This window comes from Danio aesculapii, chromosome 15 (genome assembly GCF_903798145.1).
Source record: "Danio aesculapii chromosome 15, fDanAes4.1, whole genome shotgun sequence".
In the NCBI taxonomy this organism is placed as follows: domain Eukaryota; kingdom Metazoa; phylum Chordata; class Actinopteri; order Cypriniformes; family Danionidae; genus Danio; species Danio aesculapii.
This window is the reverse complement of record NC_079449.1, coordinates 7114433-7186521: the sequence shown is the minus strand read 5'-3', so window position 1 is coordinate 7186521 and position 72089 is coordinate 7114433. Positions and strand designations below refer to the sequence as shown.

The window sequence follows — 72089 nt, the reverse complement described above, 5'->3', positions numbered from 1 at the left end:
CATGGCAGCAACTCAATGCATTTAGGCATGTAGACATGGTCAAGAGGATCTGCTGCAGATCAAAGCGAGCATCAGAATGGAGAAGAAAGGTGATTTAAGTGACTTTGAACGTGGCATGGTTGTTGTTGACCACACCGGGTGCCACTCCTGTCAGCTAAGAACAGGAAACGGAGGCTACAATTTGCACAGGTTTACCAAAACTGGACAATAGAAGATTGGAAAAATGTTGCCTGGACTGATGAGTCTCGATTTGTGCTGTGACATTCGGATGGTAGGGTCAGAATGGAGTCAACAACATGAAAGCATGGATCTATCCTGCCTTGTATCAACGGTTCAGGCTGGTGATGGTGTAGGGGATATTTTTTTGGCACATTTTGGGCTCATTAGTACCAATTGAGCATTGTGTCAATGCCACAGCCTACCTGAGTACTGTTGCTGACCATGTCCATGCTTTTATGACCACAGTGTACTCATCTTCTGATGGCTACTTCCAACAGGATAACGCACCATGTCACAAAGCGCGAATCCTCTCAGGCTGGCTTCTTGAACATGACAATGAGTTCACTACCTAAATGGCCTCCACAGTCACCAGAGCTCAATCCAATAGAGTAACTGCGTGATGCTGTCATGTCAATATGGAGCAAAATCTCTGAGGAATTTCCAGTACCTCGTTGAATCTATGCCACAAAGGATTAAGGCAGTTCTGAAGGCAAAAGGAGGTCCAACCCGGTTCTACAAAGGTGTACCTAATAAAGTGGCTGGTGAGTGTATGTACTTAACTCTTATTTTTCAGCTATGCCTACTAGGTGTATCCAGATTTTCACTCTATGGCACCTTTAATCTAATTAATGTGTTTTTAAATCTTGATTACCATGCTGGAAAACTAACTAAACAAGTGAACAATTTACCATTTGTCTTGGCTTAAGATGACTATTATATGAAGGATTATATGACATTATTATATAAAAGAAAGCAACTTTATTCTAGTTTAAGACGGCTTTTATTCCAGTCAGTGGTTAGATATTTAATCTCAGGCCAGCTGGAAACAATCTTTCATTTTCCAAAACACAACGACCAAACCTAAACATTCAAAAGGAAAAATGCAATACTGCCAAACCTTATTATGCAACATAATTTGGCTAGCGACTTTCTGAAGCACCTATTGGGTGACTCTAATGGCTAAATAGACTGCTCACAAGAACAAGCTGTTCTTTTAAAAACCCTTGCATGTAACCGCAAATGTTTGCACACGAAATGTCCTAAAGTTGTTAACTGATGCATGCTGACCAGTGACCACTCCATCAGAAAAACACTCTCCGAACACTCAGCGACTTCACCTTCCTGTCTGCACAACACACAGGCTTCCATATTAAGCTTGCCTTTTAGTAGTAGCATCGGTTAGCACTGATTTATCATGCTTGCTTCATTTGACAAATGCTTCATCCTGACTGCATGCGTGTAAAACATGTTTATACAGAGCTTTTATCTTGTCCACTCATGTATTTAATTGCTGTTTAAGCAGTGTTGTTTTTCTCAGAGTCTACTGTGGTTTGCTACACCTTGTCTGAGGGCTGAAATTACCCATTTGGATTTCAGTTTATAAGCTTTTTAATGATGGAGTGGACCGGCTTGATGAGCAGACGCTTAACTATCTCCTTTTTATCATTTGTAAGTCACTTTGGATAAAAGCGTCTATAAAACGAATATTTAATGATCTGAAAAAAGATCTTCTGTGCTTTGTGAATATTATCTTGTTATAATATTAAAAATGAAATTGTATTTTTATTAGAATTAAAATGTTTAGTCTATTTGCTTCTCAAGCCTCTAAGAAAAACAACTTTATATTGCTTTTTGGAGCACAAGTAATAATAATAATAATAATAATAATAATAATAATAATAATAATAATAATAATAATAATAATAATAATAATAATAAATCTGTTTGATCTGCATCCCAATCATCTCAAATACTGCAGACGACCTATTGGAACCTGCATGGACCCAAGATTCTCACAGAAATCTGTCAAGTTTGGTCAAGAAAAAAATCATGGTTCGGAGTTACATTCAGTATGGGGGCGTGCGAGAGATCTGCAGAGTGGATGGCAATATCAACAGCCTGAGGTATCAAGACATTTGTGCTGCCTATTACATTATAAACCACAGGAGAGGGCAAATTCTCCAGCAGGATAGCGCTGCTCCTCATACTTCAGCTTCCACATCAAAGTCCTGAAAGCAAAGAAGGTCAAGGTGCTCCAGGATTGGCCAGCCCAGTCCCCAGAGATGAACATTATTGAGCATGTTTGGGGTAAGATGGAGGAGGCATTGAAGATGAATCCAAAGAATCCTAATGAACTCTGGGAGTCCTGCAAGAACGCTTTCTTTGCCATTCCAGATGACTTTATTAATAAGTGATTTGAGTCATTGTAGAGATGTATGGATGCAGTCCTCCAAGCTCATGGGAGTCATACACAATATTTATTCTTTCTCCACTGGACCATGACTTTATATTCTATACTGGACATTATTTCTGTTAGGTGACAAGACTTTTGTCTAAGCAAAGTCAGAACTTACTGTCTTAATTAAATCCTTAATATCAAGACATGATCATATTTTATTGTGGTAAAATAAGCGTAATCTAGACGCCTTTGCTTATAAAAATAAGCCACTTCTGATACCAAATGATCCACTAGAAGTCAAGTTATTATTTGTTGTTCCTAAAACTTGGATAGGTGAGAAGATTTTTGTCAGGTAGTATATACTTTCAGAATCTTTCATTGAATCTTTTATTAAACGGAGGTTTGGAACAACATGAATATTACTTTTATGTGAAACATCCTTTAAAATTGAGAAGCAGAAACATGCAAATGTGCATTCTGCATGGCTGATATAAACAGAGTATGCCTGTCATCCAAAATAACCCTAATCTGAACACTTAAAAGGACAAATTCTGTAAATATTTACTAATCCTCCATTTGTTCCAGACCTGTTTGAGTTTATTTCCTCTGTTGGATACAAAGTAAGATGTTTTGAAGTATGCTGAAAAAAGAGCTAATGACCTTTATAGTATTTTTTGTTTTTACTACAGATTGTTTCAGCATTCTTCAGAATATCTTGTTTTGTGTTCGACAGAATTCCTAAACAATTACAACTGCTTAGTAAATATTGAGTGAATAATAATTCTTGGGTGAACTATCCCTTTAATACAGTTGATCATTCTGTGTGTTTATTCCAAGCGCAGTAATTTTGCAGCTTTACCGGTTGAGCAGGGATTGCATCAGAATGACTCTGTTTTTTTTTTTTTTTCATGATGCTAAGATCAAGACACTCTCACCATGCATTCAGCGTTTTACTTGCTTGTTTACAAAGTATGAATAGCAAAAACTCACCGTGAAGGAGCCACGCCGATTAGATTTGGCCCCAGACCACGGAATAAAGAACGAGGCCCTTCCTTCTCAAGAATTAATCTGAGAGAGAGAGAAAGAGAGAGAAACACATTAACACAAGAGCAAAATGATTTTTTATGAATGCTGTTTTTAAAGAGGATCTTGAGACGTGTTAGGAGGCTGAGGATAACGTTACGAAGTCCACTTCAAAGTTAAAAGAATATGATATACATGTACTTATGCAGATCACAAATGGATAAAAATGTGAACTATATTTGAAGCACATTTTAGTGTTTTGCAATGCATTTTAATACCAATATGAAAATTGCACACTGATATTTCTTATATGTGTATCTTTTGCAGACATTAAAATCTTAAATTCCTATATATATATATATATATATATATATATATATATATATATATATATATAAATATACATACGTATATATGTATATATATGTATATATATGTATGTATATGTATGTATATATATATATATATATATATATATATATATATATATATATGTATATGTATATGTATATATATATATATATATATATATATATATATATATATATATATATATATATATATATATATATATATATATATATATATTAAGAATGTAAGTTTGCTTTATAGAAAACAACAGTTTTTTTAACGTGGGAGGAGGGAATTTTTTTATAAAAACGTCACAATGAAACAAATCTTAGCAGTCCTTAAAAGCAGGATATGTTGGCAAAATGGATATGCAGGATATGGATATGCAGGATATGTTGGCAAAATGTTCTTGCAAATACATTAAAATGCGTTTAATAGAAACACAACCCACACCTTTCTTTCAGAGTATCATCCAAATATATCCCTCAAAACCTCTGCCAATAAAGTCACGCCCTCGAGGAGCGTGTTCAAACAAAGAATTCCCCAAATAAACTTCTCTTAAAAAGGGTGTGAGAGATTATTTCCATCACACAAACACACTGTAAAGAGAAAAGTCAATGAAAACAAAGTGAAAAACAGAATTGGAGATCACTTAAAGTGATGCTAAATGTATTCTCATGACTTCTTAGAGTGAAAAGATCTTGTATGTGTGTTATTCTTTACTCGATGGTTCACAATTGGTGGCTTTTGACAGAAAAATATGCTGAAAATCTGGTCATGCACATCCTGTACAAAAAACCCTAAAAAACAAAAACAATCGTACTAATCGTGACTATTTCATGACCAAAACAGATACAATTTGTTTCTAAATAACACGTTTCTATAAAACATAGGTTTATAACAATACAAAGACATAAACAAACACAAATAATACATAAACTAAGTTAAGATCTACTTTAGAAAAACAAAAAAAAATCACATTTAAAAATAATTCCTGCAAAGTCTCTCCAGATAAAACCCATTGACTTATAATAACATTCATCTATGATTTATTTCTGTTGTGATTTAGTTACAATGTAGAAGAACAGTAAAAATAGGACATTGCAAAAGTTTGTGTTTTACATTTAGGATGTTATTGCAATACAGAAATTTTGAAGCAACTTCTCCTTTAAGTAAATGTCCATGTGTAAGTCTAGTGTGTCCAATATTGCATCTTGTATAATTAAAGCTCGTCGTGTCTTGAATCAAAAGGCTAAAGTCACGATCACACTTAGGCATGGGACGATAACCTTTTTCAAGGTATACCGCGGTTTGGAAAAGTCAATGGAAAAGTTTTAAAACTGTCAAACTTTTCTGCAATACCGTTCCTATGGTATGTGCAAGATTTATTTATTTTTTTTACATTTTTTTTAGGACAACAGTATCTCCAGTAGAGGTGGGCGATATGACCTAAAATTAATATCACGGTATTTTTCATCTTTTGAACGGTGACGGTAATATCGTGGTATTACTTTAAATAGCAAAATAATATACATCTCAAGGAAGAACGGACAAAAGAAAGTCTCACTTCTATCACTCTTTAAAAGTTTTGGTTTGGGTCATTGTAAATGCTCAGTCTCGTTATGAGCTGATCTAATTTCTCTGTGTTGGTGGAATAAAGCAGGCGAGTCAGCCGCACCAATTTATGAGCAGACAGAGCAGGATTCTCACGATGACCACCAGCGCAATTCCCCTCTTAGTTATGAGCCGTAGTTTCAGTGTAAACTTAGTAAAGGTGAGTTTCTTTGGCGATGATGTGTACAGTGTTAGACTTTATATTTAGCGGACATTTGCGCTGAACACGCGGTGAATGCAACGCATCAAGATTCAGGCACCTTCTCCGAAAACACTCGATTGATCTCAGCTGGCGGATCAACAATTACCTCATGTTATGATCGCTGTCATCTGCGCCATTATTATTATTATAACTTTAGGTGAGGTTTGCAAACCTGTGCACTTTTCACTTTTCAGCCGTTTGCATTTCCTGCAGTAACAAAAGCTCCCTGTTATCTGACAGCGGGAAGCGTTGAGTGACTGACAGCTAATATGAACCAATACAGCGGCAGCGTAGAGCGATTCAGCAAGTTTTTAGAGAAAATCAAATCAGATTGCACTACAACCATTATATTCAGTCGCACAAATGCTCCCAAATATATTATGAGGGCGCATAGATTACATTTGGGCGCTCATGCGACCAAAATGGTTGCAATTTCGAGCCCTGTAGTATAAGGACAGGTATTCAGACCACAACTGAACGTTTGAAGAAAATTGAATGCCTTATTATTTAGAATTAGCTATTATTGATGTAAATGTAGCCGTTCAAGGCGCATAATTGATTTATTACGGTATTGACGGTATTAGAAAATCCATGTCGTGGCGCAATGTCACACCGGTGATGACTATGAAACCGGTGTACCACCCACCTTAATCTCCAGCAGAAAAAAAATCCAAAGATGCCCTTTTAAATTGTATAAAATTCTGTTTTTGAAACAAATGAAGACAGCAGAAGTCAATAATTCATTTATCCTGACATGTTTACTCTTTCAAAATATTTTAAATGTTTCTTAAAATAAAATATATTGTGTTCAAAGGGGAACAAAGTTTTTGTTTTTCACCCAGACATTTAAAAAGAACTTATTTTAGAGCAGTAATCATAATACCGTGATACTGTGAAACCGTGATATTTTTATTCAAGGTTATCATACCGTCAGAATCTTACATTGGCCCATGCCTAGTCACATTGCACATTTTGCCCCATAGACTTCCATTCATACACACGCGACTGCGACAGAACAGACCGGCCATTCTCGCAGTGACGTGCAACAGAATTTCGCATGCTCAAACTCTAGTGTGACCGCGGCATAATTAGTTTTTCTTCCTACTGAGAGGTGGATTTTAACAAAAAAATGATTATTATACTATATTATTATTATAGTACTGATCCCCATTCTGCTTTCCATTTATTTATAACTTAGACTTAATTTCAGGCCTGAAGTTGAGATTCTGCACTCCTTAATTCTTCCTATACGAGCGGTTTTGGCAACTTTGTCAGCTTGATTGTTTCCAAAAGACCCAACATGTAAAAATATATGAAAAAGTTGTCTCTGTAGCTCATTCACGTTAATAAAAATGTCAGCAATAAGGAGATGTTCCATTTTTATAAAGCATAATGCTTGTATGCAATATTTTGAGTCACCAAATACAACATTAGCTATGTTTCCAACTGGCTTCATGCACATTTTGGAATATGACAATAAAAATGCTTAATGGAAAGGCACATTAATTTTGAAAATGTCATTAAAAACATACGCACACAACTTAGAAGGATAAACTTTTTATTGAATAAGAAATAATGCGCACAAACTACAACGAAATCACATTTACCGACTGAATTCAAGCATCCCCATTAAAAAGTCATGCGATTTTGTTTCAACAGATCATGTGATGATAAAAATGGGTACAATGGGATGACATTAATGGACTGAGCACATTGTAAAATATCTGAAATGTTGTTTTCAGAGTTTCATTAAGTCACATTTAAGATTTTAAGACAATTAAGAATTAAATTTTAGACTTATACGGGGTTAAACACTAAGGATTTTTTCTAATGGCTCGGTATTATCATGAAGATTCGTGTAATTGTTTTCAGTTTTCCCCTCCTTGTGTAACAGCTGTTGTGAATTGCATTTCTTTGCAATAAAAAACTAAAAAATAAGGCTTTATTGAGATGTATTGTTAATCATTGTATGGATGTTGGCCGGATTGCGTAGCATTACTTGGGCAAAGCAAAATTAAGACCTGATTAAAATGATTTAAGACCTACAACACAATAATTCAGTGAATTTAAGAGTTTATTTAAGATCTAAAATTTAGTTTTTGAATTTTAAGATGTTTTAAAACCCAGCGGACATCCTGGTTTTGGTCATTCTAAAATCCCTCAGTCAAAGTCTGTCATCAAAATGGTTCAGTATTATTAACATTATATTATTATTACTTCCAGAGCTGTCTTGAGCGTTTGTGCTCCCAAAAAGTGTTTCACGCCTCCAAAATCCACTGCTCATTCATTGCGTTTTATCTTTTGAGGTGCAACTATAGGCTATTATGGAGCCAGGACTAGCAGAATTTCGATGAATTGCAGTTTCAGTTACTTCCGTATTAGCTTCATGAGGGAGAGCGGGAGGTTGCCGCTTGGTTTTTCTACAGAAGACGTTGCCGCTTGGGTGCAACTCATTTATTATGGAAAGGGAAAAGACAAAGTGGCTTCTTCTATCACCGAAAACTCCAACTTTCTGTTTATATCTGGCGCCGGTTTATCAGGAAGTGATGATTTTGTTCTCTTTCACTCATTGGATAAAAACGGTGCTTTATTTTCAAACATTTTATCCGGTATTCCAGTTTTGCGCATACGTTTTCATTTACATCTTTAAATGGAAACATCGCTATTGTATTCTGCAGATTTTTCCATTGCTGCATAAAAGAAACTGACCCACAAAAACTGGCATAAAGAGGCAAAACAAACATTCATCAACGTTCAGAAAGGAGGTGAAATCGTTTCCGATATCTTTGTGGTTGCCGTCAAAGACTGAGCATCCATTCAAAGTCCATGATACTGGATGGACATTCACGTGTCAAAAAAACAAACATTAACCGATTACATAATAAACGATAAACCATTAAGGGAGTGTGCATGACGTCAGAACCATTTACCTACTGAATTAGATTCAATGAAACCAAACTAAGTAGATCTAGATGTCTTCATACTTAGAATCTGGTAACTTTCTGTGATGTATGACTTAAATTAAGCCAAGCAGACTAGAGACCTGTTCTGAAAACTACTGAGTCTCACACACACACACTTTAAGCAAGAGCAAAGTGCCAAAAATCAGCGTGTGTTGGTGTGAGGGCAGTGATTGGTTGGTTAAGGGGGAGTGGAAACCTCAGAGAATAGTTGCTTTATAAAGAAAACAGAAAGAAAGAGGCAAAGAGAGGGGATTACAGAGCTCAACATACCTACTGCCTTGGTAATGTATACATTTACATCTTATATAACAGGTAATCAACCGTGACTGCACTAAAAACTAAAATTCCTAGATGGCAAACAACCAACAATCTCCAATTCATCTTGGCTTCTGCCTGTACGTAGCCACATATTTTTGTGCGGTGAAAAAATAGGGTCATATTTTTGGAAAGGATAACCAAAAGGGGTGTGTGCTTTGGTTGCGAAGATAGACCCTTAAACCATATTGTGCAAATGTTTACAAAACACTGAGCAAACTCAACGCAAGCTCAACATTCTCACAACACTGAGGTAACATTCAGACTATTTCAGTACAGGGTGTAGCCGGTATCCAGAACTAAAACCGACATGATAAATCAGATGAGTAAATGTTCTAGTCTTTGCTAATATGAACAAATATAATGTACGGACAAAATGTTTGGGTTTGTGAGTACTGAGACATGATAAATGAGTGCTGACTGGATCTGTTTGCAATGAACAAAAGTAAATGTATGGTAAAACGGCACCCAAAAAGAAAATTCAACAAAAATCACATCGCAAGTTTTAATGAATGTTTGGCCACTTTTAATTTTGCTGCTTCATCTGAATATCAACATCTGTGGGATTTTTTTTGAGAATAAGGCCATGTCCACATGGTATTTTTATAAACAGTTTTTCCCTTTTTTCATTAAGAAAAAGTCTCCATCCACAAATCTCCAAACGCACTGTGATGCATGTTATGGGCATGCCGAACCAACAGGTGGCGATAAACTTTTATACTGAGTGGGTATTAAGTACATTTCACGAGTCAATTACATTCTCGTCAATGCAAACGTGAGTACAGAGGCGGTTGAATAATGCGGAAAACGCTAATCTTTTGCCGCGAATGTGCAGTTGTCCATGTCTGGAGTGAACCCAATCATGTTGGCCAATCAGAGAGGAGAAAACAACGTGCACGCTGACGTCATGAGACTAAATATACAGTTTTAGCGTCCACAAGACCACACTGTAGCCAAATTTTTATAAAATCTCCCCCCTGGGCAGAGTTTTCAGAAAGTTGTGGTTTCAGTCATCTGACACAGCGTTGTCGTGTGGACAAACAGCCAAACCGCGTAGAAAGAAATGTGTGGTTTTGAAAATAACCGTGTTCGTGTGGACTGGGCCTAACTGATCTAATTTTGTGATTTGTAAAATTGTATTATTTATTGTATATTGAAAAATAGGCAATATGTAAATATTAATCTGCCAGTACCAAAGAACAAATTTACCAGTCCAACTTTTTTATTTTACTGGGATTCTGCTTTTCTCTGTATTTGTTATTCATTTATTCAACTTAATTGTACAAATAAAACAGTAAATAGTCAAATTAGCATTTTATATTAACGAAAATAAAGAAATACTATTAATAATTACATCTAATGTCATGTATACATTTTGAAATTATTTAAAGAAGCCTTCCTGTCTTAGTTAGAGAACCCTTTCTTTTTCCATCTGTGTGTGTGTAGGTGTGAGACAACCACATAACTGATGATGATTGGGTTGTGTGTGGGACAACCACATAACTTTACATTTTGTCTGATAGAAACTAAATTAACAATTGCTTTTATTTCCTATGATTGATTAGCTGATGCATTGTGATGTAAATATAAATGTGTTATAATTTATATGCATATTTTAATTTTCCCCAACCAATTTATCCATTCCACAGTGCTACTTGATAATATTATCATGCATCACACATGATAAATCAATCTAAATCAAATCTTTCAAGAACTATTTTTAAACTGCACTTCCACACCACTTCCAATATGCATAAGGTTTTAACTTTACACACATACCTGAGGCAGTGAAGGGGTCCCGGAGGGGCCACACGGGCCACGCTGGCTCCATTAACTGTACTTAGATGCACCTCAGAGATGCAGAGCGTTATGGAGGAAGACTGAAGCCTCGTCTTCACCACCTCTAATGGACATGTCAGGATCGCACCCACCGTGCCTCCACATCTAATAGAGGAAAGCAGACAAACTGTGAGGAACAGTGAGGGGAAAACGTCTGCACATACAAAACTCTGCTTACAATTAGAGCTGCACAATATATGTTTCAACATCGATATCGTAATGTGTGCATATACAATGGTGAGTTTTGGTCAACACAGGTCGTGATTTGTGGAGTGAAAGTTCATCATCTACAACTTCAAAACATTATGCAATTCTGAGTGTGCCACCACCTGTGTGACAAACCACCTGTAGGGAACGCACTTTCATCTCTGTGACACTTTTTCGTGCACATTTGCACAAGACACTTACTTACATATCAGTAGAAAAATATTGCTGAGTGTGCCTCACACAGGTAAGTGGGCTTGACAAACCACCTGTAGAAACACTCTATATGCATCGCACACTTAAACTCCATCTTACAGGGACTCAATAAAGAAAAACAATGTTTACTTATGAATATACCACAAATCATGTTGCACTGCTTACTTTTACAACTTTAAATACCTGTTTTGCACATTATTGCTTCTTTTTTAAGTTAATATTTATGCAGCACCTTTTAATTTATGTGTATAGTTAACTATTTATAGTATATGTTAGAGCTGCACGATTAATCGAAAAAAGATTGCGATCTCGATTCAACCCCCTAGACGATCCTAATCCAGCATTTCTACGATTCTGCCAATCATCTTTTCAAGTTCAGGAGAGAAGCATAAAGGCGGACGCACAAGTCTTCACATTGTTTTATATACGTTTCTCAGCGACACGGACACCTCCGAATGGTGTTGAAAGAGTTACGTACTGTATTTATAAAGTATAATTCACCCAAAAATGTAATTTCTTTCTTTATGTAATGATGTATTCGAGGCCGTGAAATCACACGTGACGCGAGCTGCTGACCGTGAGCTGTTACCACAGAGAGAGTGTGCGTGCGTCTGTCATTAAGTAGGGCGCGTGCGAATGCTCTCTCTGTGGTAACAGCTCACGGTCAGCAGCTCACGTCATGGGTGATTTTACGGCCTCAAATACATCATTACAAGAAAGAAATTACATTTTAGTGAACAGTTTAGTGAACAGAACCTGCATACACCGTGACTAACAGGTAATAAATTTGTAAATAACATTCAGTTTGTGGCACAGAGTGATCGTTTGGGAGCTGCGCGGGAAGTATGAACAGCACTTAGCAGTGAAAATGAAACCGAAAGCCTGCACATCATTTAAATAATCATATCACATTTATGTTATGATTGTGACAAGCATTTTGTTTTTCTTTAATAGCAAACACAAAGAGTTGTGCATGAAAATAAATGTTTAATTTATCCTATGTATTGTTGAATATAATGCAAGAGGGAATCTGATAATGACATATATCTGATTTTACCAATAGAAAAATTGGTCTAATAATGTTGTCAATGACAGATTGCAAGCATACGTCTCAAACATAATAATTCAGCTTCAGAATTATGAATAGTTATATTCTGATGTCATAATTTTACTGTGCATTAATGACCAGGACATATTTAAAGTCTATTCAAAGTTGAGCATTTTAACCAACAGTAGACCTACACACAATATTATTATAGTTGTTTTACCATGTGTTTGGAAATAACAATAATAGTCTGCTCATATTAACCTTTATTTTGCATCTACAGAATCTTGAGAAAATCGTGATCTTTACTTTAAGCAAAAAAATCGTGATTCTCGTTTTAGCCAGAATCGTGCAGCCCTGGTATATGTATAGTTAGATTACTGCTCTAGTATGTATTAGGGGTGTCAAAATTAATTGTTTCTTCGGTGCACCGCAATGCAGACGCGGACAATTCGGTATCGGTTCAGTAATAATCATAACCGGTTATTATGTACTGACGTTATTTATCTCATATGCGCTCTGTCGCGAGGGAGGCGAGCGCGGGTATTTACAACACTACAGGCGCCAACTACTTTAAAATTTTCACTGCGTGTGTGTTTTCTGGAAAGTCTTTCAATGGCACTTACAGCAGAAGCCTCTATTTCTCTGCGATTGAGGGAATGAAAGTACTTCATTTTTCTCTCTCTCTCTCTCTCTCTCTCTCTCTCTCTCTCTCTCACTGTGGCCCATTTCACCTGCTGGCGTGACTCTTCCTCCCCTCTCGGCTGTATGCATTCCCGCGGCTGTACCTGTGCATTGTCGCGGGACCCGACCAGATTTCATGCGGCGCGGGAATAAATTTCCAAATAAAGCTGCGGTCACACTGAGCTTTTCCTCCTATAGACTTCCATTCATACGCACGTGAATGCGTCAGACCGGAAACGCAAGGTCATGCGTCGAGTTTCGCAGGTTGCTACGGTGCAAAGTTCAAGCTTGGTGAATTCTAACCTGCGAAATCGCATCATTTGACAGCATGAGACCAATCGAGGAACAAAACAGGAGCCCTCTGGACAGAAATTGAAAACATGGAGCAATCGCTTGCTTTTTTAAATGTCTAATGATCTTGTTTAATCCCGCCCCTTTTCGCAGCGCCGCACGACAGAATTTCGCACACACAAAGCCCGCTTGAATCGCGGCAGCAGTCGGTAACTGTGGTGTAATTTTAAAAGGAGTGGGTGGTCTCACAATATCGCTCCCGAACGAGCGAGAAAGCAAGCAAGCGCGCGTGGCGTGTGTGCGCGTGTTTGTTTGGTGGTGTCTATGTTTGTGTATGTGTGTAAATGAGAAACAGCGTGGTGCTGTGTGTCCATGTGTGTGTGTGTGTGTGTGTGTTTATACAGACAGCTTGTTATAGTGATGGCATGATAATCGTAACCGAACCGTGAGACCAGTTTAGGTTCACACCTCTAGTATGTATAGGTTAAAAAAACTGCTCTTACGTTTAGTGTTGTGTTCATATTTATAATTTTTTATTGATGCTTATTTTTGTAGCACATGGTCCTGAATAACACAACATTTCGTTTTACTTTATGTCCACACTTGTAGCTTTATGACAATAAAGACTGGACTCAAGGTCTGTGTGTCAGAATTTTAAGAGAGTTTAAAGCATTCAGGCACAAGAAATTGTACCGCTTGTATCTTTAATAAAGACTAATTTTATTGAATTATGTATATTATGAAGACTGTACAGTGTGATTTTACACTTCATAATTCAATTTCTCTACCTGTATACTGTTACTCGTCTGAAAACCATGAAGCACTGTTTATATCACTTGAATCTTTGCTCCATTGTATTTATTTTTGACTAGTTTGTTTGTTATATGTATATAACATATGTAATGTCAGGTTTTTCCAATTTTGTGCGGCCCTATCAGCAATGGTCCAAAGTTTGACCTCACAATGTGGGGCAGTCATGTGGGTCAGTCATGCAACGACTCCTTATCTGAAAGCCACATGTGTGGAGTTGAACCTCACAACACAGATTTAGATCGTGGGTGATAGAGTTTCAGCTTTAATGTGAAAGGTGAGTTGTTGTTAATCATCTCCAACAGTCGCACTCGTGCTGGAAGATGTGGGTCAGCAAACACAGAAACCCAAAGCCATCCCTCACGTGCCGGGAAAAACCTGATAGGAGTGTTTTCCAATGGAAAAAAACAGCATCGGCTTGAGGTGAGATGCATATTGTATGAATCTAAATCTACAATGGCAGATATGCTTTTGAGTTTACATATGCTCATTTAGTTCATCAGCCATGGTGAAGGCTATGCGACCACGCAAAAGCTGTGCTGGACCATATACGTGCAAGATGCAGAAGTATAAATCAGCTTTAAATGAATGGGGAAATCATGAAATCTCGAAAAATGCTTGCTGAACTCTACATAAAATTACATATTTTAAATCAACAACAAATCTGAACTGACGTGCCCCAAAACTGTTGTTTCACAAGTCATCATTTTCAGTTTGCTCCAGCTACTGCACAAAGATTAGCATAACACCAATTTCCTTTAAGGCAGTTTCAATGGTAACCAGAGGATGCGATTATAAACACTGGGTAAACAGAGACAAAACCTGAGCAAAGACTGGAGGACTACACTGGAAGGACATGATATATGATGTGTTATGATGTGATGTTCTGTCAGAATCAATGCAGACCCAAAGTAGGGTTGTCTTGATACAGGAATTCGATGCCAATCGGTACTAAAATTAAAAGCATCCATTTTCAGGTATTATTGAGCACTGTTAGCGCGTTCTTAAACATGTTGATTTACCATTAGGTTCACGTGCTCAACAGAAATGACTGTGATTGGCTGTGAAGGTCATCAGTTCACCGAACTCATCGCTGTTTACTGAGTGTAACCACAGATGCAGGGACACTGGAGGGTTTCAAAGTCACGTCGATCAGCTGGTTTGTCTATAAGCTGACATATGAGCGATCCGCTGATGAATTGTGGTTTTAAAATACTCCAGTGTCCCTGTATCTGTGGTCACACTCAATAAACAGCGGTGAGTTCGGTGTACTGATGACTTTCATGGCCAATCACAGTCATTTCTGTTGAGCATGTGAACATAATGGCAAATCATTAAAAAAAATTTCAGTACTAATTGATACTGAACTCCACAAGCTCAAAGTAGTCATAAAAAGACAGGACTTGCCATAATGAACAAGCGAATATGTACAGACCTCTCCTCCATAGAACCATGTGACTATAAAGACTGATGATTTGCTATTTTGACTAGAAGGCGGCACTTCTTTTGCTGTGATGGCTATACTGAGCGTTGCTCTTTTCCACATTTGTAGTGTGAACTGACTTTGTGTATCTGTATTCTTTGCCGCCAGTTAAAATTGATTTGGTAGGAAAGCCAAAAATATATATATATTAAAAATGGCTGACAATCAGCACAAGCCAAAAATGTCATGGTGTGTTTGAGCATAAAAAACTGCAGAATTACTTTCATAAATGATTCTACTAATGAATGAATGTAGTGAATCAATGATCCGTTTCTAAAGAAAGTGGCTGCATTTGAATCTGCATACTTCCCTACTATTGTAGATGAAAAACAGTTGCACTCAAAGGTTGTACTGATGCTGATTGACAACATGGTGAAAATAGTACATCCACTTTTTCATTCAAACTACACAATTATACGTTTATAAGTATAGTAGCCACTTCAGAGCAGGGGCGTAGCAACTGGGGGGAACGGGGGGGATACGTCCCCTTCACTTTTAGAGACAGACCATTTAGAAACAGGTGATTAAGAAAGTAAAATTTTGGATTTCATACAGCTGTCCCCCCCACTTTTAAAATGTCCACTACGCCCCTGCTTCAGAGAATCTCCAAATTTGTACACAACTAGTCACTTATTTCATTTCTGCATAAACCAGACATTTCAAAGGAGTTGTATGAATGAACCCTTCAATGAATCACTTACTTGCAGTTTTAGTGTCAAATTTAATTAGGCATGACAGAACTAAAACAAACTCACTCAATAAAACCATATTAATAGTGGGTGTTAAAAAAAAGACACACCCAGAGCTCAGATAATGAATCAAACAAGGTGTAATTCAGGTTTTTTAAAAATGGTTTCATTTAGTAGTGTTTCTCAACCACGTTCATTGAGGACTACCAACACTGCATATTTTGGATGTCTCTTTTGTCGGTCACACTTATTACAGGTCTTTCAGTCTCTGCGAATGAGCTGAGAATCTGAATCAGGTGTTTTGTTAAGGAGACTAGGAAGATGTGTAGAGCTGGTGGTCCTCCAGGAACGTGGTTGAGAAACACTGATATAGTAATATCATGATAGTTTTGATTGCCATTATTATATAACAAAACGTGACTTAAAGGGTCAGTTCACCCAAAAATAAAACAATTACTCACACCCAATAGTTCCAAACATTTGAGTCTCTCCTTATTCTGTTCAACACTAAAGATGACCATTGTTTTTAGCCATTGACTTCCATAATGGGAAAACAAATACTATGAAAGTCAATATTTAGGCCTGTGACGATATCTATTTTTTGTTGTATGATATATTGCACCAAAATATATTGCGATAAACAATATTAGTCATTTTAAGATATTTTTTGCCAGATTGACAATACAATATCATCACAACGCAAGTAACTGTTCCAAAAAACACATCATATTTTATTCTTAAGAATACTCAATTATAGCCATTTAACGATTTAATAATAAGGCGTTGAAATCAGAATGTGAAAACTCAAATCCTAAAAAATTACATAATAATAAATGTTAGCAAAAAAGTGCAAGGTATAAAGTAACAGAGGCTGCGATTTCTGCTATCAGATCTATTTTTAGTTGTCAGACACACACAAGAAAATATACTATAGTAATTTATAGTAAATCCTACAGTGTTTTTTCAACCATACTGACACTGAAACCTTTAACAAAGATAGAGATGTTGCAAAATCAGCTCAAATGTTGCTAGAATTGGTTTTTATGTATGGGCGACATATATTGCATCACTATAATTGAGGTCATGTCCATGTGTTGTGCGATAAGTCCATATATTGATTATTGTAACAGGCCTATTAATATATACAAGTTTTCAGCCTTCTTTAACATATCTTATTTTGTGTTCAAGAGAATAATGAAAGTAAATTGGGCTTGAAACAAGCGAAAGGAGAGTAAATGATCACAGAATTTCCATTGTTAAGCAAACTGTCCTTTTAAATCAATATAGTACTTTTATCATAATACTATGGAAATAAAAGCTAGTAATAACATGTGAAGATGAGACAATAAAATAAATAAAAAGCCAATTTTTGGTGAGTTCGGTTAGACCAGGGGTGTCCAAACTCAGTCCAGGAGGGCCGATGTCCTGCAAAGTTCCAACCCCATTCAGACACACCTGGGCTAGCTAATCAAGCTCTTACTAGGCTTTCTAGAAACATCCTTGCAGGTGTGTTAAGGCAAGTTGGAGCTAAATTCTGCAGTACACCGGCCCTCTAGGACTGAGTTTGGACACCCCTGAGTTAGACAGAGTTAATGAAGTGCCAATCATTAGTTCCAATTAAAACGCAGATCTGGTTTATCTGAGGACAGATCTTTTTTAGAGCAGTGACTACCATCACAATGGGCACAGAATATTATTGCAAGACACAACGAATCCAATTTAGGAAAGCACTCAGAAACATATCTGTTCTTAAAAACAAGTAAACTTTCCATTTTAATTTTCTGTAATTAGGTCTGGGCGATATGGCAAAAATGCAATCTCGAAACTTATTTTCCATGTTGAACGATAACGATATATAATAATAATGATATATTCGATAAGTTGTTTATGCTTTCGCATTTAAGAGTACCCCAACAATGCCTGAAATCACAAAAATTAGAGGATCCATTAAATGGCATAACATATTTTAGGCCGATACATTTTTGGTGGCCGAAAATTTGGTACATCTCTAATATCAACACACTTTTAGATTCCCATTGCACATTTCTGCTGTTTGATTGGCTTTTAGATAAATGTAGTGTAAAAAAAACTCCAAACGCTTATCATTGTTATTGACATCAATTTTAGCGTGATTCGATATAATATCGTTTATCTGCCCAGCTCTATCTGTAATCCCTATAATGTTTACAAATATCTTGAGGTTTCTTTCACGATTTATTCTGTAAACTGTAATATAAATATCACAGTAGCTGAATTTAAGATCTCTCTGGATTGTGGTGCTACATTATGCATAGTCATACTGCAAACCACACCACGCCATATATTTTTAGGCATGTTCGATTTTTGCCTGATTACAAATCAAACGTCTGTCAGTGATTCATTGACTGAAGGTTGTGTTGAAAGTCAAATCATGAGAGTCATTATCAGCCATAAATGACACTGCTACAACTACTGATTCCTATGTTTCATCAGATTTATACTTCCGCCAAAAGAGCAACTGATTTGAAATGTGGTGCAATCAACCTTCATTTGTTCAGTGTATAATATGTAAACATAAATAATTAATAAAAAAATAGAGAATCAATATTTTGTTTAAATATTAAGTTAAGATATTGGACTTTTTGCTATATGGTGTGTTATAGGCATAGGCTGATATAAGATTCTGATGGTATGATAACCTCAAATAAAAACATCACGGTTGCTCTGAAATATATTCCTTTTAATTTTCCTTGCAATTTTTTCCCCTTTGAACACAATATATTTTATTTTGGGAAACATTTAAGATATTTCGTCACAGTAAACATGTCAGGCTAAATAATTCAAATGAATCATTGACTTATGCTGTCTTCATTAGTTTCAAAAACACAGATTTCATTACAATTAAAGCGGCATCTTTGGATATTTTTTCTGCTGGAGATACTGTTGTCCAAATAAATAAATAAATAAATAAAAAAATGAAAAATATTCTTGCATATACCATAGGAACAGTATAACAGAAAATTTTGGCAGTTTTAAAACCTTGTCTTTTCCAAACTGCGGTATACCTTAAGGACGGTTATCGTCCCATATCTAGTGTGTTACAGTAATTATATTTTTCAGTTTTTGGATAAATATTTTAATAACACTTTTAGATTGTGAAGAAAATAATTAAACTAGCACAAAACAACATGTATAACTTATTATAATTATACACAAGTATATATCATTTATAATTAATAATATAAATAGTTCTCAAAATTATAAATCTGTGATCCTGCAGGATATTCCAGCTAATTACGTAAATTATAAGTTAACAAAAACTCAATTGTTCTCTAATATGGTTGGTGTGGTGGTAATGACAGAACAGAAGCATTAGGTACAGCAAGTCTGTTACGTAAAATAAAAATACAGTAAAAACCCACATGCACTCCAATTGAACAGAAAATATTCATAAGAAAAACTGTGAAAACAAACTTTTTCATTTCAATACATTAAAGATTAAAAAATGGTAAACAAAATCCAACATATAACTTTGTTAATCTCTCACTATCAAAGAAAAAAAGAAAAAATATATTAAACAAAAATATTTTTATAAGTTATTTAATAATCACAATAAAAGAAACTAAAATGGCATTTTCCTAAAAACAACAACTAAAAAACGAGAATTAAAATAATAATCGTGTTGAGTAAAAAGTTATTGAGGTAAAGTTGGTTTTATATTTACGCATTTGGACTTTCGCCTCAATAATATAATTTCATAAATGTATTATTTGCTAATTATACATAGTGAAATCCTTTTAGCAGCCAATGACTATCAAAGTACAGCATTGTTCACAGCCAATTAAATAGTGCTTATGTCGTTTTGAAGTGATACTTATTTGTTTCTTTATTTAACCAGATAAAAACCCATGGAGATCAAGATCTCATTTACAAGGGTGACCTGGCCAAGAGGTCAAAAAATGTATAATAATAATAATAATAATAATTAAATAATAATAATATTAATAATAAATAGAAAATTTATATAATATAAAAATACAGTTTAGTTGTTCAGCTATACCACAATACAATATATTAAAAACACATTCATTGAGAAATGTACTGTTGTTGTTTGTTAAAAGGGATAGAGCGAAACGATGTAATTGGGATGAGCTCAGACATTTTTAGTTCAGACTGAAGAGTATTCCAGGCTGAGGGGTCGCTTTCCTATTTCATTATTACTTACATGTGATTTCAGTCCGAATATTCAAAGTACCATACTAAACAATATGGGTAGCATGTCACAAGTTGTCACTGAACGAATGTGGAAATATAAAACCAACTATACCTCAATAAAAAAAAAGTTATATATTACAATCTTAATCTAGGAAAACAACACACACATTCACATAAGTTTTATAATTTTGTGTTTTATTTGTTACTTTTTTGGATTAAGATAGTCTAAAGATGTTTAACTGTTTACCCAAAAGAAACCACATAATAATAATAACAATAATAAGTTTCATAAAAGTTACACACCCATTATATTTTCACTAACGTTATATTGTTTACTATGGTACTTTGAATATTCGGTCTGAAACCACATGCAAGTATGACTTCAAACAACTAGCACTGTTTATTTGACTGTGAACAATGTTGTACTTTGACAGTCACTGGCTGATAATATGATTTCCTTATGTAGAATTTGCAAATAATACTTTTCTGAAATTATATTATTAAGGAGAAAGTCCGAATGTGTGAATGTAAAACCAACCAATTTTTGTTTGTGTACGTGTCAAATAAACTCGATGAGTAAAAAAAGCTCGTCTTACCCTCCAGCAAACAGATGCACGAGTGTGTCTCTCTGGCTCATCTCGGCTCATGCTCTCCGGGATCAACCGGACTGGGCAGGAGAGTCATAAAAGTCCGTGTGGAGCTCATGCGGGTGGGTGTGAGTCCAACGGCCGCTCCTACACTCAGTGACCGACCTCAGTGCGTCTCAACGCGGTAACACCCCCAGCAATCCCCCGTTGATCGATCTGCGGTCGCTTCTTCCACTATAACTTCTGAAAGCGAGCCTGTGGGGAAGAAGTGACCAAATATCACTGATCTGGGTCAAAATCCACACTGCAGGTCAGGTTGAGGGGGGGTTAAAAGCGTGCACGTTTTCCCCGTTCGCAGTTCATAACCTTCGTGAACATTCACACATTCTCACTCCTGCGACGTAAACGCGGGGCTCACAGTTCACTCTGGCGATAGACCAATCAGAGGGCGAAAAACATAAGCGTCTATTGGACAATTTCAATTGACGTCACTGGAGCCCGCCTCCCCCAAACCTCTTTCACGTGATCAGTGCTCTTTTACATACAAACGATTTCGTCAGAATTTACCGAAGTACTATTTCATTTGTTTTAGTAGGTATTAACGTTTTACACGTGCTGTTTTGTCTTTTCTTTAAATAGCGGCAAAATAGGTTAGAAAATCTGTGTTCTTACACCACTTTCACTGTCAAATTCAAACAATTTTCAAGCATTTTACAGCTAATTTTCCAGCACATTATAAACGTGGCAACTTACATACAAATACATACACTCACTGGTCACTTTTACCTTCAGAACTGCCTTAATCCGTCATGGCATAGATTTAACAAGGTACTGGAAATATTCCTCAGAGATTTTGGTCCATATTGACATGATAGATTTGTTGGCTGCACATCCTTGATGCGAATCTGTCGTTCTACCACATCCCAAAGGTGCTCTATTGGATTGAGCTCTGGTGACTGTGGAGGCCATTTAAGTACAGTGAACTCATTGTCATGTTCAAGAAACCAGACTGAGATGATTCGTGCGCTATGACATGTCGCATTATCCTGCTGGAAGTAGTCAACAGAAGATGGGTACACTGTGGTCATAAAGGAATGGACATGGTCAGCAACAGTACTCAGGTAGGCTGTGGCATTGACACAACGCTCAAGTGGTACTAATGGGCCCAAAGTGTGCTAAGAAAACATCCCCCACACCATTACACCGCCACCACCAGCCTGAACCATCGATAGAAGGCAGAATCGATCCATGCTTTCATGTTGTTGACGCCAAAGTCTGACCCTACCATCAGAAATCGAGACTCATCAGACCAGGCAACGTTTTTCCAATCTTCTATTGTCCAATTTTGGTGAGTCTGTGCCAATTGTTGCCTCAGTTTCCTGTTCTTAGTTGACAGGAGTGGCACCCGGTGCGGTTGTGCGTGAAAATCCCTGTAGAACAGCAGTTTCTGAAATACTCAGACCAGCCCGTCTGTCACCAACAACCACGCCATGTTCAAAGTCACTTAAATCACCTTTCTTCCCCATTCTGATGCTCGGTATGAACTGCAGCACATCATCTTTCTGACCATGTCTACATGCCTAAATGCGTTAAGTTGCTGCCATGTGATTGGCTGATTAGAAATTTGAGTTTACGAGCAGTTAGACAAGTATACCTAATAAAGTGGCAGGTGAGTGTACTTCATTACATTATAGTAGATACTATTGGAAATGGAAGCCTAACAATGAGTTACTGTGACATTTACTCATTGAAAATGATTTACTCATGTTAAATGTGTTATCGTTCATCTTAAATGCATATTTATTTTAATCACATGCATTGTTCACTCTATAAACTGTAATCTCCATGCTTTTTCATCTTTTCTCACTTTTCATTTTGTCCTATCCCAGGATGCAGATAGATACAAAAAAGGCAGATAACATTTTAGGCACATGTGGAGACTCCAGAGATTTAATTTCATGCAAAAGCCAAATAATCCATTTCAACTGAAAGATTATTTTATGTAAATAGTTAATTATTTTTATTACCATATATAGTACGATTATGGAAGCAACACAATTACATTTTCAAGCAGTTCCATGTACTTTAGCTTGAAATACTCTCACTAGTAATGATTACTAGATTCATTTTAAGTATTTTTTTTTAAGTAGTAAGTATTTTCAAGGATTTCAGAACCTGTATGAACTCTATAAAATATACAAACACCTCTCACAATGACGAACAGCACTCTTTGTTACCATACAATGTTTAAATTTTTTCATTTAAGCATTAGTTTTTACTATTTTAGTTATAAAAAGTTTTAAAATCAACTTTATATCTTATATAAATTCTATCCATTCATATCCCGTACATACAAAAAGTTAATTAGTAAATAATGGCAATTATCATTAATAATAATGTCATAAAATAATAATAGTAGAAGTAGTAGTAATTGTGATAATACATCTAAATATATCTAGACTCTGCACTGCTCAATCCCAATATATTAAAAACAATTCTGTAACTTTTTTGTTAGTTCATAATGTGTTTCTCTTTCTTTTAAACTTTTATTTAATATTATACATAATTATTATTATTAACGTTATTATTTCTTAAAAGAAGAGATAAGAAAAGTGTTTTTTAATCAGAATTTAATCGGAAACACCTGATTTCAGACCATTGTTTTGTTTCTTTTGGCATCTGCAAAGGAGAAAAATGATGACACGTTCAACATGGAAAATCTTAAGCTGTACTTTGAGAGCAAATACAAACTTTGTGCACAAAACACACTTTTGTTGACACTGTATGTCTTCCAATACAAATTAAAAGCATATTTACGGGTTTCCCCTGCTGAAATGGACCACACATCTTCATAACACACTTATAAATTTCTTTTGTCTAACATCCGAAGCGTGCTTTAAAACACAAAACAGAGATATAAAGAAGAACTACTCTAGTTACAGTGTGATCAATGGTTAGGTGCTTCACCTGAATGATGTTAGTCTTGGTTTTATAAAAACAAAAGCACAAAAATAAAGCACAGCGGCGTCTATCCTTTAAATATTATATGCAGTATTCATTCAATATCTTATTACTAAAACAACATATCCTATAACAATTATCAGATAAATAAAAAAGTCATTAACAAACACATTTGCAGCTACTGTTTCTGTGAGAGATACAGAAAACAAGATGAAAACAGATGCATATCTCTATCTCCTCTGTTGTCTTTAATAGGTTGCTTCAGCAAACAGAGGCTGTTTGAACTTTGTGTGATCATATAAACATGTAGATCTACATTGAAAGTGATTCAATCTTCTGTTCATTCAGTTTGTGAGGGCATGTGGGAATTTAATTAGAAAAATCACAAGTGAGAGTTTCAAACATGCATCAACTTGCAAACTTGCCTTCAAAGAACACTCCCCTTTTTTTGGAAATAGGCTCATTTTACAACAACCCTAGGATTAAACAGTCTAGTTTTACCATTTTTGACTCGATTCCGCTGATCCCCGGGTCTGACGGGAGTATTTTTAGCTTAGCTTAGCATAGATCATTGAATCAGATTAGACATTAGCATCTCGCCCACAAATAAATAAAGAGTTTTGATAATTTTCCCATTTAAAGCTTGACTTTTCTGTAGTTGCACTGAGTCCTAAGTCAAATGAAAGATGATGGAAAGTTGCTATTTTCTAGGCCGATTTGGCTAGGAACTCTACTCTGATTTTATAAGCAACTTTGCTGCCTGAAAATAGTTTTGAATCCTCACAAAGAGCCTGGCTGCAGACCAGGTGCCCATGCAAGCTAAGACTGCATGCATGTTTTTAATGCATACACCTAAGCCTGCCCCTAACCCTACTGATTTTCAGGCAAAATCAGTAGGGTTTTAAATCACCTTACTGATTTAATATCATTGCACTTCTGCAGCTAGGGATGTCCCGATCAGGTTATTTTGCCCTTAAGTCAGAGTAATTTGATTTTGAGTAACTGCTGACACCGAAACCCAATCCAATACTTCTATAATAATAAATAAAAGAATAAAGAAGAGCGGAGAAACAGTTCCAGGATGTTCCTTATTTTTTATTTAATTCACCTTATTTTAACATTCAACAACTCTGTTAACAAACAGAGCACTCCTGTGAGGTTGAACAAAGTAATAAATAACTTAAATTCTTCACTTTTGTACGGAAACCCCGAAGGGACGTGATGGTGGGGAAAAAAATTGGTGGAGGAAAAAAAACCAGAGTGATAGGAAAACATATTTTTACGTTTTTTGCGTTCCCTCGCAAAACTGTTTCTCCACAAACACTTCCTGTTCATTTCATTCATGTAAACCCTCACGTTTTGCCGAAATTCTCCCTTATTTACCATTCTATCCCACTATCATCCTATTATTAAGTATTTTCCCATATTTTTATATATTTTTTATCTTGAAAGCACGCTGAAATTAATATCAAAATGTCTGCATTCACTTTCTTTACATTAAAGTTGTGCGTCGATCATCGCCTTTCATATGCTTTTTTAAGGTCTCAAAACTCAGGGCTCCTAGTAGTACCTAGAATAGCAAAGTCGAGTAAAGGAGGTCGAGCCTTCTCATTTATAGCTCCTAAACTCTGGAATAGCCTTCCTGATAACGTCCGAGGCTCAGACACACTCTCCCAATTCAAAACTAGATTAAAGACCTATCTGTTCAGTTAAGCATACACTTAGTGCACCACTTGGGGGCTTCCACACAGGTTATGCATCTTGTTGATATACACTGTGAACATCAGCTACGCTAATTATTTTCTTTATTCTCCATTTCCACCTGGGGATACTCTTCCCGAGGCCCTCAGACTATGCAGAGCCACTGATTCGATCCAAGACCAACGACGAGATGATCCCAAGGTTTTTATATCCTGGACCAGGCCGAATCCTGAGCAGCTACTGTGATGGTCATGGAGGAGTGGAGAACATGAGACTGATTCCTGTGACGCTCCAGAGACAGACGAGTCTTCGCTGAGGCCAGCTTCCAGCCTCCGCCACTGAGACTGCAGCTCTGCACAAGACGTTTGGCCAGCGGAGAAATTAAAATGGTCGTGCCCAACTGAGCCTGGTTTCTCTCAAGGTTTTTTTTCTTCACTTCCACCTTTAGTGAAGTTTTTTTTCCCTCTCCGCTGTCGCCACTGGCTTGCATGTTTCGGGATCTGTAGAGCTGCGCATCGTTGGATTTGCTCTTCAATATTTGGACTCTCAGTAGTGATTATTAAACCACACTGAACTGAGCTAAACTGAACTGAACTTAAACACTACAAATTGATCTACACTGTTCCAATTTACTGTGACCTTTTATGTGAAGCTGCTTTGACACAATCTACATTGTATAAGCGCTATACAAATAAAGGTGAATTGAATTGAATTGAATGCTACATCTGAACCAGTGAATGCATGTAAAGCGCTGACTGACAGACGCGCTCCGTACAATAAACTGATCCCAGATCAGCTTCTGTACACGCCATTTACAGAGAAGCAAAAGTGCAGGACACTTTTGGATTCGGGTGTATGTTTAAACAGACAGACAAATACACTGAATGTTAATTAGTTCACTTAACCGTTTATCCAAAGAACCAATCTCTTCCTTTTCCCCTTGTACAGTTCCTCATTCATTTCCCTCGGGTTACACACAATAATCTGACACAGCTCTGCTTTAAAGGGATAGTTCACTCAAAACCCCAACACCATTTACTGTTAAAAACACAGTCATTAATTTCCATAGTATTTTTGCTCTGTATACTATAGATGTCAGTGATGTTATTTTCCCCAACACTCTTCAGAATATCTTATTTGCATTCAACAGAAGAGAGAAATTCATGAGTTTAATACTACTTGAGTGTGAGTAAATGGTGAGGAACTTTTTAGATTTTGTGTGAACTGCCCCTTTTAGCCCAGAAATGAGTTCAACAAGTATAAACATGCAGGTCTCACAAACACACAACAGCAGTGATCAAGTAGATAGACGGGTCATCAGCACTAAGAGTTTAACTGCTTATCAGGTCAGATCTTCAACCGTTTAACAGGCATCATATAGCCTGGTTGACCTTTAGTCCATATGTTATATCATTAAAACCCAAAAACTAAATAAAAAAAAAGTTGCAAAGTATTCGTTGGATTTACTCATTTTTTCTTTTCAAAATAAGTGGTTGCAAACTATTTATATGGGCTGAATTTAAACTAATTAAATTTAGTAATGGTCAACTTAAATTCAGCCCATTTTAATGGTTTGCAACCACTTACCTTAAAAACATTTAGTAAATTCATTCATTCATTTTCCTTCAACTTAGTTCCTTTATTAATTAGGGGTTGCCACAGCGGAATGAACCGCTAACTTATCCAGCATATGTTTTACACACCGGATGCCCTTCCAGCTGCAACCCAGTACTGAGAAACACCCATACACACTCATACACTATACGGCCAATTTAGTTTATTCAATTCACCTATAGCGCATGTCTTTGGACTGTGGGGGAAACCAAAGCACCCAGAGGAAACCCACGCCAACAAGGGGAGAACATGCAAACTCCACACAGAAATGCCAACTGACCCAGCCGTAACTCGTACCAGCGAGCTTCTTGCTGTGCACTAAGCCACATGTCACCCATTTAGTGAGGTAAATCTCCTTTTTTGGCTTCATATAACCAATATATTTGACTATTTAGGGTCTGTAGTGTTGCAGTACAACATTACAGCAGTGTTTCCCAACCCTGTTCCTGAAGGCACACCAACAGTCCACATTTTCAACCTCTCCCTAATCAAACACACCTGAATCAACTTATCATAACATCAGAAGAGACTCCAACACCTGAAGTTAATGGGTAGGAAAAGGGAGACATCCAAAATATGTACTGTTGGTGTGCCTCCAGGAACAGGGTTGGGAAACACTGCATTACAGTAATCAAGTAATCAAATTGTCCCAGATTAACCAAAGGAATTGTTCATTTCATTAATAGGAACATGAGATAAATGGTTATAAGCAAGCACAGCAAGCACATCAACACAAAAATGGGTTACAGTTACAGAGGAGTTGTGGTGTACAGAACGGACAACAATGCTAAATAAGCCATATAATTATGCATGCTTGCACGCTTATTATTACTGTCCTTCAAAAGGGAGGAGTAAATATGTGTTATTCTGCACCAAGGATAAACATGGTGTGTGTTCATGTGGTTGTCGCTGCCATGAGCATGAAACTAAGAGACATTTATTGTATGAAGTGAAGACCAGTGGTGGTTTTCAGATCAAGTCACAAGTCAAGCTTTAATGTCATTGTTCTACATGTTAGGGCATGAAGTAGAATCAAATGTCAATGTTTTGTAAGGCCATGGTTGTAATTGCACTGCAACAGAACACAGCTAAGAATTCAACATTGAAATCTGATACATGAAGAACAATTTACTGCACATATATTGTGAATTTGTCTGACTGTAATAGATTTCTGTTGTTTCATAACAGGTAAACATGTTGGTTCTCCCAGCTTTTCCCCCTGGGTTTTTTAAATAATTAATAACACATTTTTATTATTAATAATTTTAATCATTTATTATTTACTATCAAACATATGTGACTTGTTACATATTGGTTAGAAATTATTGGCCATTAATAGAACATCATAGATAGACAGACAGACAGATTAATAGACAGACAGATATGCAAAAGATGGATGAATGAATGGATGAACAGACATTCAAAAGTTAAATAGATAAACAGACCAATTTGCAAAAGATAGATAGATTGACAGACAGACAGACAGACAGACAGACAGACAGAGAGATAGATAGATAGATAGATAGATAGATAGATAGATAGATAGATAGATAGATAGATAGATAGATAGATAGATAGATAGATAGATAGATAGATAGATAGATAGATAGATAGATAGAACGATAGATAGATAGATAGATAGATAGATAGATAGATAGATAGATAGATAGATAGATAGATAGATAGATAGATAGATAGATAGATAGATAGATAGATAGATAGATAGATAGATAGAACGACAGATGGATGAATGGATGAACAGACATTCAAAAGTTACATAGATAAACAGACCAATTTGCAAAAGATAGATAGATTGACAGAGACAGACAGACAGACAGACAGACAGACAGACAGACAGACAGACAGACAGACAGACAGATAGATAGATAGATAGATAGATAGATAGATAGATAGATAGATAGATAGATAGATAGATAGATAGATCAGTTCTGTGTCGCGTGTATATGTCAAAGGACCCAATGATCTGATCACTGTACCGGCGTCTATGTCTATGACCATCTATGACCAGCAGAGGGAGCAGTAAAAATCTTAACAATAACGTCTGATGCACGGGCGCACACACACACACAAACACACTCACTCTCTGTTTGTATTGTCAGAGGAGCTGCTGTGAGGCTCTCTACAGGGCACAGTCTGCTCATTCTTCACGGACAGATGGATTATCGGTCGGTTCGGGTCCTCTGAGCGGAACATCACTGCTGTGTTCGGTCAGGTAACGTTAAAAACAGCGGGTTTCCCTCTTCTAGCGCCGTGACGTGTCTTTACGTGTTTTTGATCTGCTGATCTCGCCGCTTCCAGAATCATTATTCCTACAGCAGTTCTGCAAGCGCATTCTTCACATTTCTGAACGACTTTTATGAAGGTGGAGATTTCGCATTTTTAGGATCATGAACTGAAAATATTCGCGACAGATAGCCTATATATTATTTAAAGGGAAACACCGTCGCTCCAGTAGTAAGAGTTATCGTTGCGAGACAGACGTTTTACGTAAACTGCATGATTAAAGGCTAGCTGTCATCTATAACTTCGTTGAATAGGCTACTTCAGTAGACTGCAGATAACATGGGCTTAGATTTTTAATTGTAACAAATTTGGTAAAATTGAATGTATATATTTTTATAATATTTAATATTTAAGCAGAAATGTGATATAATGTTTTGCATTTCATATCTATCTATCTATCTATCTATCTATCTATCTATCTATCTATCTATCTATCTATCTATCTATCTATCTATCTATCTATCTATCTCTCTCTCTCTCTCTCTCTCTCTCTCTCTCTCTCTCTCTCTCTCTCTCTCTCTCTCTCTCTATATATATATGTATATACATATTCATTCATTCATTTTCTTTTCGGCTTAGTCCCTTTATTAATCTGGGGTCGCTATATCAGAATGAACCGCCAACTTATCCAGCATATGTTTTACGCAGCGGATGCCCTTCCAGCTGCAACCCATCACTGGGAAACATCCATACACACTCATTCACGCACATACACTATGGACAATTTCACTTACCCAATTCACATATAGTACATGTCTTTGGACTTGTGGGGGAAACCGGAGCACCTGGAGGAAACCCACGCAAACACAGGGAGAACATGCAAACTCCACACAGAAACACCAACTGACCCAGCTGGGGCTCAAACCAGCGACCTTCTTGCTGTGAGGCGATTGTGCTAAATACTTTTTAAATAGCATAAACTTAGAACAGACGGATAGACAGACAGACAGACAGTTATGCAAAAGATGATAGATGGATACAGAGTGTTCGCTGGCTCTTAAAAAGTCTTACATTTCAAAAACTAAATTTTAGGACTTAAAAAGTTTTAAATTCACTGAAATATTGTCTTGTAAGTTTAATTTTCATCTGTCCATGTCTATAATCACCAACAATCCATCTCCAAAAAACTAAAACTCTATATACTAATATGTTTTTTCTGAAGAAGAAGAAAAGTTATGTTAAAAATATGTGCATGTTAGCAAGTAGGGTTTGCTTGTTCTGACACATTATTTAAAATTTAGATATTTAGATTTTTTTTTTGGATGAGGCAAGTAAACCTCTTTTCCACATGACCAAGAGAAAAAAATCCTCAGTGTTTAGCCCTGTATAAGTCTGAAATGTCATTTATAAAGGTCTTTAAAAAGTCTTAAATTCAAACCCTAGATAGATTTTGCATCTAAATATTTTTAAACATCATATATTTTCACATCATATATTAATGTTTAGGGTGGTGCGGTGGTGCAGTGGGTAACACGATCGCCTCACAGCAAGAAGGTCACTGGTTTGAGTCTCGGCTGGGTCAGTTTTCATTTCTGTGTGGAGTTTGCATGTTCTCCCTGTGTTCGCATGGGTTTCCTTCGGGTGCTCGGGTTTCCCCCACAAGTCCAAAGTAGGCATGGGACGATAACCGTTTTCAAGGTATACCGCGATTTGGAAAACCACCCAAATTTTCTGTAATACCGTTCCAATGGTATATGTAAGAATTCTTTTATTTACGTTTTTTTTTGTTGTATGTTTTTTAGGACGACCGTATCTCCAGCAGAAAAGATATCCAAAGATGCCGTTTTAAATTATAAAGAAATTTGTGTTTTTTAAACTAATGAAAACAGCAGAAGTCTATGATTCATTTTCATTATTTAGCCTGACGTGTTTACTGCTCCAAAATATTTTAAATCTTTCAAAACATAAAATATATTGTTTTTAGTGTGGAAAAATTGTTGTGTTTTACCCAGACATTTAAAAAGAGCATATATTAGAGCATTAACAATACTGTGAAACTGTGATATTTTTATCCAAGGTTATCCTATACCATCAGAATCTTATACCGGCCCATGCCTAGTCCAAAAACATGTCCGTAGTGTATGTGTGTGAATGAGAGTGTATGGGAGTTTCTCAGTGATGGGTTGCAGCTGGAAGGGCATCCGCTGCGTAAAACATATGCCGGATAAGTTGGCGGTTCATTCCGCTGTGGTAACCCCTGATTAATAAAGGGACCAAGCTGAAAAGAAAATGAATATTAATGTCTAAATATATATTTTTTCTAACAACATGCATATTATATTAATAATATCTTATATTACATTATTATAACACACATAATAATTTTTCCCACAGCAAATCTTATTTAAAAACAAAGTAAATATGTCAGATGAACTTAATGACCCTATAATGAGGCGTGTGTTTTACACTTCTCAGAAAAACGGACAAAATTGCCCTTCTCAGAAAATGAAATCAAGTTAATTACAGTAGATGGTATTTTCAAGCCACTGCCAGTATTAATTGGCTTTTTAAGTCAGTTTAGCTCTCACTAGTTCATTAGAATAATCCTCCTCTGGTGCGACAACTTTTTAAAGTATGAATATTTCACCCCTTCCTCTTAAATGAGGGCATGAATAATAAGTGCACAGAAAGTTAAACCCCTTTACAATGGAGTATGTCACACACACCACAAGAGACTACTGACACGAGAGCCACAGGGCTGCATTTTTTAACAACAACCCAAAAAAAGGTGATGAAGCCAAACAGTAGCATGGTTTCGCATCTGCAAGTGTCAGTGCATATCCGTTTTCACTGGAGCCTTATATATTTAGCTGCAGAGGAGTGAAGAGTGTAGACACTGAAGCGTGGTTTAATGCTCTGATGATGTGGCCTCTGGGCTTTAAACATCTGTTCAGTTCATTAGCTGGGTGTATTTGTGTGTGTGTGCGTTTGTGTGTGTGTGTGTGTACTTCAAATTTGGTCAAAAAGTTCGCTGTACGAATGAATTTAAAGGCCCAGCATGTGTATTTAAAGTTAATAACAGTTTCTGCTGTGTGGGTAAATTACATGTTGCTTCCTTTGTACTGTGAGTTGCTTCACCAGACTTTGGTTTTCCTCTGTGTTGTTTTTGCTGCAACATACAGTTGAAGTCAGAATGATTCGCCCTCCTGTGAATTTTTTTCTTGTTCATATGTTTCCCGAATGATGTTTAACAGAGCAATGAATTTTTCACAGTATTTCCTAAAATATTTTTCCTTCTGGAGAAAGTCTGATTTGTTTTATTTAGGCTAGAATAAAAGCAGTTTTTAAGTTTTTTAAAAACCATTTTAAGGTTAGTATTATTATCCCCTTTAAGCAATATTTGGGGGAGGGGGGGGGGGGGGGGGGGGGATATATATAAGGGGGCTAATAATCCTTTAACTGTACATTTGCAAAAGAGACATTAGTGTGTGTGTGTGTTGAGTATTTTATTCTTTTAAAGGGATAGTTCACCCAAAACTGAAACTTCTCTCATCATTTACTCATCCTTTACTTGCTACAGACCTGTTTGACTGGTTTGGAAACCCACGACTATTGACATAATATTTGTATTTCCTACTATGGATGTCAGTGTTTACAGGTTTTGAACCACTTGAAGGCAAATAAATATATAGGCTCAGCATATATAAGTACACCCCTCACAAATCTATCTTTTATTTTCAGATTTTTAATAGGAAGTAATATTATATTTGCGCAAATATAATGAAGACAAATCTGGAGATTATTTAACAAAATAACTTATGATAATGGTCCAAAAACTGGTACACCCAAATTTATATCTTATAGAAAAATATTAAATACAAATTTTAAAGAGGAAAAATCAAGAGAAGCAAAAAAACTGAAAAATTTAATTGAAATTTTCTAGGTTGTAAACATTTTTTTTGCAATATTTAGCTTGAATTTAATGTAATTATCTTTACATTTCTAAAGATGTTTGGTGACTAAAATACTATCTTAATAAATATATCTGTTTAATAAATCTGTTTTTTTAAATGCACCAAAATACATTGCCTATATTCACTGAGAAATGGATAAAAATATTCATTTTCGTGTACTTAATTATGCTGAACACAAATATATATATATATATATATATATATATATATATATATATATATATATATATATATATATATATATATATATATATATATATATATATATTCATTGCCAACCCAAATCAAACACAGCTGATAATCAAATAATCAAGATGTTCAAAAGAGTCTTGCCTAAACTCAATTCCCCTGTAATCTCTCACAAGACTGATGCTGCGTCCCAATTCGCATACTTATACTACACCCTAAAAGTATGTACTTTTTTTGTAAAGGAAAAGTACACACTTTTGAGTGTGTAACAGAAGCGTATGCAAGCTTTTGGGACACACTACGTCATCGTTAACAGATCGTTGTGTTGCTTAGTTACGAGCCCTGTCAATCATCCACATTTCTTTCATATTTAATTTCCTACCTTATTGGAGAAGCAGCAGCAGCAGGTTAATCTGCCATTCACTAGTATTTCATGCAGAGAAATCTCCTCAGGTGTTTGGATAATTCTGCATTCAGACGTTAATGTCCAAACACGTCTTTATATAAGTTCAGTATTGTTGTTGCAGATGAAATATAACACAGAAAACGCTATTAAAACATGTTCCAGTGGGCTAGATATTAAGTCATACAAACATCTTTACCGAAGCCTCTCTACTTGACGGTTGGCCTCGCACATCCATCATGTTTGTAGTTTGTTTACACTTTTCACCCGCGTTTGTAGTTCTAAATCGAATTCACGTCCTACGCGCAGTGTATTGTGGGCAATATCAGCAGTTAGAGTATGGACGCTTCTACACGTCGAGTTTTTACCAGAAATAGTAAACCATACGGGAACCTTTGGCATACTCTTTTCAACATACTACGATTTGGGACATACTAATTCTACTTTCAAATACTATTTAGGATGGATAGTATGTGAATTGTGACGTAGCATGAGTGAGAAATGTCAATATACAATAATTCAAATAGTAAGCCATAAAATGAAGCAAAAAACCATAATGTGTACAATATTCATTCATTCATTTTCTTTTCGGCTTAGTCCCTTTAATAATCCGGGGTCGCCACAGCTGAATGAACCGCCAACTTATCCAGCACGTTCTACGCAGCGGATGCTCTTTCAGCTGCAACCCCTCACCATACACTCCCATTCATTGGCACACATACACTACAGACAATTTAGCTCACCCAATTCACCTATAGCGCATGTCTTTGGACTTGTGGGGGAAACCGGAGCACCTGGAGGAAACCCACGTGAACACGGGGAGAACATGCAAACTCCACACAGAAATGCCAACTGACCCAGCCGAGGCTTGAACCAGCGACCTTCTTGCTGTGAGGCGATCGTGCTATGTATACAATAACCTAAAAATAATCAACAATCAGTGCAAACATATCAAACAGGAGCTTTGTAAGGGGTTAAATAAAACCATATTCATACAATTTTTAAGCTCTCTCACCCTTCATTATTTGTAAAGGTGGCAAACTCCTTTTTAAAGACAGTCAACCGAGGAGCTATTTTCAAAATTGAGCATTTATGAATGAAGAATTTAAATAAAATAAGGTAATAATAGGGTATATGCTGAGCTAGTGTTTTTCCCATAATAAACTGATAAACTTCCGGTGACCGGTTATTGTGAGTTTTTTTCCATTTTATTCGGTTTCTTTTACAGCATCGATGTTGTAATGTAATTACAATACAATCAGTTAAATAGACTTTGGCATTCATTTTATTGCTCAAGCGTAAAACGAGACAAAAAGCCGTTTACTTGAACGCGCCTGTCAGAATTGGCAGGCTAGCGCAGAAGCTCCATTGAATATACTGGGGTAAAATAAATGCTTATATTATAAAGACACGACGGGGGAAAATGTAATTTTATGCAGTGCTTGTACAATCTGAGACCCACTTTATATTGGATATCACTCAGCCAGTGAAGATCGCTGATTTTTAAAGAAAACAGACCTTAAACGCGCCGATTTTGCAATTGCATACAGTTCACCGTAAGCGCTTAACCCAGGTTAACCCAAATTAAAAGTCCTATTAGCATGTGAAGAAGATTTTTATTTACTAAACCTATATGAAGACACATTTAATTGGGTGAGTGGAGGGCCCTACGAATCTGCCATTATATATCTTTGAAAACAGGTGATGGGTTAAGGCAAAGGGGTCATAAAAGACCATGAGAGAGGACTTGGGGATCCATTGAGAACTATCTGTGTCAGAAAGGCATGAAATGTATACAACATATGTTGAAACTGTCATTTATATTTGAAAAGACACATACTGTATGGGAGAGAAGAGTCCAGTTTAGATGTTTGAAACATAGATACTAGTCATGATTACCAAATGTGATTAAGAGAAAAGCCAGAAACCACAACACATGCTTCGGCATATACCCTATTTGCAGTTAAGTCATCAGGTTTGTTGTTCAAATGTACTCCAAATTTCGCAATGTCCCTCCAAATAGATGTAAACATTGAAACATGTTATATTTTTTAGTATGTGTGCCATAATAAAAGGACAGTATGCAATTTTCACCACAAGAGGCCGCGTATTCGCAACAAACGCATAGATTGCTGACCGTATGACTGAGTGTGAAATCATGGGAGTTGTGGACTTTATTACATCCTACGAGACTTCTGCAGAAAACATGCTGATGGATTTAAAACTTGCTAAAGTATTTAACACTTATTTTCAACCCAGGCTCATTCTGAAAATGTAGTCCCATGGACGTATTTGGAGACCGTGCAATACGTCCCGGGAGGTACGTATTTTTGCAGTTTTTGGTTTTCGGGAATTCGCAAGAGGCCGCTGTGTGCGCTATTTCGCTTCTCAAATGTCTCCCACACTGTTTTCGCGTAAACTCACCAGAGGCTGCTGTCGAACGACCATCTGTCTGTTCGACTGGCTGAATGATTGACTGGGCGACCGGCCAATCGGGCCACCCTCCTCCTTCCCTGAACCCAACCAATTTTACAGATTGACCCGCCTGCCCACCCGCTTACTCCCCTAAACCCAACCAACAATTTACAAAAGCCGTCCAGAAAAAGAAAACCCTAGTCTGATTTTTACCACGTTTTCGGATTTTACCACCTTCTCACCCTGTTATGAACTTGTTTACTTTATTTCTTGGATTCTGTTTTTTCCTTACCTGATTTCTGAAACCGCTCTTCCCCAGACTCGAACCCGGTCGTCGTCGTGGTCAGCTCCTCTCTGCGTCTCAAGTCCGCCGACGTACAGGACGAGCTAACTGGACTAACTGGTTGCGGCAGGAAAGCCCTCCACACGAAGGTAAGCGGTCAGCCAGTAAGCGCTAAGAGAAACGGCGTCATACCGCCCCGCAGCGTTCGCTTAAAAAGTGAAATGCAGCCATACGTACCTCCGGCTACATAATTCGCAGTCTCCAGAAACGTCCACGGGACTACGTTTTCAGAATGAGCCTGGGTTGCTTATTATCACGGTAGGACTATCAACTTCCAGCTCTTCAGCTCATTATAATGCCTAATTAACCTAGTAATAACTATACAATAACCCTAACCTGCCTAGTTAACCTAATTAACCTAGTTAAGCCTTTAAATGTCACTTTAAGCTGAATACTAATATCTTGAGAAATATCTAGTCAAATATTATTTACTGTCATCATGGCAAAGATAAAATAAACCAGTTATTAGAAATGAGTTATTAAAACTATTATGTTTAGAAATGTGTTGTAAGAAAATCTTCTCACTGTTAAACAGAAATTGGGGAAAAAATATAGGGTTAATAATTCTGATTTCAACTGTACATAAGTCAGTGACATTTTTAAAACTGTACTGGTGGTCGTTGGAAAATAAATAAAAAAAACCGTACAAACTTCAAGCCTTTAAGTTTCCGATGCTCTTGATTTCCCAGGTGACAGTGTTGGAGCTGCGCATGTATGGCTGATGGACAGACGTCTGAACCAATCACAGGACAATGCTGGCACGGAGCCGTTTCATCCTGGTGCTGGTGGTGGGCGCATTGCTGGCGGTGCTGAGTTTCAGCCTGCAGTATTGTAAGTGTGTGACAACAATGTATGATTTCACCAGAATTTCCTTTGTATGAACTTACAGCTATTCATACATAGATTCAAATTTCCCCAGGGACTACTGTGTGTGTGTTTAGTGTGTCAGGTGGGAATATATCCTGCTCTGCTGGATTGTATTTGCATTCTTGGTATGCGCCTTTGTGTGTTTTGTAATTCCAGAGGGAATACGGTCTCAATTACGCTGCATTCAGCACACTAAACAAAGGCATTTCCCTTTAAGATGTGCTATATATATCATGGGTTATTCCCTGGGTCAGTTGAACACAGTTTTAGGGGTTAAAGTGGTCAGTTAGCTACAAATGCAATCCATTGAGAAACATAAACAGTGGGTGTGTGCTCTTTGAAAACGTCAGCACTCTCTTATGGAAAAAGCTTTGGTAGAACCCGTCAATACTTGTTTTTAGTGTATAAATGGGTGGCCTGGTGGCTCAGCGGTTAGCACTGTCGCCTCACAGCAAGAAGGTTGCTGGTTTGAGTCCTGGGTGGGTCAGTTGGCATTTCTGTATGGAGTTTGCAGGTTCTCCCGGTGTTGCAGTGGGTTTTCTCTGGGTGCTCCTGGTTTCTCTCAAGGTTTTTTTTCTTCACTTCCGCCATTAGTGAAGTTTTTTTTCCCTCTCCGCTGCCACTGGCTTGCATGGTTCGGGATCTGTAGAGCTGCGCATCGTTGAATTTGCTCTTCAATATTTGGACTCTCAGTAGTGATTATTAAACCACACTGAACTGAGCTCAACTGAACTGAACTTAAACACTACAAACTGAACTACACTGTTCCTATTTACTGTGACCTTTTATGTGAAGCTGCTTTGACACAATCTACATTGTATAAGCGCTATACAAATAAAGGTGAATTGAATTGAATTGCTCCGGTTTCCCCCACAGTCCAAACACATATGCTATAGGTGAATTGAATAAACTATATTGTCTGTAGTGGATTTGTGTGTGTGAATAAGTGTGTTTCCTAATACTGGGTTATGGCTGGAAGGGCATGCGTTGCGTAAAACTTATCCTGGAATAGTTGGTGGTTCATTCCGCTGTGGTGGCCTCAGAAATAGAGACTAAGCTGAAGTAAAATGTATGAATGAAGTTTTTCAAAAATAGATACTTAAATGGTGATAAAAATTTACTTTGAAATATGCAATTAGGGCTGCACGATACTGGAAAAATCTGACAGTGCAATATTTTGTTTTATATATTGCGATATACTTGGAGTGAAGTTTGGGTCACACTTTATTTTACATTTTAGTTCTCGCTCTTAGCAAACCATATTGATTTTTGTTTCAATAAACTCCTAATTTGCTCCTTATTAATAGCTTTTAAGGTAGTTTAGGTATTGGGTAGGATAGACCCTTTTCACACTTCCGGGTTTCTCAGTAGCGAAAGTCATCATAGTTAGGTTATCATCATAGGAAAAGTTAGAGCGCAGTGAATAGGAGAATACAACAAATATTGTTTTTACAGTCTTATTTGCTCAAATTATAACAGAGAAACTCCACGATGATGTTTTCAGATAAAGGAAAAAATTGTGTGACTAATGATGGCAGCCAGAGGAGAGATTAACGTCAAATTTGCTGTCCTGTCCCATAGACGCTGTTTTAGAAACCCCTCGCACAAGCGGTAATTCGTTTTTTGTAATTTGAAGCAAAGATGATATAATACATACATAAATACATATAAATGTTCATACGTTTTTTAAAAATAAAAATATTAAAAACTTTAAAGGATTTAAGATGCTGATGACCGTTAAACACGTCATAACAGGCTTGTGAAAAGGGTCCATTATGGCTGTAGAATAAGATTATACAGAACATGTGCTTTATAAGTACTAATAAGCAGCCAATATCTCAATAACATGCATGCTAATAAGCAACAAGTTAATAGTGAGAATTGGTCCCTAAAGTGTTACTGAATGTATTCATTTTGACTGACTGGGATGATTCTGTAGGGGAGTGAATCATGCATAACATGTAATAAACAAACTACAAGCATCGATAAATGCGACAAAGCAAAGATAAATGTAAATTAAACAGTGCATGCATTATGGTTTTGTATATGAAGAGTTCAGATGCAAAAGCCGCTACATTTACATTTAGTCATTTAGCAGACGCTTTTATCCAAAGCGACTTACAAATGAGGACAAGGAAGCAATTTACACAACTATAAGAGCGACAGTGAATAAGTGCTATAGACAAGTTTCAGGTGTGTAAAGTCTAAGAAGTAAAGCATTAGTAATGTTTTTTTTTTGAGAGAGAGAGAGTACAGTTAGTGGTATAGCCAGAGAGGCAGTTGCAGATTAGGAAGAAAAGTGGAGTTTTTTGCATACAGTTTGTATGCAAATGCCGCTAAACGCCACTTGCCTTTGACAGCAAAAGCCGCTATGTCCTGAGAACCAATAAGAAGGCGCGAATTGAATCATGTTTTCAATGTAACGCTGATACGCCGGCTTTTATGAGGAGACTCTTTTATTCCGCTTTTGATTTCGATTTTAAAAGACGGAGTTTGATGAACTGGATGAGCCTGTCCAACTGTAAGTGAATGACAAATGAAAACATCCCTTACCTCCAAACTCAAAAAGAAAACACAATGTACGGTCGGAAGTGTAGCATGTATTCATAACGTTTGCTTGCGCAGCGACGCTACTTTGAATGAGTCCAATTTACTATACATTAAACGTCAACTCCATTTCATGAAAGACGAAGTTAATATGCCTTTCTTTTATCCCGCATGGATGCTATGAGGATAAACAAGAGATGAAAAAGAGACCAAGATCTTGAGTATAGTGAGGATGAATGAATGACAGCTTCTGAGAGACATCCTCTTTTGCACAGTAGGCTTACCTTGTGTTTTATTTGCTAATGCAAGCTATGTTTTAAAAGATTAATATAATGTATAAAACTATATATTATTACTTCAATAAATTATATTATTATTTTAGTAATGGACAATGCGCAGATATTGATATTTCACAATGTTTATACACTACATTATTTAAATCTAACAAGCTTGTTTACATTGCTCTACTTACATTAAATGCAAATCCCAAATATCAGAAATGACAACAGATTGTTAAGATTTAATTAGTCAATTTTAATGTTATTGATTAATGCACTTGACCGATTTCATTCATTCATTTTCCTTCTGCTTAGTCCCTGATTTATCAGGGGTTACCACAGCAGAATGAACCGCCAGTTACTCGACAGATGTATTTTTAATTTCAGGTGGTTTGTGTATGTGTTTTATGTTTGGTAAAATAATCTCTAATTGCATATTTAGTGATTTCTCAACTAATTAAACTGTCTTGTCCCAATAGATGGATTTAGAGGGTTTTGCATAAAAAGCACAAGTGGATTCAGCTGGTTTTGACACCAAAGAAAATCTACCTTGTTAAAAAACAGAGAATTGTCTTAAGTGACATTTATGAAAAAAAAGGTATTTTATTTCCCAGCTAATAACCTTATTATCACATATAAAAAGAAACTTCTGAACCGAATCAGAGGAGCCTGACAGAAAATGCTCATTTACAAGAAAAGAGGTCTGATGGATTTAGAGGGTTTTGCATCTGAACTCTTCATATGTAAATGTAAAAATTACACTGCAAAGTCAACTCAACATTGCATATCTTTGCGATGTGACTATTGTGGATGCACACATTGTGATATCGATGCTGAAACAATATATTGTGCAGCCCTTTATGCAATAGTACTAAAATTGGTAGTTTTGCTCTAAAAAATACCATGGTACAGCGAACGAAGGTCTAAGGCAGGGGTCACCAATCTCGGTCCTGGAGGGCCGGTGTCCCTGCAGGGTTTAGCTCCAACTTGCCTCAACACACCTGGCTGGGTGTTTCAAGTATACCTAGTAAGACCTTGATTAGCTTATTCAGGTGTGTTTGATTAGGGTTGGAGCTAAAATCTGCAGGACACCGGCCCTCCAGGAACAAGTTTGGTGACCCCTGGTCTAAGGCGACTGGAACAACACAAGGGATAAATAACTAATAACATAATTTCCTTTTATGTTGAACTAATCCTTTAATACCAGGTGGGAACAAGACATTTAAAGAGCCCATATTATAGATGAAATAGGGTCATATTTAGGTTGTAAGGGTCTCCAACAACAGTCTAATATGCATGCAAGGTCATAAAACACTTTGATGGTCTTATAATCTGCATTTATTTTTACCTAATTATCCCAACGACTCCCATATGAATCGTTCAGCGATTCATTTGTTCCCAACCCCCTCCTCAGTGCGAAGCTAATCTGCGCTGATTGGACCGATGACAGCCTGCTGCGATTGGTCGACAGTGACAGGCTTCAGCGCGAGACAGAGTGAAATGCCCAGCTGCTAATCAACTATATAAAAGTAGTCACAGTGCACACGCGCTTCATAGTGTAAGGCTTTTTTCACACACACACACACACACAACCCTCCTCAGAAGAACTGGGGAGATCGACGCGAGTCTCTCTCTCTCCCTCTCTCACACACACACACAACGCTCCTCAGAAGAACTAGGGAAAGCGACGCGAGTCTCTCTCTCTCTCTCTCTCTCTCTCTCACACACACACACACAACGCTCCTCAGAAAAACTAGGGAAAGCGACGCGAGTCTCTCTCTCTCTCTCTCTCTCACACACACACACACAACGCTCCTCAGAAAAACTAGGGAAAGCGACGCGAGTCTCTCTCTCTCTCTCTCTCTCTCTCTCTCTCTCTCTCTCTCTCTCTCTCTCTCTCTCTCACACACACACACACACACAACGCTCCTCAGAAAAACTAGGGAAAGCGACGCGAGTCTCTCTCTCTCTCTCTCTCTCTCTCTCTCTCACACACACACACACACACAACGCTCCTCAGAAAAACTAGGGAAAGCGACGCGAGTCTCTCTCTCTCTCTCTCTCTCTCTCTCTCTCACACACACACACACACACACACACACACACACAACGCTCCTCAGAAGAACTAGGGAAAGCGACGCGAGTCTCCTGTCTCCTAGCCCCTAGGCGTCACAAACTCGACCTGTTCTTTTTCTCTCTCTCTCTCTACTAAAGAGTAACCGCGTGTACTGTACCAGGTTAACAAGTAACAAAACACAATAAATACATAATTTGCAAGTTAAACGAGGCAACAATTTTAATCGCACTTACTTACACTAGTGAATAAACCTCAACCACTGACTCTTCACAGTTCACAACTCATCTTTGGGTAGAGACTGTCAATATTATCCATCTGAGCACAGCGTGACTTCATTCGACCGGCGGCGTCTGTGTGTGTGTGTCTAGTGTTTTTCTGTGTTAGTGGGCGGGGCCGCAGGTTTCAAATCTCCCTGGTTTGCGCGCGTAACTACTGGCGAGGCTTGTGTTTCGTGGCTGCGTCATCGCGAAACACCTAATGACTCGTTATCAAGACGACTCGTTTGAAGCACTATGAGTCGACTCTTTTATAGATGAATCAATAATTTTAAACACTGTACACTTACAGATTTAAGCCTTAGCTGGATATTTCACTTCACTTAGAGCTGTGGTACACACTACATGGAAGAGCATTTTCAAAAACCCATAATATGGGCTCTTTAAGAAGTTAGATGTAGATACTCTGACCTGAGAATGTTTGCATGAGCTTGTGAACTGAAGAAGTTGGGGCCCACCACATGACACTTTGATGTCACTTCACTGCTGCTCAGTCTAAACTCAGTCTCTGAAATCAGCAAATGATGGAAATGTGGGTGAAAAATCGAGCAGTCCAAAATCCTGGAAAGAGAGAATGAGAATGTGATTTGCAGTAGAGGAATATTTATGTATTTGTCTGATACATGCCTCAGTAAGATTGTCTTTTGAGACAGATTATGCTTAGATTAGACCCCGATGTCCCGTGTCCTTGACTGAAAATCCTCTTCCACTGGGCACTGCAGTTCTCTCTCTCTCTCTCTCTCTCTCAGCCTCACAGATATCAGCAGATGTCACAGTGACAGCTACAGGGAAATCCTGCTACTTTAGTCATTTACGAGCACAGATGGTGGGAATTTGCTAAGCCAACTCAGATGAAACCAAACTGACATTTTTTTGGGTAAGGTATGCAGGGATTGGACAGAAATCCTCTTAATACCCGCCCTCTGCAGCATCACAGCCAATCACATCTCAGTCTGAACAACAGGATTTATACATCTGTGTTTGTTTAGCGCTGACCTTTGTCATTCTTACAGTCGCTGTCTAAAGATTTCACTATCATTGCATTGATAGAAATTTACTAAAATATCACAAATTACTTAAAGGGGTAGTTCACCCTAAAATGTAAATGATCTCATGTGGTTTTTATACCTTTATGAGTTTTTTCTTCTGTTGAATACAAAAGAAGATATTTTGAAAAATGCTGGTTGCTTGGGGGAACAAAAATCACTTTGGCAGTCAACTGATAAACAGAAGTGTGCAATGCTGAACACTTCATGCACTCAATGATTAGAGCTAACATAGCAAAAGGGGGAGGAGCTATCAGGCGCTGAGGTTGGATTCATTAATTTACTTTGGATTGTGCATGCAAAATTCTCCTACATAAGAAACTATGTCACCTCCTGATGGTGAATGTGGTTATACACATGACAGGTACTAATTTGGTCATTTATTTCACTAATTTGGCAACCATTCAAGTTGGCGTGAAATCCAAATTTACACTGTGATCAAACAACAAATAGGGGCATTCTATCAGAAACGTACATTTTCAAGCATTCAATGATAGAACGCATCCTTGATCACTGTCAGCTTCTCCTCCGTCAAATGATGTCACTTCCTCTAATTGATAGCCTTAAAGGTGTTTTGCACGCATTTTATGTTAAATTTTATGGAATGGGACAGGACTGACAGAAACATGGGGACAATTGTACATTTATTTGTGTTTTTAATCAATTGATGTGAATGATAACGACTTACACTTGCTATTTTTTATTTTTTTTAAATAATTTTTTCTGGGTTTTCACCTTTAATGTATATGACAGTAGAGAGTATTGACAGGAAAGCGTGGGGAGCAGAGAGAGGGGAAGGATCGGCACAGGACCTCGAGGTGGGAATCGAACTCGGGTTGCTGTGAACACCAGGGTGCATGTGTCAACACACTAACCACTGCACATTGCCGTCGACACACTTGCCATTAGTGAAGTTGTTTTTCTAAACAACAGTTTTTACCATAACAAAAGTATTAAAGCTGCAGGTTCAATTGGGCTGAGGACAAGGACAATGACAGGGTCTGTAAGTTTGTAAAGGGTTTTTAATAAAGAAAACAAATCTGAGAACCAAATGAATGACCTTTACAGAACAACTCACAGAAATCAAGCATCAGTCCATTTTAGATTTTTGGAGGATGAAATACTTTTTATTCACTGTATTTATGTTTTTATTTCATGGACAGATGATGTACGTTTTTTGGTAAAATGTCCATTAGACATTTGTAAATTTGTAATTTTCCTCTATGCCAAAAATTATTAGAATATTAAAGGCCACCTATGGTGAAAATTCAAGCAGTTTGGACACATATGTGTATGTATAGTGTACAGACTGTCATATTGGGGTGATATAAACACACCCAGTCCTTTTTATAAACACACCCACCCTTTTCAATTTAATAACACGAAAGTAGTGGACCAATTGGAGCGGTTTTCAGATCAACCACAACTTGACGTAAGAGTGCGGTCCCCCCGCCCACCATTATTGATTGACAGCTGCGTATTAACATGTCTCTGTAGTAACGCGTAAAATCAAATCAAGAAGACCAGACGTCCGCAAAGCAACCAGGTATAAAAGGTCTGTTCAGTTCGCTAGGATCATCAATCATCATCAGATGTGATTAAGAGCGAGTTTCACATGTTTAAAATGTTTTAAAACAGCATGTGTGTAATGAATTACAGCGATTTAGCTTAGCTTTACTTCATCAGCACACCCGCGTGTCAGAACAATTATAAAGAAGACGCTTCAATCCCGGTTTGTGGACGTTAAATCAGGTTTATTTTGTACATTAACATAACAGATATCCATAGAGCAGTGAGGATTAACTTGTATCCTGTCACATTTGCGTGCAAAAAGAGTGCAAAGAAAAGTCTGTGTGTGTGCGTGTCCGCGCTATATGTGTGTGCGTGAACTTTGTAACGACATTGTGTGTGACTCATCGTTGCAAGTCCACAACAAATGCATCAAATACTCATTGGTAAAGTTCTTACCGTAGTATTTCTCATAAATGTTACGTGAGCTCTTCCTTCATGTCTGTTGTCTGAGGCAGCCGAAGGAGGCGATTGAAGCACGCTGAAAGCCACGTAGAAATGGTGGGCGGGGAGGACCAGGCTTAAAGGCGCAGTACAAAAAAGTTATGAAATAGAAACTTATCAAAGGTCTGATAAATAATCTGATGGGTGTTTTGAGCTAAACTTCACAGACACATTCTGAAGACACAAAAGACTTATATTAAATCTGGAAAAAGCGGTAACCTAGGTGCCCTTTAAATAAAGATCAGGTTTCATGAAGATATTTAGTAAAAGTCCTACTGTAAATATAACCAAACTCAATTTTTGATCTTAAATGCTTAAACGTACTTTGTGTTGTGAGGCGAGTTGCACAAATGCAGTCATTCTGTCGCTACCATCCTCACGTTGCCTCTTTCCTTTCACCCCATGTGAGGTCATAACTAATTCATTTCCTCCTTTGTGGTTTTCTCAGCGTAGAGCTGAAAAGCTGTCTGAATGTAGGACAGAATTGCGTCTTAAATTAGCCGACCTCTCCTCCTCTCTCTCTCTCTTTACTTCGGCTCACTCAAGCATGACTGATGTAGTTTTAAAGAAAGAGGCTCCAGGTCTGTAGAGACTAACAAGCGGCTGGAGAGAAAGAGGCCATACATTGAGAATAAGAAAGAGAGGAGTGAAGGATGAAAGAGGAGCGCTTCTCATCACAGTGAAGTTTCATCGCTGTAATACACACTCTGCCAGCATGACGCACGATATCAGCCTTGAACGCTCGGCAGTATAAACACTGTCTGCACTCTCTGATTTCTGTCTATTGTATTTGTGTTTAGGTGTGTGTGATTCTTTCAGTACACTAAACTCAGACTTGAAGCTACAAAGAGCTCTTTGTGCGGTCGGCCTCTGTACAGAGCTCTGATGTGATTGGCTGTGAGCTTGAGGTAAAGCGTGATTGGTCGCTCAGATTTTAGAGGAGGGATGGAGTTTGATGCTGAACTAAACCCAGTATGAGCTGCACACTTCAACATATTGGCTTTAACATCTTCACAATGTCCACCGCTCTGCGAATAAACCAGCTAACCGTTATACTTCTGTCTGGTGAGTTTAAAACAGTTGCTGGTATAAGAATAGAATTAATTAATTAACTATTTAAAGTGCTGTCATTTTTTATTGAGCAATTTAGTTAAGATGTTGGCAGTTTTAATGAATTATTTTCATTCATATAGGAGTTTAGCTATTATTGCTACGTCTGCATTGTTTAATTATTTATGCTCTGTAACTAGAAGTGCTTCAGAGTGACTATGCTTGAATTTGTCAAATAGTATTGTTATATAAATAGAGATAACATGTATAACGATTGAAAATGTTGTAAACGCATCACGCTATCAAAATTTTTTAGATTAGATTAGATTCAATTTATTGTCATCACACATGTACAAGTACAAGGCAACGAAATGCAGGTATGCAGGTATTATGCAGGTAAAATGCGAGCAAAGTTATCTTAGTGGATTTGATGAGTAGCTCTTTTCTTTGAGATCAGCTCACACTGTACACAAAATACCCAGTTTCTGTATTTACATTTCACAGGTGTTTGTTTTTTGTGGTTTATTTGTGGTTATGACTTGCATAATGAGGGCTTGATCTCTGTTTTGTTGACTTTTGATGTTGAAAATTCACCCTGCAGTTTATTAACATTTTAGTAGTGTGAAATTATATATATTACATACAAAGTAATATATATGAGTAGTTTGAGACTATATATTACATAAGAAATAAAGCACATGAGGTGTACCTGAAGTGATTGTCGTTCACTTGTGAGAAATAGAAGCCAACGAAAATGTAAATTTTTAAAACTGAAGTTTAAGGGGGCGGTGCGGTGGCACAGTAAGGTAGTACTGTCACCTCACAGCAAGAAGGTTGCTGGTTCGAGTCTCGGCTGGGTCAGTTGGCATTTCTGTGTGGAGTTTGCATGTTCTCCCCGTGTTCGCGTGGGTTTTCTCCGGGTGTGTATTGTCCGTAGTGTGTGTGTATTGTCCGTAGTGTGTGTGTGTGTGTGTGTGTATGGGTTTCCCAGTGATGGGTTGCAGTTGGAAGGGCCTCTGCTGCGTAAAACATTTGCTGGATAAGTTGGCGGTTCATTCTGCTGTGGCGACCCCAGATTAATAAAGAGACTAAGCCGAAAAGAAAATGAATGAATGAATTTTCAGGTGTAGGTTGGGACAAAAACTCCTTTTAGTATGAAAATGTTTATTCTATCGAGTTTCGTTGCTTTTATTTAGAAAACGGTTCAAATCAGCTTTACATCAGCCATGCACACTCACGTCAGTCTGGCAACCTGTGCTTGGAGCCGAGTGAAAATGTGTTTTGATCCAGGAGTGCAATACCTAGTTCAACCACTGGGTGTCAAACTTACATACGGCACCTTCAATGAAATTCAAAAACATAAACGGTGGGTAAAATAAATCACAATTTGATAATTTACTGAAATTTTTACGGTTTATATTATTAGTCAAATTATTATTATTAATCTTTTTTCGTGTATAAAACTAATAACATATGGTTTTCCTTTATTTAAAGGGCACCTATGGTAAAAAATCTCCTTTTCAAGCTGTTTGGACAGACACATGTGCATGTATGGTGTATAGACTGTCATATTGGGGTGATATAAGCACACCCAGTGCTTTTTTTTCAATTTAACAACATAAAAAACGGTGGACCAATTGGAGCGGTTTTCAGATCGACCGCAACTTTACGTAGGAGAGCGGTCCACCCGCCCACCAATATTGATTGACAGGCGCGTCATCATATCCTCAGTTTGTTGATTCACGTCCGCCATTTTCAGCGTGAGTCAAAGCGATATTAAAGGATCTATTTTTAGATGCAAGGCTCATTGGGCTCAACTCAAGAGCAATATTCTCCACATTATCGCTCTAATCGGAATTATTGGTTGTATCTTTAGGTAGGTTTGCAAACATGTGTACTTCTCATTGAGTCTACCTTATACTTCAGCCGTTTGCATTTCTCGCGATCCCAGAAGCTCCCTGTGGTCTTAACTAGCATGCGTTTTAGAATTCTGAACATAGGTTTCTATCAGGGTACACTCAAGTCGACGGCTGTGCGCCGCGGACCGCTGCAGAAACCTATGTTTAGAATTCAAAAATGCGTGGCGCGACGATTCGGGACACTTCATGTTTCTGCCGCACCACAGAGAGTGTCTGGTGTGCCGTGTCGCGGCTTCGAGCGGCGCATCCGGTGCCTCAGTCAAAGTTAATTCAGTGTGCGTGGTTATTAGTTTCTGTGTACAAGCTCGGCACTTGAAACTAGCACACAGTTGGCTGTAAAACTGTACAAAGACACAAATGATTTTGTACTCTCTGCTTGGTCTGTGTCCGAGTTGTACATGTACGACTGAATGCGGATCCTCTCAGTCTGCCTGTCTGTGTTGCAAACACAGAGCGGGTGAGCTCATGGCCCCGCCCCCTTGTTACGTTGGGAGGGAAGCCGAAACTAATTTACATGTGAAGCAACACACCCCTAAATCAGCGAACTGTGGACACGCCCCCAACATGACACTTTTTAACACATTAAACACAATCTGAATTGTGTTTTAGACTGAACCTAAACTGGCACACTCAGAAGAACCATAATATTAATATTAAATCATAAAAAAAGGTAAACTATGTGCCCTTTAACTATTTAGTTTTCTGTAGCATATGCAACCGATCTTGGTGTAGTTTTTCGACTAGTTTTATAAAGGCTGGTTTCAGAAAACTTTAGTTTTTGTTTTGTTTTCATAGCACAATAACATTTTTTACTTAAAGAAATAGAAGTGTAGTTACCATAATACACGAGACTCTTTATAAATTGCATTAGTGTACATAAAAATACAAATATGCAGCTGAAATGTTCAGTGGAATTTAGATGCTGGTCTCGTGTGTTCATCTGTCAATCATCCTGTCAGGCTCCGCCCTCAGCCCACATCACCAAAGCTGCAACAATCCGCAGCTCTGTCCACTCTCAATGTTTGTTCAATGAGGTCAGAACTGAGGAAGCTGGAAAAACTGTGTGTGTGCTTGTGTTTAATGACTACTCCTTTCTTTTTTTCCCCAGTGCACCTCATTCCAACCAATCCGGTGGCGGAGCAAAGGTCAGCTGGTAAAAGCCGAAAGCGTGTCAATCCAGTCCTACATACGGATCCTCCGGCCCCGGACCCCATCAGAGACACACACCAATACTGCAATTACCCCAACCTGACCGAGCACGGCTGGGAGGGTAAGAAACACACACAGATTTACCTTCTCAAACACTCTCTCTCAGATGTTTGTTGATGTATTTATGTGGGTCGTAGGTCACTGTCCGCCTGACTACAAGCTGCTGTCGGTCCAAGTCATGATTCGACATGGAGACCGCTTTCCTTTGTACTCCATCCCCAAAACCAAGAAACCCGCTATAGACTGCGTCCTGTCAGAAAAGAGGTACATGTTCATCTAAATCATCTGATGACACACCATGCATTGCTAAACTCACGTACGTCAACATTTGCAGGCATTTAATAATACAGTACATTGTGGTAGTGAATGGACCACAAAATCAGTTTAATTTTGCAGAGGTATACAGTAGTCAACATTTAGTAGTCAAGTGCATCAAAACATTTAATCAAAGTTCTCCTTAAACTATTGAACAACATCCAGTCTTGTCTTATGACAATTTTGAGAAACGTTTTTGATCCACTTCAGGTGTTGACTACTAGGGCTGCACAATATATCGTTTCAGCTTCAATTCGCAATAGTCACACCACAGCATCTGCAATGTGGAGTTGGGATTATTATTGTTGATCAGCAATGAAGAATGTAGAGGGTTTACATTTTACATTACATTTGATTATTCAATACTAGGGCATGGACAACATAACAATATGCATGAGGTCGATAATATATCGTTGATATCGTGATTATCATTATCGGGGGCAAAATATCATGATAATATCGTATCGTATTACTGTACCTGAAAATCTGACAACTTATTTCACTTTTATCTTTGCTCTATCTTATTTATTTATTCTTGCAATTTCTTTGATTCTCTCCTCTACAAGCATATTCCAATCAAAGTTAATGATTTTAGCCCTTCTATCTATCTATCTATCTATCTATCTGTCTGTCTGTCTGTCTGTCTGTCTGTCTGTCTGTCTATCTATCTGTCTGTCTGTCTGTCTGTCTGTCTGTCTATCTATCCATCGCATATCTGTCTGTCTGTCTGTCTGTCTATCTATCTATCTATCTATCTATCTATCTATCTGTCTGTCTGTCTGTCTGTCTGTCTGTCTGTCTGTCTGTCTATCTATCCATCGCATATCTGTCTGTCTGTCTGTCTGTCTGTCTGTCTGTCTGTCTGTCCGTCTGTCTTTCTGTTCGTCCGTCCGTCCATACATCTATCTTTTGCATATCTATTTATCTGTCCATCCATCCATCCATCCATCCATCCATCCATCCATCCATCCATCCATCCATCCATCCATCTATCTATCTATCTATCTGTCTGTCTGTCTGTCTGTCTGTCTGTCTGTCTATCTATCTGTCTGTCTGTCTGTCTGTCTGTCTGTCTATCTATCCATCGCATATCTGTCTGTCTGTCTGTCTGTCTGTCTGTCTATCTATCTATCTATCTATCTATCTATCTATCTATCTGTCTGTCTGTCTGTCTGTCTGTCTGTCTATCTATCCATCGCATATCTGTCTGTCTGTCTGTCTGTCTGTCTGTCTGTCTGTCTGTCTGTCTATCTATCTATCTATCTGTCTGTCTGTCTGTCTGTCTGTCTGTCTGTCTGTCCGTCTGTCTTTCTGTTCGTCCGTCCGTCCATACATCTATCTTTTGCATATCTATTTATCTGTCCATCCATCCATCCATCCATCCATCCATCCATCCATCCATAACAACATAAAAAACGGTGGACCAATTGGAGTGGTTTTCAGACAGACCGCAACTTTACGTATCTTTTGCATATCTATCTGTCCGTCCATCCATCCATCCATCCATCCATCCATCTATCCATCTATCTATCTATCCATCCATCCATCCATCCATCCATCCATCCATCCATCCATCCATCCATCCATCCATCTATCTATCTATCTATCTATCTATCTATCTATCTATCTATCTATCTATCTATCTATCTATCTATCTATCTATCTATCTATCTATCTATCTATCTGGGCTGCAAAATATATAATCTCAGCATCGATATCCCAATGTGTGCATTCGCAGTAGTCAAATGCAATGCAATGTTGAATCTGCATTATTATTGACCAGAATTTGAAAAACACATTTGAAAACACTTAGAATTTGTGTTGTTTTTGCAATGTTTCATAGTTATCATCAAGACATTAATTATAAAAATATTCAGGCTTAAGAAACTGCATTTCTACATAAAGATTAATTGCATTTATGTGTGTGTATATATATGATGAAGACTCTAAAATGTTATTTTACATTTGATATTAAATAATGCTAGACTTTCAGAAAATCGTAAAAGCACTGTATATTTGACTGGTACAGTATTGTTGCTCTATTGTATTTCTCAATGTTTGTTATTGGTTTATTATATTTTATGTAGATGCACGCTCAAAATCATCCCAATGAATTCTTTCCAAATATACATAACCATTTTCAACTGGTAAAATTCTAAATTCAAAATCGCAATCTATATCGTCGAAAAATAAAATATCACAATATCAGTTATTTTCAATATCGTGCAGCCCTATTGACTACTGTATTTTTAGCAATAGCAAAATATGTATTGTATGGTTCAAAATGTGTTCTTTTATACCAAAAATCATTATATTAATTAAAGATCACATTTTATGAAGATATTTAGTAAAATGTCTGTATGACTGTAAATATAATGAAACTCAATTTTATTTTATTTATTTTATTTTTCTAAACACTTCTTTTGGACAATTTTTTTTCAAACTTTTTTTTTAAACCCTCGAATTTTAGATTTTAGGTTTTATTTCGACCAAATATTGTCCTGTCATAACAAACCATACATAAATGCATAGCATATTTGTTGTACAGCTTCTATTTATTTATATAAAAAGTTAGTATATAAGTAATAAGTAATAAACACGTCACCATTTTTCTCAGAAAACATATCTAAAGGCGCCATTGATTTGAAATTTTCACCAGATGTTGATAAAAACCAAAGAAATTCATATATGCAAAGAAAACTAAACTAATTAGTTTACAAATTAAGTTATGCATAATAAAATGACACAGGAAAAAAGTATTGAACACATGAAGAAAGGGAGCTGTAGTAAGGCAGTGAAAGCCCAGACAGCAGCTGAAATCTCTCAGTTGATCGATGATAAGACGGATTGGAAGGTAGAAGGTTGAATCCGTCAATACTAACAGTAAACATTTATTTTCATGCACAACACTTTGTGTTCGCTATGAAAGAGAAAACATTTAAAGCGCTTGTCATAATCATAACTAAAATATATGATATGATCATTTAAATGATGTGCGCATTTTACTTCCACTGCCAAATGCGCTCATAGCTGGCGTCACTTTGGGAAAAAAACACACACGTGCAAATCATACTTCCCGCGCGGATCCCAAACGATCGCTCTGTGCAACAAACTGAACGCTATTGACCTTATTCTTCAGTGCGGAAGTGCGCTCATTTTAGCGATTGTTTTAGAACTTCCGATTCAGCTGCCTATGGGAGAAATGACTAGGAATAATAAACGGCAGAAAACGGTCAAACTACTTACTCTACAAACAAGTGTTTGCATGACAATACAGACAAAGTAGAATAATATAATAAGAAAATATCAGTTTGCAACACCAAGCAGCAAAACGAGCTGTTTTTAACATTTAAAAATGAATGGAAGTGAATGAGACCGGAAGTCTCGAGCCAAAATTATTCAAATGGCTGCGCCCACTCATATGCGAAGAATAAGGTGAATAGGGTATATGCCGAGCTAGTATTTTTTTTTTCCATTTTATACGGTTCCTTTTACAGCATCGATGTTCTAATGTAATTAAAATACATTCAATTAAGTAAACTTTGGCATTCATTTCATTGTTCAAGCGCAAAACGAGACAAAAAGCTGTTTATTCGCATGCGACCGTCAGAATCGGCAGGCTAGCGCAGAAGCTCTATTGAATATAATGGGGTAAAATAAATGTTATAAAATCATATTATAAAAACATGGTGGAGGAAATGTTATTTAATGCAGTGCTTCGTGTACAATCTGAGACCCACTTTATATCAGATATTACTCAGCCAGTGGAGATCGCTGATTTTTAAAGAAAACGGACTTTAAATGTGCCGATTTTTGCATTGGCATACAATTGACCGGAAGCGCTTAACCCAGGTTACTGGCAAATTCAAAGTCCTATTAGCATGCTTCGGCATATACCCTATTTACGACTTTATTAGCTGTTATTCACAGCCTATGCAGGTTCTTTTCACTAAAGTAGACATCAATGGCGGACGTGTTTCCTCTTGGTAGTAAACAAACAGGGCAGCTCACGTGTCATTTCGCGACCGCGGCTACATCATTACATTAAGACAGAAATGACATTTTTGAGTGAATTTTACCTTATAAATACAGTATACGACACTTTTAACACCATTTGGAGGTGTTCATGTTGCTCGTTGCTGTAAAGACTTGTGCGACCGCCAATCACGCTTCTCTCCTGACCTTGAAAAAATAATTGGCAGAATCGTAGAAGCTGAATTAAGATCGCGTGTAGGGTCGAAACGAGATCGCGATCTTTTTTAGATTAACCGTGCAGCTGTAATTCCTATTATATCGTTCAATCTTTTGTCTTGTATTTTGTCTTGTATCTGTCATATGTAATATATAATGAAAGACTGCAAGAGCACACGATGCTTCATTTTAAAATGAATTTAAAAGGAATCAAAACTAATTTGACATCACTTTAGATGATTGTTTTTGAAGTGTTTTCTTTGAGCTTATAGCTGATAACCACCAGTAACTGCTGTAAATGTGGGCTTATGTTTATAACGTTTGTCAGGGCATGCAGTTTATGAATCGTTATCTGATTAATATTTCATTTATCCTTTCATAAGCCACGTTGCCGTGGTTATGGCAACCGTGAACAGTCACTGTAATGCGCTCTAAAATAACACTGTATTATTGGAACCAATGGCATGAGCAGTGATTTTGTCCATGTTTTCCAAGAATGATTAATCACGCTCAGCCACCCATAATATTCCCATGATGTCCGAGGTTTATGCATTATAAAAGTAATCCTCAAAACCATAAATCCTTCTGTCTTTCTGTTTATCATGCTCTGGTTCTTCACATACACTCAAATATGCTATCGAAATGTAGACTTACAATAAGAGGTGTGATTTGTGGTCATATTTAGGACCCAATCCGACAACAAGGCTCTGATTTGTAAGTAAAAAAGATGCGTTATAGTTAAAAAATAAGGTGATCTGGCATCCCTGCTAGAGCTGTCCTCAGAAATCTTGTGTTAAAAATAGTAAAAGTACATATTGTGTTAGATGTACAGTGTTTCAGTATGCTGTAAATATTATTCTGAATTTAAATTCAGTATTGAAAAGATTATTAAAACGAGATCATGTATTTTATATGCACACAAAAATGTCCAAACTTGGATTAAACTAGCATTAGCATTAGATATATGTGCAATAATCATTCAAATGATGCATGTTTCATGTAGTTGCATTATACAACATTTTTAATATCTAGGAACATACTATAGTCTCAAGCAGTAAACAAGCATTACTATTATTTTATTCAAGCCAGTTTTTCTATTATGGATTTTGCAGTTTCTTTATAATCTGAAATGCTAATCAATATTTATTTATCAAACATATTTCCCACTAAAGATGTACTTAGTCTAGAATGTTGGGTAGCTTGTCAAATTCAACTGAAATCATTGTTATTATGCTTCCCCCTTGTGGATTTATATTGAAATGACACTTTTGCATTGCTAAACTTGCATGTCATGATGCTTCAGATTAAATTTATTTACACCAACTTCTAATACACATCTTTTATGCTTATAATTTTGCAGAAAGCCTTCTCACCCCCTACTGGCCTCCTTCATTAGTCACATGGCTCTCGGTGGGCGTGGCCACTGGGATGCATCACTAGGGTCTCTGCCTCGATTACCCAATCACAGCACCTGTGAAATGGGAGAGCTTACACAGACAGGTAACCAATCAGAATTGTATGTATATATATATATATATATATATATATATATATATATATATATATATATATATATATATATATATATATATATATATATACATACATATACACACACACACACACAATTGAAGTCAGAATTATTAGCCCCCCCTGTTTATTTTTTTTCTCCAATTTCTGTTTATTGGAGAGAAGATTTTTGTTTCTAATAACACATTTCTAATAATAATTTTAATAAATAATTTCTAATAACTGATTTATTTTATCTTTACCATGATGACAGTAAATAATATTAGACTAGATATTTTTCAATACACTTCTATACAGCTTAAAGTGACATTTAAAGGCTTAACTAGGTTAATTAGCTTAACTAGGCAAGTTAATATATATATATATACACAGTTGAAGTCAAAGTTATTAGCCCCTTTTGAATTTTTTTCTTTTTTTAAATATTTCTTAAATGATGTTTAACAGAGCAAGGAAATTTTTACAGTATGTCCGATAATATTTTTTCTTCTGGAGAAAGTCTTATTTGTTTAATTTCGGCTAGAAAAAGCAGTTTTAATTAAAAAAAGGCATTTTAGGGTCAAAATTATTAGCCCCTTTAAGCTAATTTTTTTTCCGATAGTCTACAGAACAAACCATCGTTATAACTTGCCTAATTACCCTAACCTGCCTACTTAACCTAATTAACCTAGTTAAGCCTTTAAATGTCACTTTAAGCTGTATATAAGTGTCTTGAAAAATATCTAGTCAAATATTCTGTACTGTCATCATGGCAAAGATAAAATAAATCAGTAAGTTGAAATGAAATGTGTTAAATCTTTCTATTAAAAAAAAATAATAACAGGGGTGCTAATAATTCTGACTTCAACTGTGTATATATATATATATATATATATATATATATATATATATATATATATATATATATATATATATATATATATATATATATATATATATATATATATATAGCTATGGAAAAAAAGAGACCTCATGAAAATTCTGTTTCCATGGATTTATTAGGTATGGTTTTGAGTTTTTGGTTTAGTCTATAAAATTGTAATAATATACTCTCAGTGTATTATGAATAATATTTTAAATAATACACAAAACAATAATATATTTTTAAATAATGTACTCTTTTTTTTTAGGATTTTGTTTTCTAAAAAAAAAAGAAAAAATAGACAATTAGGCAGAAAACAAATGTTGTCATTTATTGTGATTATTCTACCAAATATTGATTTTATTGATGATTTTATTGTGTTGTCTAAAAATAAATAAAAACTTAAAAACTCTTACATTTTAAAATTTACTTTAAATTTGGAGGAAATACAGCTATAATAGTTTGCTTTACTCAATCGCTTAACTATAAATCATAAATACAGTACATAATAAATAGGGATAAAAGGGATAGTTCACCCAAACGTTTACATTTACTCACTATTTATTCACCCTTAAGGGCAAGGGTCACCAAACTTGTTCCTGGAGGGCCGGTGTCCTGCAGATTTTAGCTCCAACCCTAATCAAACACGCCTGAACAAGCTAATCAAGGTCTTACTAGGTATTCTTGAAACAAACAAGCAGGTGTGTTGAGGCAAGTTGGAGCTAAACCCTGCAGGGACACCGGCCCTCCAGGACCGTGATTGGTGACCCCTGCTTAAGGGGTTATAAACATTTATAAGCTTCTTTCATCTTTTAAGCACAAAAGAAGATATTTTGAAGAATGATAAAAACCTGTAACCATTGATTTCAATAGTATCTGTTTTTCCTATTAAGTCAATGGTTACAGGTTTCAGCTTTTTACAAAATATCTTCTTTTGTGTTTAACAGAAAAAAGAAGCTAATATATGTTTGAAACAAGTACAAGATGAGTAAATCTCCTAAGTTATATATATATATATATATATATATATATATATATATATATATATATATATATATATATTATATATATTATATTATATTATATATATATATATATATATATATATATATATATATATATATGTATATATATATATATATATATATATATATATATATATATATATATATATATTATATTATAATATATATATATTTACAATTCGGAAATGTTTCATGCATGCTTACTACTTGCTTTTCTTTCTTTCCTCAGGAGTCGTGCAGCAATTAAAAAATGGCGATCATCTTCGCCAGGCCTACATCAACCGTCACAATCTGCTCGCTGCTGATTGGTTGCCTCGGCAGTTGTGGGTGGAGACTACCGGTAAAAGCCGCACCCTTCAGAGCGGACTGGCCTTCCTGTTCGGCTTCCTGCCCCATTTCGATTGGTCGCGGCTGACGGTGCGACAGCAGTGGAGTACGCTGTTCTGCGGCCAATCGTGCGACTGTCCTGCCCGTAACCGGTACCTGGACCAGGAGCAGCGCAGGCAGTATCGCCAAAGAACCGCAGACGCAGAACTGGAACGCACTTACGTCACGATGGCCAAAACATTGGGTGTGGCCACGAAAACGCTGAGGGCGGCCAATCCGGTGGATGCATTGTTGTGTCACTTCTGCCACGGGCTTCCCTTTCCGTGCTCCACCACACAGACTTTACCAAACGCTCCAGATGAGGGGGCGTGTCTTACACTGCAACACTTTGCTGTGATTCGTCGGCAACAGAAAGATGACGAATTTGAGCGCCGGGAGGCGGGGCTTTACCGGCGTTACGCTGTGCTCGCAGCACATCCATACCTAAACCGTAGCGCAGCACGATTAGAGAGGATCGCCAGGGGATCCCAGATGCACAAAGGTAAAGAAGAGGCGGTTTTAGCTTTAGCATCAGCTCATGACGTAACAATGGCACCTCTGCTAAGTGCACTTGGTTTGGAGGGAGCAGGATTTCCGAAGTTTGCAGCGCGGCTGGTTTTTGAACTGTGGAGTAGCCCTGAAACGAAAGAGAAAGAGAGAAAGTCTGATAGAAAGCTGGACAATATGTTTATTCGTGTACTTTATAATGGAGAGGATTTGACCTTTGATACAGCCTTCTGTCGAGAACACAATCGCCGCTCGGCTCAGCCACTGTGCCCTCTGGGTAATTTCCTGTCTTTTGTGAGAAAGGATATGTTTAATGTTGTTAATGCGACGAGTTATCAGCAGGCCTGCCACCAAACGGTACTGTAAAGTATGAGAACGAGGAAGCAATATGGGTGGATGATGAAAAGGAATCGTTTACCTGAATGTTTTGTACAATTCTGCTATCATTAGCTCCAAGTCATTTCAGCGCCCCTGTGGAGCACAAATAGCATTTCACGAGTTCACACTTGCAATAGTTTCAGAATAAAGCGTATTTGGCGTGCTGTCCTGGGAGAGGGCTCTGAGCTCGGGGAAGACACCCAAACTCGAGTTATTCCTCTTATCAGGAAACAGAGAGGAATAGGGATTCAAGCGAAGTATCCAGCCCGGCCCCAGAACGCTCCCCCCGGGATTGTAATGCTTAAGAGGTGAGGTGACGGGGTGGTGGAGGGTTGCTAAAGTCGTAAGATGCTGCAGGTAAGACAGCTTTGGTATATATAGGGGTTCGGTCAAGAACTGATTGGATAATAGAATAATTGTCAATGACGTATTTGATACTGTAACTTCTGCGCGTGCTCCTCCCGAAATTTGTTTATAAAACATCACATTTTAGGGATGATCAACGAAAATGAGACCGTCAAAATTGAAAAAAGCAAAACATCATCCTTGAAGTCCATTTGATTCTTATGCAATATATTCCTAAGAGTTTCCAGGTGCTAGTTTCTGCATGTCTCTTTCATTGCGCGGATTAAGAGCAGCATGAACATTTTTCGAAATTTCTCCTTTTTTATGGTTCATTGATTGAAAGCAATTTGAAGCGACATGAAAGGGATCGTTCACCCCAAAATGAAAATATACTCATTTACGAGAGATTTTTTCATCTGTTGAACACAAATTTAGATTTACTATGGAAGTCAACGGCTGTTTTTCCTCAACATTCTTCAGAATATCTTCCTTTGTGTTCAACAGAGCGCAGGGTGAGTAAATAATGACAGAATTAAAGTTTTTACGTGAACTGACCCTTAAAGGTGAAAAAAAATGTATATTTTCGGGTGTACTGTTCCTTTAAGAATGAGCGCTACTAATGTTTCTGGTGTAGTGTTAAGTCTATGGAGCAAATAATTGTAACTGCACAGCGCTCAGTTCACTTTGCTAGTCACAGAGAATCAAACTGAAGGAAACATGTTTACAGTAATCATTAGGACTGAGATTTTAAGATGTGTGCTGTGTGAATATGCACATCTGGGAGTTTTCGATGCTCTTTAAAAAGCACACAAACCCAGACAAACATCACTTGTTGAAACACCTCTTGCCTTTATAAGTCAGTGATCATTATGACAATCCCAGTGGTGTACTAAATGTTTTTTTTTAAAGTTCGAAATGTCATTTTTAGCTCACGTTTCTTAATTGTAATAGATTTAGGGCACTTCGCCACTTTATTGCAGAGTTCCTGCAGTGATCAGGAACTGGATGTTATTTCCATTACACATCTCCATTAGACATCCTGGATGAGTTCTCAATGAAACACTGTTAGCAGAACCTCTTGTTTTTAGCACAGTCATGTTGTCCTGACACATTTCTTACAGATGTTGTGTGCTTTTAATTTTCTCTTTTTTATTCTCCGACTTATTAATTTTTGTATCATGAATGTTGTTATTGATCTGTATATACTGCCACATTCCAAACCTCGAAGCACATTTTTCAAATAAATCAACCATTTTGTCTAAATAATTCTCCGTGGATTTCTGAGCATGCACATTGGTGACTTTCTTGCAATTGTTGTTTTATATTCTGTCCAAGATCCACCCGTTTGGACATGGAGAACTTGATGAACTGTAAAGTGTCCAACCACAGTTTGGTTTGATTTTACATACCATTTGGGAGGGAGTTTATCTGAAATACCTGATAAAATAGTCATAGCTCAGCGTAGAAGCATTCATTAAAATAATTACCCAACAGTGTTGATATGAAATCATCAGTAATTAGGCCTGTCATAATATCTAGTTTTTGTTGTACGATATATTGCACCAAAACATATTACGATAAATGATATTATTGTAATATTATATGTGCCATACTGACACTGACTCCTCCAACAGAGTAAGAGAGGTTGCATAATCAGCTAAAGTGTTGCTAGAATTTTTTGCAGGAACCGGCCACTTTATTAGGTACACCTTACTAGTACCAGGTTGGAGCCCCTTTTGCCGGTAAAGTCTAGATTGGATATGCCGCCGGCCGGAAGTGCGATATGTACATTAATGAAGCAGCATTTTTTATGACACTGTATAACAATAATTAATATTTTTACAGTACTGTGATGGTTGGGGTGGGAGTAAGCGTAAAAAATACAATTTATTGGGTGATTTAATATATAACATAAATAATACTCGGTACAACTACTGTTTTTACCTTACTGTGACGGTTGGGTTTAGGGTTGGGGTGGGGGTAGACCTTAATAAAATACAAGAAATGTGAAATTTAATAAATAATATCAATAATTCTCATTAACTTCCAGCCGCAAACGTATCTGATCTAGCAACAACCCCTTTTGCCTTCAGAACTGCCTACTTCCTGGCATAGATTCAAGAAGGTTCTGGAAATATTCCTCAGAGATTTTGCTCCATATTGACATGATAGCATCACGCAGTTGCTGCAGATTTGTCGGCTGCATATCCATGATGTGAATCTCCCGTTCCACCACATCCCAAAGGTGCTCTATAGGATTGAGCTCTGGTGACTGTGGAGGCCATTTAAGTACAGTGAACTCAGTGTCATGTTCAAGAAACCAGTCTGAGATTATTCACGCTTTATGACATGGCGTGTTATCCTGCTGGAATTAACCATTAGAAGATTGGTACACTGTGGCCATAAAGGGATGGACATGGTCAGCAACAATACTCAGGTAGGCTGTGGCGTTTACATGATGTTAAATTGGTACTAATGGGCCCAAAGTGTGCCAAGAAAATATCCCCCACACCATTACATCACCATCACCAGCATGAACCGTTGATACAAGGCAGGATGGATCCATGCTTTCATGTTTTTGATGCAAAATTCTGACCCTACCATTCGAATTTCGCAGCAGAAATTGGGACTCATCAGACCAGGCAACGTTTTTCCAATCTTCTGCTGTCCAATTTTGGTGAGCCTGTGTGAATTGTAGCCTCAGTTTCCTGTTCTTAGCTGACAGGGGTGGCATCCGCCTCAAGGTTGGACGTGTTGTGTGTTCAGAGGTGCTCTTCTGCAGACCTCGGTTGTAATGAGTGTTTATCTGAGTTACTGTTGCCTTTCTATCAGCTGGAACCAGACTGGCCATTCTCCTCTGACCTCTGGCATCAACAAGACATTTGCGCCCACAGAACTGCGCACACTGGATATTTTCTTTTTTTCAGACCATTCTCTGTAAACCCTAGTGATGGTTGTGCGTGAAAATACCAGTAGATCAGCAGTTTCTGAAATCATCAGACCAGCCCGTCTGGCACCAACAACCATGCCATGTTCAAAGTCCCTTAAATCCCCTTTCTTCCCCATTCTGATTTATGGTTTGAACTGCAGGAGATCATCTTGACCGTGTCTACATGCCTAAATGCATTAAGTTGCTGCCATGTGATTGGCTGATTAGAAATCTGCGTTATTATTGGGTGGTTCTGCGGGCCTGCAGCTGGATATTATTGGGGACACCGTGCTGCCATTGAGTGAACTTCTAGATTGACTGTTCTTATTTAGTCTCACGAGATGACCACTAGGTGGCAGGAGACTCTCATCTGTCAGCTATTAGAGTGAGGATTGAGCCAAAGTGTGCTCAGCTTGAGTCAGCGCTATAGAAATATAGCAAGCATCAGTCCATTGGTCAGCATTATAAACACACTAAAAGCAGAAAGCTTCTTTGGCTTTGCATCATTATTGTTAAATATGAGGTTGCAAATCACGCAGATTGGTTTTTAGCCCCGCCTGTCAAATAACTCAATCACAACAGCCAAAAACCCGTCCTACAGTAATCTCCGAAATTTCCCCAGGAGTGTGTATCGAGATGTAAGTAAAGGAATCTGAGGCCTTGTGATCTCTAAGAGATGATTTTAATTAGCCGCTGCTGTCCTCGCCAAAGAAAAGATCATTCATTTACCGTCTTAGACAGAGAAATCGATCTTAATTAAAGAGAGTTAAAGTGTGTGTCTCTGATGGCATTTGTGTGTCTGTGAGTTTTTAGATAAAAAAGATTAACTGAAACATTTACTTTTACCAAAACACTTATTTTGCATAAGGCTGATTGCAAAAAAGGCTTGTTTATGTGCAAAAAAATAAATAAAAGGTAGATTTGTATAAGTGTTTACTATATGAAACTATTTATTTCTATATGAGATTTTCACACACAGGTCAAACAGTCACTACAAATGCATATGCATAGACCAGTATGCAAGAAGCATTATGTGAAATAAGTAGAACGTTTTTTGCTCAGCTTTAGCTACGGTACACAATAGTAAATCTTAAATGTGATGCCTTCACATTATATGAACAGTTAAATATTCCCCTACTGTGCAATAAATATGTGCAATACTTTCTCAAACGCACTTGTACACAGCACCTTATATCAATATACAATGCAATACTTTCTACATTCGCACTTGTACACAGCACCTTATAACCTGTATATTATAACAATCTGTACATACAACTCAACATCCAGGTTTCTTCACTAACTGTATCTGTTTAATGTTCATCATTTTTGTTTTTATTGTATTCATATTTATTTTGTGTTGTCACTTGTCACTTTGTGTACACTGGAAGCTTCTGAAGCCAAAACAAATTCCTTGTGTGTATGAAGCACACTTGGCAATAAAACTGATTCTGATTGTTTGAAACTGAGACAAATCAAAAAGGATCAATATAAAACAAGACGCAGGCGACACAGTAGTACAGGCCCGTAGCCAGCCTGGTGAAAGGGGTGGTTATTTTTCTCAAAAAGTGGACCTTTTTGCAGTTATACGCCTCAGTTTCTAGTTAATTATAAGATTTAAATACTGCATTTTAGTGAATTGTTTTGCTGGATTAACTAGTCAGATGTCATCATAACCACACTTTAATGATGTACTAAAATATTTCCTATGACATTGCAATTACATTTTTTTAAACAAGACTAACTTTTAAAACACAAATTTATTTCATCATATATTATTAGGAAAAAATAGCAATCTGTTAAAGTTTTAAAGTAAAAAAACTGTAGCCTACAGTCATTTATTAGACAAAAAAATCAAAGTGGCCAGCACATTCAACTGTCCTCAGTCACAATTTGTCCATTTCAATAAGAAAATAATAATTAAAACATAATAATAATAAAACAATAATAATGAATTCTTCAGAATTTTTCTAGTCTCTTTGGTAAAAAAGTACATTTGAAAATTCCTGGATATCAACAACAGCCAAAATATATTCAAGTTAATTTAATATGGTCCGCTTCTGGTGCTTCACACCTTTTTATTGCTCATTTTTATTGCAGAAATAAAGTCCAAGATTTAGAATAAAGTTACCTGTAAAATGTTTTCTCTGTTTAAAAACAATACAGTAGTGAAAGACTTCTCCTACATCAGATTATAGTCCCACCAAACCAACAGCCGACAGAGGATTCCGTTTGGTTTTAAAGCTTTTTCGATGGATTATTTTGATTATTTATGATGGCATAGTAGTCAAAATAGCACAAATGAGCTCATGTATGGGACAAATTCTGGACCTTAGTAAGTAAGGGTGGGTCTTTCGAACCCCCCTGGCTAAAGGTCTGAAAAGTTAGCACATGCTTTATGCTTATAGTAAACATGTTTTAATAGAATTGTGGCTGTAAAAGCGCACCTACAGGTGTTTCAGGCGCAGGGCAGACTTTCTCCAGCTCATAATTTAATTTATTTATATGAATTTTGTCTAAAAAATTATCATTCCTGTCCAGGTCGGATCGGATATCTGATCAGAATAAAACAAATGAAGTGAGCAAACAGCCTCATAAACACAGACGTGACGGGAATATATATTGAATATAAATATATTATATAATATTAAATTACATAAAATAATTAAAAGGACAAATGCTGGACGTTTTGGCCATGGGGGTGGTTAGTAACAAGTAACATGCTATTAGGTTAAGTGACCGCTAGATGCGATCTTGGATAATAAGAAGCTCACCACCACTAGGAGTTTGTCAGAGTCTTGGCCTGAGTAGTGTGTCCTAGCCGGGCTCACTTTCTGTTCTAATGCCCCGCATCTGTCTTTAATTAAATTCATCTGTCTCCATATTCTACTGCATCCCAGAATATTACACAGCACTAAAACTGTAAAAATATATATTCAATATATTTAATATGTGTTTGTCCACAGCTGACCGCAACTCGCCGTGACGGAAATTCCCGAGCCTGTGTGCTCCAATGAGATGTGCTCTCTTCAGCGCTCACCATGACAACGAGACTCACAGCAGTGACGTCGCATTGTAAACATTTGCATCTGCATTCCTATAAAGCTCGTCGGTTCTCTCTCAGTGTTGTCAGTTCGCTCGGTGTTGCTGTTTGTACTTGACCAAGGTGAGTTCAATACCTGACGGTACGAGTGGAGCCACGCCAATCTCACGAAGTCCGCTTCGTGAAGCTTCACTCGGGCCCGTCTGTGCTGTAGTTCCTTGCGGTTTGCGTACATAAACGCAATATCGCGAAGAACATTACGTGTTTGTTGCTCGAAATGTGCCGCCGAGCAACATTCCAGTGAACACTGGCACGGACTGGCGCCCGGTTAGCTCGTGCACTCCCTGGGGCGAGGCGCTTGTGAACCCTAGGCAGGGATCAATACAAGCCCTGAGGACCCTCAGGGAAACACGGGAGGCCGGCAGTGGGACCCCGCTGCGAGGGTTATGGTGGGTGGGAGCAGCGAGGCCCACTCATCGTCTATTTTAAACTATAGTTTCAAACTTTAGTTTACTATAGTTTAAAATAGAAACCATGGTAACTGTGATGTTTTAACTCTATGTCTGGCTGTTGTAATGTTTTGCTTTGTCTTTCAGCAGAGTTGTTGAGCAAAGAAGGACTATTGAAGACAACCGTTGAAGACAACCGCGGGTTATATTCACGAGCGCGCGCATTATAATGTTTTCGTCCTGTTTTCTGAAAGTTTATCTTGTTTAAATGAGTTTACAGGTCAAACAAAATAAACTATACTCTTTCTAAACACATGTCTCGTGTTTTATTTGTCCTCTACAGCAATACACTGTCATATAAGTCTGTTGAATGCATTTGTATGCAACATGGTTTGACAATAAAGTAGTCTAACAAATAAATAGTTGTTATAAATGTACCTTCATTAGTCAACATTTGGTGTAGGTAATAAAAAGCTAATCAAAGATGTCCTAAGACATGGTAATGTTATGGTTGTTACATAACTATTTATTATTATTCTGTATGTTTCAAACCAGCAGAATATACTATATATTTAACATGTCATGAACTTACTGTTATTCAAACATTTGCTTAATAAAAATGTCCTAAGACAAGAATGGGTATTGTTTTGGTTTTATTTCAAACCACTGTAGGTTTTAGGTTGACCACAGCAGGTATCTATATCATAATATTGGTAGTCAGATTTATTTCAATGACCCAAATCAAGTAAAATGTCTCTTACTAGAGTACGTTTAGCATGCAAAAGTCAAATTTAAGTATATAAAATACATTTTCCAACAACACAATTTTGTCTTGTGAAAATGACCAGTGGGTGGTGAGGAAAAAAAGTTAACGTCAAGTTATATATATATAAAAGAAGTTGAACAAGTTGTCATAATATTTAGCCATAATGCATTTTTCTATACATTTCCATGAGACTTTTTTTTCTAAATCTATCATTGGTAAATTGCTCCCAGGTCAATCCTGACTTTGTCTAATAAAGTTGAGGTGTATCTGAACGGAGATTGTCCTATGTTCACATTTCTACTTTTGTTTTGGGTTTTTCTTTGTACTTTTTGGTGCTCCCTTTTCCTTTCTGTATCACAATGACATGATCTGGCAACAAATTACAGTACAAACAGTTTACATCAGAACATCGCTCCAGAGTACACTGTTATACTGACAACATGACTAGGCCCACACAGAATCTACGTGCGCAAAATTCCACAGATTCTTAGCCCATCATTGATTCTGTTTATTTACTTGTGTAAATGTGTGTAAATCTATATTTATTCAGTTTTTCAATTATTTACAGTAATATTATTGACTAATATGAAAATATTCATATGAATTATTTACAGTTCAGTTTGTACAGTAATATTTTCTGTCTATTAGTAGATATATTATATGAGAGACTTGCTTTGTTTACCAAATAAACAGGATCTAATTGGATTTGCATTGTAAACATTAAAAAAAAGTTAAAAAGGTATTACTTTTTATTTAATATAATATGGTTTTAGTTATGATACTCCCAAAATAATTCAGCAGAAATCCGCAGATTTTTAACACAATTCTGTGCAGAAATAGCAAAAAATGTACACAGATTCGGTCTGGCCTTAAACATGATGGACTGTCTTATCTGTACACAATAACACAGGGACTTGCCATTCTGACGGCACTGACATGTTCATTGAGAGATGAACTAAGGATTTTAAGCAAGAGACTGGCTTTTGCAGGTAATCCATGCTGTTTTGCTATTTGTATGTGCTGTTTTGAGAAATGCACTTACTGTTTAGTAAATTTTAAATCTGAGAAATGTACCAAAGAGACTGAGAAAAACTGGAATACTACACAAGTTAATGCAAAGACGAAAAGTCTGCAAAGACAAAAGTGTGTATTTTTTATTTGCACATATTCTTTCATAAAAAATAGTAGCGTATACGTAATTGGATTTTACATTTTTTGGCTTGATAATTAATACTTTATAGTCTACTCATTTTAATGTAACCATGATAGTACAAAAAAGAAGAGAGTCGTGTATTGTAAAACAGATATTTCTAAAAATCCATAGTGGACTAGAACATCACAACCATGGTTTCTGCAGGTGTCAGTCACTATTTCAAATGTATGACTTTTTAAGTCTGTTTTTAAAACCATTGTGAATTAACTTTCAGTCTTATACAGGACTCCATGCTGAGGATGTTTTAATTTTATTTATTTAATTTAATAACATACAATTTAATATTAACCACACCTCAACGAGCCTGGTGGACACCATGTTTTCAGCACAAGTCTATTGGTTTAATTTTGGAGATCATCCTCAATGTTCAGTTGTGGCCTGTATTTATTTTCAATGTATTTGACTACCATAAAGGAGTCAGAAAGTTTAACCTGGTGCTATAAAATTGTTAATCTAACGTACTAATCTAATACGTGATCCTATGAAAAAAAATTAAAGGCTGAGGTCTTTTTATTTGCATGTTGTTGCTTTTTATGTAACTATTAACTACTATTTTTATTTACTGTGGGTTATGGATAAAATATTAATTAATTAATAATATAAGATTTAAATACTGCATGTTAGTGAATTGTTTTGCTGGATTAACTAGTCAGATGTCACCATAACCACACTTTAATGATGTACTAAAATGTTTCCTATGAAATCGCATTAAAAACATTTAAACAAGATTAATTTTTAAAACACAAATTTATTTCATCATATATCATTAGGAAAAAATAGCAATCTGTTAAAGTTTTAAAGTAAAAAAAACTGTAGCCTACTGTCATTTATTAGACAAAAAACAAAGTGGCCAGCACATTCAACTGTCCTCAGTCACAATTTGGCCATTTCAATAAAAAAACAATAATTAAAACATATGAATAATAATAATAATAATAATAACAATAATAATAATAATAATAAAACAATAATAATGAATTCTTCAGAATTTTTCTAGTCTCTTTGGTAAAAAAGTACATTTGAAAATTCCTGGATATCAACAACAGCCAAAATATATTCAAGTTAATTTAATATGGTCCGCTTCTGGTGCTTCACATTTTTTTATTGCTCATTTTTATTTCAGAAATAAGGTCCAAGATTTAGAATAAAGTTACCTGTAAAATGTTTTCTCTGTTTAAAAACAATACAGTAGTGAAAGAAGACTTCTCTTACATCAGATTATAGTCCCACCGAAGCAACAGCCGACAGAGGATTCCGTTTGGTCTTAAAGCTTTTTCGATGGATTATTTTCATTACTTATGATGGCATAGCAGTCAAAATAAGACAAATGAGCTCATGTATGGGACAAATTCTGGACCTTTGTCAGTGAGGGGTGGGTCTTCCGAACCTCCCTGGCTAAAGGCCTGAAAGGTTAGCACATGTTTTATGCTTATAGTAAACATGTTTTTAATAGAATTGTGGCTGTAAAAGCGCACCTACAGGTGTTTCAGGCGCAGGGCAGACTTTCTCCAGCTCATAATTTAATTTATTTATATGAATTTTGTCTAAAAAATGATCATTCCTGTCCAGGTCGGATCGGATATCTGATCAGAATAAAACAAATGAAGTGAGCAAACAGCCTCATAAACACAGACGTGACGGGAGTATATATCGAATATAAATATATTATATAATATTAAATTACATAAAATAATTAAAAGGATAAATGTTGGACGTTTTGGCCATGGGGGGTGGTTAGTAACAAGTAACATGCTATTAGGTTATGTGACCGCTAGATGCTATCTTGGATAATAAGAAGCTCACCACCACTAGGAGTTTGTCAGTCATTGGTCAGAGCTGTGTGTCCTAGCCGGGCTTACTTTCTGTTCTAATGTCCCGCATCTGTCTTTAATTACATTCATCTGTCTCCATATTCTACTGCATCCCAGAATATTACACAGCACTAAAACTGTAAAATTATATATTCAATATATTTAATATGTGTTTGTCCACAGCCGACCGCAACTCGCCGTGACGGAAATTCCCGAGCCTGTGTGCTCCAATGAGATGTGCTCTCTTCAGCGCTCACCATGACAACGAGACTCACAGCAGTGACGTCGCATTGTAAACATTTGCATCTGCGTTCCTATAAAGCCCGTCGGTTCTCTCTCAGTGTTGTCAGTTCGCTCGGTGTTGCTGTTTGTACTTGACCAAGGTGAGTTCAATACCTGACGGTACGAGTGGAGCCACGCCAATCTCACGAAGTCCGCTTCGTGAAGCTTCACTCGGGCCCGTCTGTGCTGTAGTTCCTTGCGGTTTGCGTACATAAACGCAATATCGCGAAGAATATTACGTGTTTGTTGCTCGAAATGTGCCGCCGAGCAACATTCCAGTGAACACTGGCACGGACTGGCGCCCGGTTAGCTCGTGCACTCCCTGGGGCGAGGCGCTTGTGAACCCTAGGCAGGGATCAATACAAGCCCTGAGGACCCTCAGGGAAACACGGGAGGCCGGTAGTGGGACCCCGCTGCGAGGGTTATGGTGGGTGGGAGCAGCGAGGCCCACTCATCGTCTATTTTAAACTATAGTTTCAAACTTTAGTTTACTATAGTTTAAAATAGAAACCATGGTAACTGTAATGTTTTAACTCTATGTCTGGCTGTTGTAATGTTTTGCTTTGTTTTTCAGCAGAGTTGTTGAGCAAAGAAGGACTATTGAAGACAACCGTTGAAGACAACCGCGGGTTATATTCACGAGCGCGCGCATTATAATGTTTTCGTCCTGTTTTCTGAAAGTTTATCTTGTTTAAATGAGTTTGCAGGTCAAACAAAATAAACTATACTCTTTCTAAACACATGTCTCGTGTTTTATTTGTCCTCTACAGCAATACACTGTCATATAAGTCTGTTGAATGCATTTGTATGCAACATGGTTTGACAATAAAGTAGTCTAACAAATAAATAGTTGTTATAATTGTACCTTCATTAGTCAACATTTGGTGTAGGTAATAAAAAGCTAATCAAAGATGTCCTAAGACATAATGGTAATGTTATGGTTGTTACATAACTGTATTTATTATTATTCTGTATGTTTAAAACCAGCAGAATATACTATATATTTAACATGTCATGAACTTACTGTTATTCAAACATTTGCTTAATAAAAATGTCCTAGGACAAGAATGGGTATTGTTTTGGTTTTATGTCAAACCACTGTAGGTTTTAGGTTGACTACAGCAGGTATCTATATCACAATATTGGTAGTCAGAGTTATTTCAATGACCCAAATCAAGTAAAATGTCTCTTACTAGAATACTTTTAGCATGCAAAAGTCAAGTTTAAGTATATAAAATACATTTTCCAACAACACAATTTTGTCTTGTGAAAATGACCAGTGGGTGGTGAGGAAAAAAGTTAATGTCAAGTTATATATATATAAAAGAAGTTGAACAAGTTGTCATAATATTTAGCCATAATGCATTTTTCTATACATTTCCATGAGACTTTTTTTTTCTAAATCTATCATTGGTAAATTGCTCCCAGGTCAATCCTGTACTTTGTCTAATAAAGGTGAGGTGTATCTGAATGGAGATTGTCCTATGTTCACATTTCTACTTTTGTTTTAGGTTTTTCTTTGTCCTTTGTAGTGCTCTCTTTTCCCTTCTGTATCACAATGACATGATCTGGCAACAAATTACAGTACAAACAGAAAATAAATAAATAAATAAATTAGCCAGTTTACATCAGAACATCGCTCCAGAGTACACTGTTGTACTGACAACATGACTAGGCCCACACAGAATCTACGTGCGCAGAATTCCACAGATTCTAAGCCCATCATTGATTCTGTTTATTTACTTGTGTAAATGTGTGTAAATCTATATTAATTCAGTTTTTAAATTATTTACAATAATATTGACTAATATGAAAATATTCATATGAATTATTTACAATACAGTTTGTACAGTAATATTTTCTGTCTTTTAGTAGAGATATTATATGAGAGACTTGCTTTGTTTACCAAATAAAGAGGATCTAATTGGATTTGCATTGTAAACATTAAATAAAAGTTAAAAAGGTATTACTTTTTATTTAATATAATATGGTTTTAGTTATGATACTCCCAAAATAATTCAGCATAAATCTGCAGATTTTTAACACA

The 72089-nt window shown here is 36.9% G+C and overlaps 2 protein-coding genes across 3 annotated transcripts in view; one reads left to right on the top strand and one right to left on the bottom strand.

The window, feature by feature from the left end:
• Positions 1-21325, bottom strand: part of slc25a36b (solute carrier family 25 member 36b) — a 35294-nt gene extending 13969 nt beyond the window's left edge. The window contains exons 1-3 of the mRNA XM_056473959.1: positions 20918-21325; positions 10646-10810; positions 3389-3466 (exon numbers count right to left, since the gene is read on the bottom strand). Coding sequence (XP_056329934.1) covers positions 3389-3466; positions 10646-10810; positions 20918-20958 — 284 coding nt within the window. The 5' untranslated portion in view covers positions 20959-21325. The remainder of the gene's footprint in view (positions 1-3388; positions 3467-10645; positions 10811-20917) is intronic.
• Positions 21326-29266: 7941 nt separating this feature from the next.
• On the top strand, positions 29267-60795 carry pxylp1 (2-phosphoxylose phosphatase 1). Of its 2 annotated transcripts, XM_056473952.1 has the most exons (6): positions 29267-29417; positions 37442-37583; positions 49933-50094; positions 50171-50297; positions 55900-56039; positions 58183-60795. In XM_056473952.1, the coding sequence occupies exons 2-6, from the start codon at positions 37505-37507 to the stop codon at positions 59190-59192; spliced, it is 1518 nt and encodes a 505-aa protein (XP_056329927.1). In that variant the 5' UTR covers positions 29267-29417; positions 37442-37504; the 3' UTR covers positions 59193-60795. The 2 variants fall into 2 exon arrangements, with proteins under 2 accessions (XP_056329927.1, XP_056329926.1); XM_056473951.1 differs by lacking the exons at positions 29267-29417; positions 37442-37583 and adding an exon at positions 46830-46920.
• The last annotated feature ends 11294 nt before the right edge of the window (positions 60796-72089 follow it).

Excerpts from the sequence above, each read along its gene's own strand:
- pxylp1 (XM_056473951.1), top strand. The coding sequence starts at position 46,830 with ATGAGCTGCACACTTCAACATATTGGCTTTAACATCTTCACAATGTCC. Across the intron at positions 50,095-50,170 it reads GACCGAGCACGGCTGGGAGG|GTCACTGTCCGCCTGACTAC; the intron begins GTAAGAAACACA and ends TGTGGGTCGTAG. Across the intron at positions 56,040-58,182 it reads GGGAGAGCTTACACAGACAG|GAGTCGTGCAGCAATTAAAA; the intron begins GTAACCAATCAG and ends TTCTTTCCTCAG.